This window comes from Hesperophylax consimilis, chromosome 25 (genome assembly GCF_061612785.1).
Source record: "Hesperophylax consimilis isolate HC1 chromosome 25, BYU_Hcon_1.0, whole genome shotgun sequence".
NCBI classification, from domain to species: Eukaryota; Metazoa; Arthropoda; class Insecta; order Trichoptera; family Limnephilidae; genus Hesperophylax; species Hesperophylax consimilis.
In genome coordinates, this window is record NC_142860.1 from 27,069,120 (window position 1) to 27,141,208 (window position 72,089).

Consider the following 72,089-nt stretch of genomic DNA (forward strand, 5'->3'; position numbering starts at 1 on the left):
TCTCTTTTGCGTATACAGATTTGTAATCCAAGGTTTTAATTAATTTTTTGCTGGATGCCGTTACAATGAGGAAAGTAGCGTGATTAATGTGAGCAGTTAGTGATGCAGAAAATTTTTCTAGAGTTTCATTGACGTTTTCAGAGAGCAGGATAGATTCCCATTTTTCTTCATCAGATGTTCCATTACAGTTTTGTGGGAAGGATTACTGGGCTTAGGGGGAGATGATTTAGTGTTGTCTAGTTCAAGAATGGTAGAGTAATGGTCAGTTAAAGTTGATTCGAATACAGCTGAATTAGCAGTTCGCTTTGATCTAACCATAATGATATTAGTAGTGACTATATGTCTTAAATTTGTTAGTTTCTGAATTGCCGGCATTGATCAGCTTTCGGATTCCATTACCTATTCTAGGAGTCAGGATTTATTTCAGTGCCGCAATTTTCCATCACCCTGGTTAAAGAATCGAAACGTTGCTTGAAATGGTTTTGACTGTGTTTCAAAGAACATTCCACCTTCTTCTCCCCAATCTCCTTCCCCTCCCCACTGCCTTCAGCCTCACAATATACCCCATTTGGGAATTCCATACTATCTTGGATCCAGACGGTTGTGAGCAGTCGGAACTCTTTTGCGGTATGCGGTATCACTTTAAAAAAAATCGTTATTTTCTATAAGAATTTTTTTTCGCTGGTTTTTCTTCTTAACATTCTCTCATTGCTGAGAATCTTGACCTCCCCTTCCACTCCTATTGCCCTGATGAATAAAGTTCTCCCCTCTCGTGATCCGGTGCATGGAGACTCGCGGACTCCGACGATTCGGACACATGTGATATTTGACCAGTCCAACGCATCGGAGATCTTTCTCTGATCTTATTCAACTTTGCCAGTCAACATTAGATTTCTAGGTTCGAGTTTAACTTTGGGAGGCGGGTGATATGATGGTACCGCTGCTTCATAAACCATTAATTGTATAACCAACACCTCTGCACACAGGTTACCCGTTAGTTAAGTGTTTCGTTACGTTAGATTTCCGGGGCCATGGGGTGATGTTTGTCGATGTAAATATATTTATCAAATTAGCAAATCAAAACATGGAACACTATTTCCTTTCACGTGATATAAAACAGATATATAGATTTTTTAAAATTTTGTATAATTTAAGTAAATACAGGATAATTTTTATTATACATGATTTTCATTGAACATTTCCTTTACCCAGTTAGTAGAGAAATCTCGGGTCTATCTGGGGAGCTAGTCTATTTACTAATTAAATACATAATATTCATAAATAGTGAAGGTGGTCGTAAATCGTACGCGTCGTCATTACAACAAAAATACAGTATCTAAGTATTAAAAGTAAAAAAGTAAAAAAAAATAACAATACATAAATAAATTGCAACAGTGTATATCTGAAAATCATCGATCATTGTTTAGATGTTCTGTAAAAAAAGAGTAATGTAAGTTGTTTGTTAAATTTGAGTTTTTTTCGGGTTTAGGTTTAGGGCCTAACTATTGATAATGGTGTTGTGCAGCTGTCGTGTTGCATCTAGGTACATTATATATTCCCAGATGTTATAGGTCTTAAGCTTCTCGTTGAGGACAGTTCAGATTCATTAAAAACTTTTAAAATAGCACATCTTTCAAATAATTTTAAAACCGGTAGGACCTTAAATTTATTGAATAGTTCACTTGTTGGAAATTCTCTTGAGTTTTTAAGAATAACTTTAATAATCATTTTTGTCTTATTATTATCGGATACAAGTTAGTCTTATAAATGCTGCCCCATGCAAATTACACCATATTGCGACACTGATTGTACAAGAACAAAGTAAACCATTTTAATATTTGAAAGTTTTAGGATATTTGTTAATCGTATAAATATATAAGTGAGTTTTAAAATTCTTTTAACTCAGTTATCTACGTGTTTCTTAAATTTCATACTAATTTCTATGGTGATCCCCAGGTATTTGAAATCTGAGGTTTTCTTCGGTAATTTACATCTATCGTTACATAATATATCCCCCACACTTGAATGACTGTGCACCAGCACTCCAATTTTAGAGGTAGGGACACGGTCATTAAGGTGAAAAGGCATATATGACGTTTTTTCTACATTAAGATTCAAAGAGTTAATGTAATCATTCGCAGCTACTGTCACTTCTGTCTATGTTATTCATTCGAAGATGATAACTGTGTCATCCGCATACGAGATGATACTTCCACTAATAGGGAGACTGAACATATCATTGACATATATAAGAAAAAGTATATGCCCAATTACTGTGCCTTGTAGAATTCCATACTCAGAAGATATAGGTTCACTCAATGTATTATTTAGTTTAACATATTGTTCTCTATTTTCTAAGTAACTCTGGAACCAAGTTAAAACTTTGTCTTCTAGACCAATTTTTTCAAGCTTGCAAGCAACTTAGAATGCGACACACTATCAAAAGTCTTTTTTAGATCGATAAATATTCCTAGGCACTTCCGACGTCTATCCAAGTTCCCCATAAATATAGAAGTCAAATTTGCAATGGCATCATGAGTTCCTAGATTATGTCTAAAACCATATTGGTTAGAATGCAGAATTTTATTTCTTTCAATAAATAGGAGTAGACTCTTTTTAACTAATTTTTCAAATATTTTAGAAATCTTAGATGTTAAAGATATAGGTCGGTAGTTAGTCATATCCTCTGGGTTGATTCTGTTTTCATTTAATTAAAACTTATTTTTGTTTTTAAAGATATATTTCATAGTTTGCAAAATAAATAGTTTACGGAGACAGAATAGTTTAGATTCTTTGTATAACTCATCTGTTGAAATGTTCTTTTTAGATTTTATATAACTTTGATTATATAATTTTGAGTTATTTGTAAAGGTTTTATATGTGCATGAAGCATTTCTAGGTCTTGGCGGCAGATGTGTTTCATCTACTACGTGGCGGGGGGTGATTGAGAAGGACGGGTTGAGGGACACCTTATCACCTCTTACTGATCCTTGAAACCAATGCAAAAGAGTTCCCACATCTCTGTTAATATAATTTCAGCTCTACTAAAGCTGAAGGTCTGGGTTCTTTGTAAAGGAAAGCCTGGCGCTCATTTCATTATATAAATAAGCCTTCAGTCCTTACAAACAATTTGGCACTATATATAATCCTCCATAATAATGGCGTACCCAAACCCACCAATCGGCGCCCAATGTGTGTTTTGTACGCGAGAATTCGCTTTGGATTTTAGGTTAGTATTTAAATTCTTGCAATTCCTATCAATTCAAAGCAAAGCTATTCAAATATAAGATTCAAAGACATTATTAGATGTTCGAAGTCCACAGACTATTCGAATGATAGACATCAATGTAATCTTATCTGTCAAAATAAATCATAAACAATATGTTATTTATCATTGGAGATGAAGATAAAATAAAAATAAAAGATAACGATCACAACTAGGAATCGAATTCGGGATTATGTTATTTAATCTAATTACTTGAAGAGAACAAATTACTTTTTTTTTAAATTTTAGCTCGTCCATGACCAAAAAATTATATATTTATCAGTAAATCTGCCGACAAGTACTTTATTTATTTCTTTCAAGTGTGATAAATATCATTTGATTTGTTAATAGTTTCAGCGTTTTAAAATGATAAAAATTTAGATCAATGATTAAATGATAAATGATAAATGATAAATGATGTGTAAATACATTGGGTTATGCATTCCCTATTTTGCCAAGTATCACACAATTCCATTATGGATTTTAATAATAGTTCATATTAATATTGAAGTTATATTTTTAAACCATTATAACTTTGTATAAAGCTTAAAAATATATTGTTTTTGTTGATCTGAAGTTATTAACCTTTATGTTTGTTTCCATATATTTGCACCATTTGCACCCGCATGCCCCAGCGATACCAAGTGGTAGCACCCATTTTTTCAGTGAATGATATCGTTCAACAAAAAAATCAAGGAATAACAATAATAATCTGGCAATAATGGGTGAAATATATGGTGTGGGATTTGATTTTCTAGAGAGGGCCATATCCAGAAGGTGGGCCGCGTGAAAACATATCAACAAATGAACAGTGAAGGTAATCACTCTTTTTTGATTTTGCTATTCAGTATCATGGTTTGAATATCGTTCAAAAGCTATATATTATAAGTAAGTTCAGAATCCCTTCGCGTTAAAAAGATTTGAAAAAATCTAATTAATTATTTTCATTATTTTACACGCTCCTTAGACGTTCTACATGGTCTACAGGGATAGGCACCTTGCACGGAAGATCGTGTAGAACAAGCCACCTCGAAAAAATCACACAAGATAATGTAAATCGATTATTAGAACACATTAAGTGATAGTTGGATAGAAAGCATATTTTGATTAGTTTGTAATTAGTTATAATCCAGGAAGGATGGTGAGTCACCAAAGTTTAGGCAACGAGATATTCTAATTAGTTTAGTATCTTCAAAAATCATAAATAAAGGTATATATCATTAAAAAACTAGCGTGAATGCTTTTTGAAAACGACACTTCATAAATAACCATTTACTGTGCTTCGCTTGTTCTAGATTTATTTATTTATTTATTTAGATTGTCCACTGTGCCCTGCAGAGAAGTGACGTGATGTGTGACCCTTCAGTATTCTCGGGGATAAATTGAGGAATATGAAATGTAGTAATAAACAATACAACATAATTTATTTATACTTAAATAACAACAAGGGTAAACAACAAGCAAATAAACAAATTTCGGCTTTAAGTCGCAATTGTTTTAAATTCGGCTTTCTTATGTCGCAATGGTGTTAAAGTGTCAGATAAAGTTTTGCACATCACGTCAATACAAAGAAAATAAAAATGGATACAACAAAAAACGAACCTAACTAGAAAATTAAACAATTCAATACAAAAATTTCTATTTTTAAAGCCAATGAACAGATTTTTAGATTGCTAATAATAAAGAAATAATTATGTTTTCATCAAAAAAAAAAAAGAATAAAATTAATTAACGTCATTCACATCATTACAACAAATACAAAAAGGGAGAAAGGAGAAAATAAGGTATTAATATCTTCCTGGAGTAAATCTTTTTTTGTAACAGACTTTACCAAAGCAAATCTGCAAATAAGTTTACTATATCTTGAGAGTTATAATACATTGTGGAAGGAATCCACATCCTTTACTATTGAGCGTTACGGAGAATTTGAAAACAGTTTCAATATTCACAATTTCTAACTGTTAAAATTATCATTTGAAATTTATATTCATAAAATTTTCCGTGTGAAATCAAATCATGTCACACTGTGCGATATTTTGACCAAAGCGGCGCGCTAATGAAATGGTTCGGTCTCTAGCTCCACCCACTGGAAGCTCGTCTACTCTTTTGAAACGCCCATAACTGATATTTTTTGAAGTCTTATTTCGCCTTAATGTTATATTCATAATTTTATAAATGTGTTCCAAAATTAGTTCCGTCTACGGTAGGAGAAGTCAATAGAAGAAATAAAAAACATAAAATCGAGGCTATAATGGCGATGTTATGAGTTCGATTTTTCAGATATTGGAGCTGGTGAAAACACGTATTCAACTCTCGATCGCTATAAGGACAAAGTATGCCTTGACCCGATCATTACCGAAACTTCTGGGATTCTTTCTCCAACAAATTTTGTGGCATTTTGTATCAAACAAACAGATGGTAAGCACAACACGTTAAAGATATGGAAGCTATCGGTCATAATGATAGGAGTGTCAGAAATTCATATACTGTTTTGTTGTCCGTAACCTATGAATTTTTGTCTTCCTTGAAAAGTAATTAAAAACGCACATTTTTCTAAGATGCAGATCTAGAGAAGAAAAGCGAAGGCAAATTAGTTTTAAATGAAAGAACTACGTTTGAAATCACAAAATGATGTTTTTGTAGAAAGCAATCACTTTATGGTTGGATACAATATTATGGTATAAAACAAACACTTTGCTATTACCTTTTGTTAGCTTCTTCGGGGTCATCTGAGTTTGCATCCGTCGTCATACCATCCAGGCGTCGTGCGTTCAATTCCTCGGCTGCCTTGAAAGTTCTCCACCATGACACAAGCAACATGGTGGTAGAAGAAGATTTTCAAATATTGTCAATCAATTCATTTTTTATTTTATTTTTATTTTTATTTTCATGTATGTATGTATAACGTCACTTCATAAATTGATTGCTATTCACAAAAATGTTGTTTCAGATGGTGTCACTACGGTTGCGATAGAAGAAGAAGTCAGAAACCATTTATCACCTACATAGATCCTGCTCCCTTCGAAGTAATTTACTTCAGTTTTTCTGCATGGGAAGTCAATCCCGTCAAGTTTCTTTACGAATGCCCAAATCCTGGCTCTGCAGAGTATAATGCGATGCTTCTTGGTGAGTAACATCTAACAATATAACTATTCCAAGACAGAAGACAGATGTCCCACAACCCTTTACGATTATAAAGCATGTGAGTGGAGTAGATAGGTCAGACCAAAACATACAAATGTGCTGAATCTTATCAAAGGCAAGAAGTGGAATTTTTAAAATTTTTATTTACATTAACCCCACACTGGAGACTCTGCCAATGTCATCTTTTGAGATGTTGTGTGTGGAGAGCCTTTTTAAAGGAAAGGAAGGAGAGGAAGTTTTGGGGAGGTAAAAGATAGGAGGGTTGGGTAGGAATCTAGGGATCAGTGTATCCAGGGGTGACGGAGATCCCTCCCACTGCGTCGCGAGGCGGTGAGTCGAGAGACCAGTTGGAGAGGTCAAACGATCTCCCCAAACCAGTCTCTACCGATCTGGCACCCTCCGCAGTTGGTGGGCAGGCGATCCTTAACAAATCTCACCCGACGAACCCGGACACCCCTGCTAAAACACCAAACGTAGCGGTACCTTTTGGGATAACCTATGGCGGAGGTGTTGGTTATCCAATGAGGAATTGAAATATTAGGTCTAATAAACAAATGTATTTATATTGCTATCATTATGTATATACGTCCATCCTTACCTCTACAGTGCCAATATTGGAACACCTCCCCCTCTCACAATATCAAATATATAAATATACATGATACTTTTTTCTTCTTTTAAAGTTCTAGAGCAATCTGATAGACTTTGGTAAAAGTGACTATCCGTGCACTAAAAACTGAGCCCCCATCATAACAGTTTTGGAACATCATCCGATGAAAGTAAGTTGCCTCTAATATAAGTGATCGTAATTAACTGTAACATTAAATAATAAGATAATACAAATAAATCTAATAACAACAAAGAATTAGGTTAAACACACTCAAACTTTTTTCAAACTTCGCGGATAAGAGATAAGCCGCCATAGCTCAGTGGTCAGAGCTGTCGACCGGAAATCGAAGGGACACGGGTTCGAGTTGGCGTCTTGTATCTTTTATCAGGAGATTTTTCAATGTGGATGAGTGTTTCAGGCGAATAATTATTGCTTGTAAAAATAATTGTTACTCTTTGTGCTATGCATAAAAAATCTTGTCTTAAACATTAGTTTACCAAAAAAATAATAATTATGAATAATTACAGTAATAACATGTGAACGGTTTTTGCTCAGTGTGAGTGCAAATGTGACATTAAGGCTTAAAGAAAAAAATTACACTAAGGATTTGCGAAGAAATTTACACAAAATATTCTGATATTACTTTGCATGTCAGAAAATTATTATTATCCTTTCAATTAATTACAAACATATTAAAATACGATTTGAAAATTTACCTGCTGTTTAATTAATAAAACATGCCAGTGGGGCATCTGACTTTTGCAAAGACTACGGTGGGGCATGGCATAGAGAAGGCTGGGAAACACTGTTCTAGACGGTCCACTGTGCCCTTCGGAGAAGTGGCGTCAGTGGCGTGGTAATTAGTTAGTTACATGATCAACCCAACCGATAGACCGAGTCATACCGACCTAGCCGCAGAGGCACCGCGATCGGCGTGATTTTATTTAATAATACTGGGTTTTTACAGACGATCTCACTTACGTGAGAACAATCCAGTTAACATACAAGAAGGTACAACAATTACCAAAACCTACTCAGCCATAGGACATATTAATTTTCATATACCTACATAAATAAAGATTAAAATATAAAACAAATAAAAATAAAAATTCAAAATTAAAAATATATATTAAATACAAATTTTACAGAAAAGTAAGAGACGCAAGTAATACATAATATAATCAGTGTAACATATTATTTAACAATAGCAGAATTTTTTTTCTGAATCCATATAAATTATCGACAAAAATGTCTACTTCAGCACACTCAATCTTATTATACAGTCTACACATTTGGGTCAGAGGGCTAAAATAGGCAATATTATTTTTTAATATATTCAGGTGAAAAATGCTATGGTGTCTTAAACGATGGGAATTGGAGACATTTATTTCAATATTGCTAAGACATAATGATGTATCAAGATGGCCGTGGATAATTTTATGCAAACATATTAGGTCAGTCAATTGCCTTCTTATTTTAAGTGTATTAAGTGTATTTTGAGACCCTTTCAGTATTCTATTAGCAGCATATGATCCTATATAGAGCATCGGGTTAACAACAAAACGGTAAAATGCAATTAAATATACTGAGCATCGGGTTATTAACGACACGGAAAAATGCAATTAAATATACTGAGCATCGGGCTGTTAAAGATACGGTAAAATGCAATTAAATATACTGAGCATCGGGCTATTAAAGATACGCAAAAATGCAATAAAATATACTGAGCGTCGGGTTAACAACGACACGGTAAAATGCAATTCAATATACTGCGTATCGGGTTAACAACAACACGGTACAATGAAATTAAATATACTGCGTATCGGGTTAACAACAACACGGTAAAATGAAATTAAATATACTGTGTATCGGGTTAACAACAACACGGTAAAATGAAATTAAATATACTGTGTATCGGGTTAACAACAACACGGTAAAATGCAATTAAATATACTGTGTATCGGGTAAACAACAACAAGGCAATAAACAAATTTCGGCTTAAAGTCGCAATGGCTTTAAAACTAAAGAAGTGTACAATAAAATTTTGCACATCACTTAATAAAGACGAAAGATAAATAAATATACCAAAAAGCGAACCTTACTGGGAAATTCAATAATTCAGTACAAACATTTATATTTTTTAAAGTTAATGAAAATAATTTTAAAGATTGCTTTATCGGAATGAAGGTGAAATCAGAACTTTCAGCACTATTAACATTTTTGTTTAATTTTAGCTTTCATCTTGGAGAGATCTTAACTCTTTCAGGTTATAAAATAATTTTACCTACAAGTAAAATTTAATGGATTTTCGGTATGCTACCAAGTTACATAAATTGTGCTACATATATCTGATTTTTAAAGTTGTCGTAAAAATAAATACCATTTTAGAAACTAGATAAAATACTTTTAAATGTAAGTATTTGAATTAAAAATCGACATTCCCAAAAAAAAATTTAATGCCAAATATGAAAATGTTAACAAAAATACTTTTGAAGAAAAGAAATTTTGTCTCGAAACCTCAATTATTTAGAAAGAATTCGGTATTTAGAAAAAATATTCCTTTTGTGTAGGGAATCATTAAGAAAATTGTAATTTAACTTTTTATACCGTTTATACATACAATGAAAAATCAGGCAATTAGTAATCATACACTTTCATATAATTTTTTGGTTTTTATTTATGTAATCATGTATAAATATTTGAGATAAACTAAAAAGAATTCTTATTTGTCTTTACAAAGAAATTTCTATCTTGTTTACAGGATAATCTTATCTTTAAAACGGGCGATAAAAAATAATTGATTGTTAGTCAATGTATCATTGCAGTCCCAACGACTTTAATTGTGAAATTTTTAAATTCAGTTCAACAAACGAAAGGAAAGAGTGAACAACCCTACGCGTGCTCCTTAATATCATTAATTTTATGTAATTTAAAATATACATTTTAAAAAGCTTACAAAATGTGGGATATCGGTAGAAAGGTTTTGATTTTCACTTGTTTGTGGAGTTTTGGTTACGCAGAATACTTTACGGACATGCAATGTAAGTAGGCTAAAATATTTTCCAATTATTAATTGTTTTTAAAGTATTGGAAGATCGTAATGTTTTTGTCTTCAGCGTTTTGAAATTCATGAATATAATTTATTTTCAGTGGAAGCGATATGTAAACCCCACTTCTGCGGGAAAGGAAAAGATTAAACAGCATCCTTCAGGATTAAAGACAGTTACAGACCTCCGGGGGTAAACTTTGAGATGCACATCGCCATAAAAGGACGGTCAGATGGAGAAATTTTTCTCTCATCCATTCCCTTCGGCACCAAAAAAGATAACGCCTATGAAATTGGCAAGTATACATATATTAATACTCAGTTTCTTTGTTTTTTTTTTGCGCGGGGAAAATTAGGCGAAAAGCGACCGCTCTCCCCCTCAATTCGATACGACTCGAGGTTCGTTTTGGCGTGCCAGAAAAAAAGTCCCATTCAATTGTTTTTTTGCCGAATTCCTGGCGAGCGAAAAGCGACCGCCGCTCTCACGGGGCCGCTTCGACTCGAGGTTTACTATGACGGGACGCGTTTTGGGCGAAATTCAGCCAGAGTTTGAATGGAAATAATTACCGGAAACTCGAGAGGATTTGTTCGGGCATCAATGTCGTCAAAATCGTCCGGGAACTCTGGCGGCGGAAACTGGAAGCGCTCGAGGCGCACCATACAAGAGCGCTTATTTTCTCGCCATTCGGCGGCCGGGACGGCAACACTCCAATAAGTTAATTCGCGGCCGGTCAATCGGCAGAGCTTCCCGGCGACAAATCAACTTTTCCCCGCGAGTGTTGCAACACGCACGGTTTCGAAACGGCCAAATTTTGGTGCATTTTCTCAATGTTTCGTTTTCATCGATCGCCACCGATCTGTAAAACTTTTTTTCCTTCACCTCTTATATTTTTATTCAATTTCGAACGCACCCCGAACGCAAAATCATTAAAAAAAAAATTCCTGCGCCATTTTGCTCGAAAATGTTTCGTTTTAAGCATTACTCTAACGCAAATTAAAAAGACGATTGATTTTGATCGAGCGTCGTGTCTGATTTAATCAGGTATCGCTGATTTTTTTTTTAAATTTCACGAAAAAAAAATTTAATTTCACGATAAATATTACGAATTTCCTCATTTATCGGGAAAGATTTTTAATTTAAGTGGAATTGTTTTTCTTTGCATAATGGTATCATTGGACAAAAATTAGTCACGTGGTCAACACGAAACCACGTGGTATGCCTTTTTATAAAATCAACATGGTCAACCTAATGATAGAAATCCGTCAAAAAGGCACAGTCTATGGTTAAAATTATCGAAAAAATTCATCCTCCGAAGGTTTAGGAACGTTAATCGGCCGTTCTTTATATGGCGCTCGGTTCAAAATGTCTAACAATATCCGGCTAAAGTTTTGACATTTGCTATTTTAACAAAAAATGCCAACAGTCGGGCTTTTGGTCAATCAGAAATCAGCCAATCATAGACAAGCACCGAAGAGATGTTTTATTACATAGTGATGTTACTTCAAAGAAACGATAAAATCTGTGTAGGTACTTACTTTGGTGGCTTATCTTTTGAAAATCGATGCTTTTGAACGAAATAAAATGTATTAATTATTAACGAAATAAAGTTGGGGAAAATAATTTAGCACGGGTACCGTCGCCCCGTAGTGAAAAACTACATCAATAGCGTCCCGCAATTTTATAATTTCTACCAGGAGCGCAGAAGTTATATAGGGTGAAGCGATGTTAATTGTTTTGTAAAATAAACATTTTTTTAATCAAAAGTTTTTCCAGTCTGAGTGTTTGTAATAAATTTGAGAGGCGGGCATGAGTACCGTCGCCCCGGGAGCCATTCATATTTTAAGTTTTTATCTCTTTATTTTTTAACGAGTAGGTACCTAATTGCGTTATGAATATATTTTTTTGGTAATTTTTTTTTTAAATATATTAAGTTTGAAGAATTTTTTTTTATAAAATTTTTTCCAATAAAAGTTTTTACATTTTACATGTTTGTAGAGCGATGTTTTTTTCCAAAATAAAACTCGCTGGGACTTTTGAAGAATGTCGGTGACAAAAACCGTATATCGGATATGGGTATCAAATTACGCGTCTCAACTTACAGAATCCGAACGGCTCGGTGAAAAAATGATCAGTAAGCTCCTTGGCTCTTTTTTTTCTCAAAATATTCATTTCTTTCTAAACAAACATATGTTTTAATACATTTGTGGTCACACATTCATTGCTTCATTCACATGCAAACATACATATTACATTAATAAAAGTTTTTAAATTTTGCGAGTTAATTGAGCGATTCTTTTTCCAAAATAACAACTTTTTAAGAATGTCGGTGACAAAAACCGTTCATACGATATGGGTTTCAAATTACGCGTCTCGACTTACACAACCCGAACGTTCGGTGAAAAAATGATCAGTAAGCTCCTTGGCTCTTTTTTTTCTCAAAATATTAATTTCTTTTTTAAAAAATTGTAGTCCCACACCCTCGCCTCATCTACATTCAAACACTACACCACGCACCACATTTTTACCCATTAGTTGCCTGCAACGGGCAAAAAGCTAGTTATTTATTATCTTTTGGTTTGACTTGATTGTCTTCGGGTTTTGATTGGTTTGGTCTCATACACTTATTTATTTATCAATCAATTTATGTACGTCGAGTTTTTGCATAAATAAGTAAAAATTGATTACATTTCATAGTCAATTCAAATTACCATAATAATAATAAAAGAAATAATAATATTTTTATAATATCATGAGCATAGAATCGAAGAAGGGCATCAAAAGAGTATAAAAAAGATAAGAATAAAATTATTTAACGTCATTTGCATAACCTGCCGGGAGTAAATCAATTTTTGTTTGTAATCGACTTTAGCAATCGACAGATAAGTTTACTATTTCTTGTCAGCTATTTTGTGTTCATAATATATTTTTTAAGGAAATTTTTAGCTGTTTTAAAAAAAATTATTTTGAAAAATAATTTCAATAAGTTTTTTACTTAACCATTTGGTTCAGTTATGAAGATTAATTTTTAATACAGGAACATAATAATCAATTGCATTATATAAAATACCATAATTTTTATCTACTTACAAATGAACATTATCGTTTAAGATCAAAAATTTCCAATCTATCGATGAAAGGAAAACACTTATTTTTAAAATCAGTTTAAAAGAAGTTTTATTTGATATTTGTTTTACGAGTATTTTTTTGAATATTGCTTTTACCTGAAATAACCAGAGGTGGATGATAAACATCAATTGGGAGGATACATTTTTTTGCACAGAAAACATTAATATTGTCGAAATTAGTGAATACAATGTCTAAAGATTGAAATTTACATTATATAAATAATTTAACTATCGGAGGTTTAAAAAATACAACATTTCATTTATTTCGTGTGAGCCGCGATTGATATTGCCTGGGCAAAAAGTTTTATTATTTTCAGAATCCAATACATTAGGTTTATTATAATCTTCTCTGAAACTCATATTAGCTCTAGGAATACTTTTTCGCGTTGATTCAACTTCAATGTAATGATCTTTATAAATTTGAGCGTCAGACGATGTGGGTATGTGAATGCATCCAAATAAATATTTTTCTTTTTTAGTGGATACCATAATATCTTTGTTCAAGGTTTTTGAAGAGGCAATTAAGTTTTGTGTTTATCGATAATAATACACCACCACGTCTTGTCTTATTGTCAGTACTTTCATTTCTGTCTTTTCTGTAAATAGTATTTTCAAAAAGACCTAACTCAGAATCATTAGTGATACCATTCAACTTAATTTCAGTGAAAGTACAAATGTCATAATTCGTTGTAGGAATTTTCGATTTTAATTCTTATAATTTAGTAAGTAGCCAACGAACATTTTGATAATACGTATTTAATTAAAAATTTATTTTTTTGAATGTGTTGCAATTTGGGAGAAAATATTGTCTGGGGAGTTGTTCGATTTATCCGGCAGAAAATTGACGATTCTAGGAACCGAGTTAATGTACTTGTTATTGTGAAATTTGGTACTCCTGTGAGCGAACAGTTAGTTCAGTTCGAAGATCCGTGAGTTGTTTCCGTTGAATGATGGTTAGGTCTTAATAGCTTACAATGTAATTTGTTTTGTTAAAGATGATATGTTTGACAGAGGGTTCTGAAGCTCAACTTTTATAGACCTTGCCTTGATATCCTTCATAGTTACAAACGATATATTTTTACAGTATTTGGTAGGTTAACATCATAAATTTTCCAAAACCTTGCTATTATCATCATAGATTCTGTTAAATTGTGTATTTTCCACACTTTTGGGAAGATTGTGAATAATGGGATTAGATGATCTCTTATAATAATAATTGGATGACTTTTTTCGCAAAATCACCCCAAGGGCGCCTCTTATTTCTATTCTCCATCTAACTAATAATAATAATTATTATTGGATTATTTATATAGCGCCGTTTTCGTGAGAAAATCACCTCAAGGGCGCTTAACAACTTAATTTATGCATTGATCACTTAGACTTAATTACTTTTGGTTTATAACTAAGTTTCATACATAGAGAGAGACTTATAACTAAGACTAATGTCGAGTGATTTACAACTAAGAATTTTAACTAATGACTTAAGCTATACATATTTTTATGACCAAGTGGGCATTTTTACACAATACCACTACAAAAAGACTTACAACTACGGCTTAAACTAGAGATTTACTACTAACATACATATTTAATTTATATTTACAAATACCAATTGTTATGATTTCTGCGCGTGGTGACAGTTATAAAATATTTAAAAAAAATTGTTTACGCGTAATAAACGGTTAATAACGGTGAAAAAAAAGTCAAATAGAAAATCCCCTGGACATGAAATACTACCGATGAATAAAACAATAAAAAAGGTCATCATTCTGGATACGACAAGTTGAAAAGGTGAGTCTTTAGTTTTGCTCTGAACTCAGATGAGCTGTTGATCTTTCGCAAATATGAAGGGAGTTTGTTCCAAGCTGTTGGGCCTGCTACTGCAAAAGCTCGGTCTCCTAAATTGGTATTGTGATTGCGCATAGGTACTGAAAGTCTGCCTATGGCTGTTGAAGATGCTGATCGAAGCGTTGCTTGCCTAACATTAACATCGTTTGGAATGCAGAGTTCCGACAAGTAGGGTGGCGCTATATCATGTACGGCTTTAAAAACCATCCAGCAAAGTTTGAATTGGATTCTCTCAGGGCACTTAAGCCAATGAATGGTTTTAAATGTTTCGCTCTTAATTGGAGGAGTTGGATGTATAATGAGAGGATGAGGTTTTATATTATTTTTTGTATGAGATTAATTCTCCTTCTAAAGTACCCATCTTCACTGCCAAAAATCCAATCGTCCCTAATAATTCTGTAATTTTTGAAAATATTTAAGTCGCTGTAGTGAATTTGTTAGCAGTATCCAATCATATTTTTAGCGATGTTTACCAGTTCCTTAGCATCCATCATATAATCAAGTTCACTGTTTTATTGGTTACCTTTTACATTATTTACAAATAAAATAAATTGCGCTTAAGTTCTATTGCCCGTTGAATTTCCGAAAGTTACAAAAACATTATATTGATTTTTAATTTCTAGCGGAGACCCGTGAATATCACGGGACATTATTTTAGTAAATGGAAAAGAGCAGACCTTGAAAAATTAAATATTGTTCTGTCATTTTGTCTTTTGACATGACAGGCATAAGTTTACACAAAATCAATAAAACCGGAAACTAAGCGGCAGGCTCGCTGCAAGCCACAACCTCTCAATTGACATACAAAAAAGGCTGCGAGCGCCCTTTGATTTGCATAGTGCATATCAAAGGGCACCGAGCCACATATACACTATGTTTTTTGGCAAACAGTAATGGTACATATAACGTATGGATAAAGCTCACAGACGAGTACGCCGCTTAACACGCTTTAATTAACCAACTGATGGTCAACGAATCTTGCCCACGATCTGGATGATCAGTTAGTTAATTTTGTCTAAGTCGTTACTCATTGCTGGCATACACGTCGCTGATCAAGAAATTGTATAGTTTTTATGTTATTTTTATAGCCCAGTCAATGAAGGGAAAAAAAGACCCAATGTCGGAACTAATTCCCCGGAAGCTGAATTTTTCACAGATGTTAGAAGACCTTTAGACATGTATTTTTACAAAAGTCCCCGACTTTCCCCCTTGTGCTTCCTTCCCCACCCCCTCTTGAATATATTTTTCAAGGCCTTTCGGAATACGCTAATATCTCCTTAATGGTTTTATTAAATCAAATTATTTATTTTTTATTTAGTTTTTAATTAGTTATTCTAAAAAATTGTATTCTTTCATTTTTGCGAGAAAAGCTATACAATCTCTACAATTTATTAGTAAAGGAAAAATATCAGTTTTTAAAATAGTATTTCAGAATATATTTGCACATAACTTTTTTCTGAGCCCGTTAACGAAAAAAAATAAATCAACAAAACTTGTAGACAATATTTCTAGCTATAAAATAATGTATATAATAATGGGTTTTAATTTATAATAAGGCACGTAGGCTGTTAATAAGGAGCACGGCGCGCGGCGGCTCGACCGCGCAGCGGTTCGCGGCGCAGCGAGAAGTTACAAAAACCTAAGGAAAGTAATGATTAATTCGTGTGTTTGCTTTATTTTTATAACAAATTCATCTAACGTTGAAGAGTTTTATTGTTATTTACGTTTGATAGTTCGGATGGGAGGGGGGGAATATAAATATTTTCCCCTGTCCAATGAAGCGCTTTCATTATCCACTAACCGCCGTGCCCCGGTCTGGCTAAACAGTCATATTATGTTTGTTTGTTTGTAACTTATTATTTAAATAAAGGTATGTGGGAAATTTATGGGAATCAGTTTACGCGTCCTCAACAGTAACCCACATGCTCCAGGAACATGAATATTCTCGGGCAAACAGAGCCTACACTTTAACAGCAGCGTCTCTTGTCCACGTAATGAGAAAAGAATACCGAGATATTGATGGGAAATTAAGACAAATAGAAAATATGTATCAAGATTTAGTTACGTGGAAAAAAGATATGGAGGAGGTTAATAATTATGACAATCTAAAAGAGACGATTCCATATACTGAAGCAAGTGAAGACAGGATTAAGGAATCTTCGATTAGGACTGCCAAGTTGTGGCTTTACCTTCTACATTGAATCGACCTCATGCTTAGATTTATATTTGTCCGGGAATCGGAAAATGCACTTAAATACTATTGTTGATAGGCTTCAATTTTTCCACCGGCAGGACATTTACCATACAAAAAATCAGCACATATGTATGTTCAAAGTATGTTGCAACTCGAATCAAGAATAACTAAAGAAGAATATTAACTATTCACTGAAAATGGGTGCTTTACAATAAGAAGAAGCGACAGATATTGGTCCGGTACGTGGACGGACATGATCATCGAGCAGTGTCTCATGCGACCAATGAAGTCAGTAGGAGGTTTGACACTTGGGCGCGGAATCACTGACAGCGCTTTGTCAAAGTGGAAACTTGGAACCACTTACTGCGTGAAAGTGTAAGAGAGCATTGAAGAATTCATCGGTTTAGAATTTCATTTGACTGAACAGCATGTTGAGCTGCGCGAATCACGGAAGAAAAGGGATGAGCTAGATATAGGAAAATATACATCATGGCTAAGACACCACAGCCCGTTCACCAAGCTCTCAGGGGAGCTGATGTCCTTTATCTTCAGGGTTTGTTTCAGATAATAGTGTCAATTGTGATAACGCCTATGAGGTGGGCCTGGCAGCAATGCAAAAAATGAAAGGATGTAATTTTGGAGATATACGACTGAAAAGGAAAGACATGGTGACTACCCAGCAAGATTCAAATCCGCAACAGTTCGGACGAGACAAGTTGCAGTAAACCCCCAACAGCTATTTAACAGAATACTGTGCATTATTGATAGTCCTAGCAAGCTTTAGACCTACTTAGGATATGAATTGGCTTCAAGACCCCTTCTATTTTTTATGAAGTCTCCCTTCGTAAAGGAACAAAATCATGTATGGCGAAAGTATTTAGCGAAAGTATTCTTGATGAAGTTGATTTGGAAAATGCTGCAATAGTCATCGATGGGGGATACCTCCTATACTCTGTTGTTTGGCAAACTGAAACAACTTACGGAGACATCATTAAATCATACTCACGTTTCGTCCATACTAAATTTGGCAAACATTCTATTGTCGTTTTCGATGGATACCCTGAAGAACCAACTGTAAAATATGAAGAGCAAATACGTAGGTCGGCTAACAACTCATCGTGCGATATTGCATTAAACTTCACTATACGTTGTTTGACTAAGACGGAAGCTTTCTTATCTAATAAGAATAATAACAAAAAATAATTATTGAAGCACTGTGTCATGAATTTAGTGAATCTGGTTTGAAAACTGTCACGGCCGCAGGTGATGCCGATATTGACATTGTACGTACCGGCATCGAACAACTAAACATCTTCTCACAAGTGATTGTTGTTGGCACGGATAGTGATCTTTTGGTATTACTTGTAAGTCTTGCTACTGAAGAAAAATCTATTTTTTTCTGTAAAGATGTTGGTGGAAAGGCCCCTTCAAGAACTTTCTACATCATAGAGAAGCCTATAATGTTACTTAAAGATATTCGAAAACATATGCTATTTACCCATGCCATTACGGGCTGTGATACGACCCCATCTTTATATGGGTTAGGAAAGATAAAAGCTGTTGATATGATGAAAAACAATCCCGAAGCAAAACGCGCAGCGAAGCATTTCTGGAAAAAGATGCAACTGAAGAGAACTTTTTGCAAAATGGGAAAAAATTCGCTCTCGCCATGTATGGTCTTGGTAGCTACTCTAATTGAAACGAAGCTCGATACTATAAGTTTACCAGACTAACGACAAAATCAGCTTTTAAATCTAAATTTGACTTGACAAAACTACCACCGACTTCAGAATCGTGTCATCAACATTTGTTGAGAGTTTATTTGCAAGTACAGTTTTGGTTAGGAAACAAACTAAACCCTATAAACTGGGGATGGAGGTATGAAACTGTAAATGAAAATGGTGGAAAGAAGAAATTTTTGAAACCTTTTTCTCCTGATGACCTTCTTTCTCTGGTGTCCTGTTCCTGCAAGTCTGGATGTGGAAATTACTGTGGCTGCAGAAAATCTGGATTTACCTGCTCTGCCATGTGCTACAACCGTAACTGATTATCGTATCTGAACCAATGGTCTGAACACACCCCAGTATGATGAAGAAATGGAAGACTCTCTTGACTAGAAAATTATTTGAATATTTGCCTAATTTTGTCATAGATAATATTTATATATAATATAATTTACAAACCGTTTTGTCATTATAATATTTTTAAGGTATATTTTAAGAAGCTTGTTTGAAAGTAAACCATTTTAGATCTATGCTCTATTTTAAGTGATTTGTTGTTTCGGTATTTTATTGTTGATAGGTGCACATAATAAAAAAGTGAGAATTACCACAAAAGATTTTTTAGAACTTCGCCATAACATAAGGTCTGCAACATTTTAATGTGGTGAAAGGGTAGTCCCATGCTGTCGTAGGTAATTTTGGCTTATTTCACATAACTTCATTTAAATAATGAGTTACAAACAAATATACAACATAATATGACTGTTTAGCCAGACCGGGGCACGGCGGTTAGTGGATAATGAAAACGCTTCATTGGGCAAGGGAAAATATTTATATTCCCCCCCCCTCCCCTCCGAACTATCAAACGTAAATAACAATAAAACTCTTCAACGTTAGATGAATTTGTTATAAAAATAAAGCAAACACATGAATTAATCATTACTTTCCTTAGGTTTTTGTAACTTCTCGCTGCGCCGCGAACCGCCGCGCGGTCGAGCCGCCGCGCGCCGTGCTCCTTATTAACAGCCTACGTGCCTTATTATAAATTAAAACCCATTATTATATACATTATTTTATAGCTAGAAATATTGTCTACAAGTTTTGTTGATTTATTTTTTTTCGTTAACGGGCTCAGAAAAAAGTTATGTGCAAATATATTCTGAAATACTATTTTAAAAACTGATATTTTTCCTTTACTAATAAATTGTAGAGATTGTATAGCTTTTCTCGCAAAAATGAAAGAATACAATTTTTTAGAATAACTAATTAAAAACTAAATAAAAAATAAATAATTTGATTTAATAAAACCATTAAGGAGATATTAGCGTATTCCGAAAGGCCTTGAAAAATATATTCAAGAGGGGGTGGGGAAGGAAGCACAAGGGGGAAAGTCGGGGACTTTTGTAAAAATACATGTCTAAAGGTCTTCTAACATCTGTGAAAAATTCAGCTTCCGGGGAATTAGTTCCGACACAAAACCTTCATTGACTGGGCTATTATTTAGAGAGCTTGGAACAGCATTAATGTAATCATCATAATTAAACGTGAAATATTATTATTCAATACTTAAAATTGTAAATCTAAATTTGAAACTTTTTTCTTTGTCCCACTTGTAAATGTACCTATTTGTTATTCACTTTTTTGTAAATGTTAATTATCGATATTGCAATGTTCTGGTTCATACTGTTTTTGCAAATAAACAATAAATAAATAAAATAAATAAATAAATCATAATGTATTAACAAAGTAGTTCCGTCTACTATAGGAAACACCAATAAAAAATACATACAATCTAAGCAATAATGGCAATGTTATGATTTCGATTTTTCAGATATTGGAGGCGGTGAAAACACTTTTTCGAAACTTTATCGCTATACAAACAACGTAGGCTATAACGCGGGCACTGTTAAAACTCCCGGGATACTTTCTCCAACAAATTTCGTGGCATTTTGTATCAAACAAACAGAGGGTAAGTACAACACGTTATATATGTTGAAGCTTTCAAATACTGTGTTGTGTTTTATAACCTATGAATGCTTGTTTTTCTTGAATAGTAACAAAAACAAAAATTAACATGAAAATCGAGAGAGGAAAAGCAAATAGGCGAAGCGAAGAAGGCAAATTAGTTTTAATAGAAGGAACTACGTTTGACATCACAAAATGATGTTTTCGAGCAACCACTTTGTGGTTTGATACAATATTATGAAAAAAAAACACTTTCCATTACCACAAATTTTTTATTAATCGATACGACTTGAAGCATGCTTTTTCGGGATCTGAGTTTGCATCCGTCGTCATCCCATCCAGGCGTCGTGCGTTCAATTCCACGGCTGCCAAAGTTCTCCAAAAGCAACATTTTCCGTTTACCGCGGTTGTTTTTATTTATTTTTTGTTGAACCATCTTTTAACAACAGTTATGCCCTTGGTAGCTTTTATGTATACATCATTCCAATTGCTTGATTTGAAGAGGAGAATCGTATCATCAGCGAAACGATTTGAAGATTATATAATTCATTTATGTTTATATTAAGAACAAGGTAGGACCTAAAACGCTTCCTTGAGGTTCGCCGTAGCTAATTGCTAATTGATTGCTATTGCAGTTGTTGATTTTCACACTTTGCTTTCGGTTTGACAGGTAATCGCTAATAATAGTAAGTTCATCACCATTTATACCAATATTAGATAGTTTTTGTAAAAGTTTAGAGAAAGAGATAGTATCAAATGCTTTGCACAGGTCTAAGAATATTGATATGCATTTTGATCCCTTGTCTAAGTTTTCATTTAGAAAATCGGTAACTGTTGCCAGGGCTTTGGAGGTGCCTTTATTTTTCCTGAATCCAAACTGGTTGAGTTATAGTATGTTATTTTGTTCAAGGTATTCAATTAGTTGATTGTTAATAGTTTTTTGAAAGACAGATAGCGAATATAGTAATGTAATTGGACGATATTTAGTTATGTCCGCTCTAGAGCCTCCTTTATGTATTGGGATTATGATTCCGTGCTTTAGTTTGTTGGGGAATCGGCCTTTTTGGATGCTTAGGTTATTAAGATTATTTTAGGGAGTGATTATTTCTGATACAAGTTTTTTTAAGGCAATATTTGATATATGGTTCAAGCCAGTTGAAAACGAGTTTTTTAATGAGTTTATGATCAATCTAGTATCTTAATTTGAAATTTGTTTTAGACTAAAATGCAAGTTGTTGGGCAAATTTGTATTACAGCTTAGTGAACTGGAGTTGGTATGATTTACATCGATATTTTTTGCGAGTTCTTCTCCCATGTTTGAGAAGTATTTATTTGCATGCTTAACAATAATATCGGGATTACTAGAAAAAATAAATATTTTATCATTTACTTTTAGTTGTTTTAAGTCATTCGTAGGATTAGGTTGAGAGTGGGTGGCTTCTTTAAGTGTTTTCCAAAGTTTTTTAGGATCATTATTACAGTTTTCTATTTTCTGTTTGTAATATATCTCTTTGGCCTTTTTTATTATTTGGGTACAAATGTTTCTATATCTTTTATAAAAATTTCGAAGTTGTATATCATATGGACCATAAAGAGTTTGTTACGTTTACGGATAGATTTAATAATTAATAGTGTGGTTAATCCATGGCTTAATTGGTAAAATGTTATAAGGTACATGTTTTATAATTATGTTTGTATGTTGGTTGATGGTAGTCTGTACATAATTGATAAAGTACGTCCAGGCGTCTTCTGGATTTATGATGTTAAGTAATTCTGACCACGATTTACTCATAATAGATATTACTGCGTAGTTGGATTTGACCATGATGTGGTCAACGCATGAAATGGAGTCTAATGTAGCACGTGTGGGAGTATTTATGGTGCTTTGGAATCCATGGTATGTGAGCGTATTTAGGTATTCTTGGCACTAAGAATGTTCATTTGTGGGCAGAATATTTATGTTGAGATCACCAGCAATAATACAATTTTTAATATTACATAATTCAGTTAAACAGTTATTAATCGATTTTAGGAATGGTGAAATAATATAAGAGGATGGAGAACGGTATATTGCTAAGATACATGTGTCATTATTGAGAGTTATTTGCAAACAGTTTGCACCGCTGACTTAGATTTCATTGACAGATAAACCAATCAGGTCAGTTCTGGTATAGACAACAACTCCATCATTTTGTTTAGTATGTATTGAAGTGCTGTAGTGATCATATCCTTTCAAAATTTTAAGAGCATATTTTTTTGGTATCCAGTATTCAGTAAGAATAATAATATGAAAAGAGGTTCCAATATTATCAAGTTGTAACAAAAATTCATCAAAATTCTTGGAAATTGATCTTATATTTTGCTGTAAGATTTGAACCTCTGGGTTGTAGAAAAAGATTTTCAAATATCTTCAGGTAATTCGTTACCTGGAAGTGTTTGACGTTCTTTAAAAAGAATAACATTTTTTTTTTTCGTCATGGTTATATTTTGTATTTTTAATAAAAAGAAAGAAAAACATTCGCAGATTACGAATAACCTGACACTATTTGAAAATCTCTTACTACCATCACAGTAAGCAAAACGTGTTGCTTGTGTCGTGATGGAGGACTGAAGGCCAACCGAGGAATTGAACACACTACGCCTGGGTGGGACAAGACGCCATGCAAACTCAGCCACTGACCGGTCTAAACTGTAATGTTTACTTTTTATCCCGACAAAGCCAGCAATATAAATATATAAATTAATGTTTTTAAACAAAGAGTTTCTTTCATGATTACATGTCTTATAAAGTTCATTAAAGAAGTGGTTCCAACAAGTAATGCCAAATAGATTTAATTGTGAAAGTTTTATTAGAGACAAAACAGTTTATTGCACTGCATTTTCAAGATGACCTGGTTTCAATTTATTTTTTTGTATTTTCATGTATGTATGTATAACGTCACATCACACATTCATAGCTATTTACAAAAAATGTTTTTTCAGATGGTGTCACTACAATTGCGATAGAAGGTCAGCAACCATTTATCACCTGGAAAGATCCTGCTCCCTTCCAAGTAAATTACTTCAGTTTTTCTGCATATGAAGACCATCCCGTCAAGTTCCTTTACGAATGCCCAAATCCTGGCTCTGCAGAGTATAATGCAATGCTTCTTGGTGAGTAACATTTAACAATATAACTATTCCAAGACAGAACACAGATGTCCCACAACCCTTCACGATCATAAAGCATGTGAGTGGAATAGATAGGTCAGACCAAAACATACAACTGTACTGAATCTCAGTAGAGGCAAGAAGTGGAATTTTTCAAACTTTTAATTAGATTACTCAGACAGGAGACCCTGAGAAAGATAACTTCCCTCAGGACCTATTTAACCTCTGGGATGCTGTGTGAAGGGTCTTTTTTAAGGATATGAAGGATAAAAAGTTTTGGGAAATAAAAAAAATCATGATGGTTGGGTAGGAATCTAGGGATCAGTGTGTCCAGGAGTAACGGACAAATGATTATATCCCTCCTACTGCGGAGCAAGGCGATGAGTCGAGTTGGAGAGGTCAAAGGGTCTCCCCAACCAAACCACTCCTGATCTGGCACGCCACGCAGCTGGCGGCCAGGCTCATCCTGAACACACCTCACCCAATGAACCTGGGCACCAAATTAGACTTATTTGAGATGCGGATTTAATTAAACTTGGTTCATTGTTTCGACATGGCCGTCTTTAATTCTTGGCTGCTACAAAATCACCGTGTAAATTTGGCCAATTGACATCCAGGTGGAGAAATAGTTTAACGACACAGTTTTAATCATAGAAAAAAAAACTTGGGAAGAAGCCTATCAAACTGCGAATATAGAAATAAACAACTTAAAACAATGGTTGGATGACAACTACCTCTCCTTAAACTCTGACAAAACTTATTTCATGACTTTCACATTATCAGAAAAAATGCACCCAACAATAAATTCCAATATAACTATCCATAACTCTTGTAATAATTATACTGACAACTGCAATTTACCTAAATGCTCAAAAATCTCAAAAAAAAGTAATATTAAATATTTAGGCATAATTATAGACCAAAATATTAAATGGACAGAACAAATTGAGCAAACTGTAAATAGAATACGTAAACTTTATTACGTATTCCTCTAACTAAGAAATATATTACATAAATCTTTGCTACTAAAGGTTTACTATGCATTAGCCCAATCAGTTCTGCAATACGGAATAATAGGATGGGGAGGAGCGTATAAAACCAACTTAACCCCACTTGAAATAGTACATAGAAGACTCATCAAAATAATTCTAAAGAAACAATTAGACTATTCAACTCAAAAATTATTTGATGAATTCAAAGTATTACCAGTAAATAAAATTTATCAAAAAAACGCATTACTACAAATCCATAAAGACAAACTAACAATAAAATCATTCAGCACCAGACCGAGAACCTTAGGACAGATAATAATCCCTAAACTTAATACTACAACAGCCCAACATCATTACACATACTCAGCAATAAAATGCTTTAACGAACTCCCTATAGAAATACAATCCGAGAGGAATTATGAAATTTTTAAACAAAAACTCAAAAAACATTTTACTATTATATAATTTCTAAGTATGTGTTACGATGTGCCAACCTATATTTCCATTATGTACAAAACAAATGCCATCTTATATTTTTCATTATGTATGAAATTTTTTTTTCATTATTTACAAAAAAAATAAAAAAATTGCCACTTATATTTTCATTATGTATAAAAAAAGAAGTGCTTCATGCATCCAAATTGTAACAACTGATAAGTATGTATAGTACTGTCAATTTGATAGTGCTCCCTCCCTAAACACGAGAATTTCTCAATTAGGGAGGTATTGTTACCACTAATATTATATAGTTTATATTATGTATTATATGTATATTGGTTAATAAATAAAAAAAAATGTTTGGGCTTCACCATAAAGCAATAGATCTTTTGCAAGTCGAAGATCGACTTTTTCCAGCATTCAATTCAAGTAGTATCACAAAATTCACGTTTTTACTGTTAAAAACAAAATTATGTCGTTCTTTCCGTTATTATTTTCTACCGTTATTGTTAAAAAACTACATAACATCAACTTTAATTCGGCTCTAGATCTCATACAAGTGCAGAGATAAAGCTAAGGTTTTCCACGGGCGTTCCCGCCTTCTTCGACCATTCAAACTAATCTCCAAACACTCCTGATGCTAATAAGAATAGACAGCCAAATCGGTCCAGTAGTGTTGAGTGTTTAGAGACATCGCCTTTAAACATTCAACAAACTAATCTCCAAACACTCCTGATGCTAATAAGAATAGACAGCCAAATCGGTCCAGTAGTGTTGAGTGTTTAGAGACATCGCCTTTAAACATTCAACAAACTAATCTCCAAACACTCCTGATGCTAATAAGAATAGACAGCCAAATCGGTCCAGTAGTGTTGAGTGTTTAGAGACATCGCCTTTAAACATTCAACAAACTAATCTCCAAACACTCCTGATGCTAATAAGAATAGACAGCCAAATCGGTCCAGTAGTGTTGAGTGTTTAGAGACATCGCCTTTAAACATTCAACAAACTAATCTCCAAACACTCCTGATGCTAATAAGAATAGACAGCCAAATCGGTCCAGTAGTGTTGAGTGTTTAGAGACATCGCCTTTAAACATTCAACAAACTAATCTCCAAACACTCCTGATGCTAATAAGAATAGACAGCCAAATCGGTCCAGTAGTGTTGAGTGTTTAGAGACATCGCCTTTAAACATTCAACAAACTAATCTCCAAACACTCCTGATGCTAATAAGAATAGACAGCCAAATCGGTCCAGTAGTGTTGAGTGTTTAGAGACATCGCCTTTAAACATTCAACAAACTAATCTCCAAACACTCCTGATGCTAATAAGAATAGACAGCCAAATCGGTCCAGTAGTGTTGAGTGTTTAGAGACATCGCCTTTAAACACTCAACAAACTAATCTCCAAACACTCCTGATGCTAATACGAATAGACAGCCAAATCGGTCCAGTAGTGTTGAGTGTTTAGAGACATCGCCTTTAAACACTCAACAAACTAATCTCCAAACACTCCTGATGCTAATACGAATAGACAGCCAAATCGGTCCAGTAGTGTTGAGTGTTTAGAGACATCGCCTTTAAACACTCAACAAACTAATCTCCAAACACTCCTGATGCTAATAAGAATAGACAGCCAAATCGGTCCAGTAGTGTTGAGTGTTTAGAGACATCGCCTTTAAACACTCAACAAACTAATCTCCAAACACTCCTGATGCTAATACGAATAGACAGCCAAATCGGTCCAGTAGTGTTGAGTGTTTAGAGACATCGCCTTTAAACACTCAACAAACTAATCTCCAAACACTCCTGATGCTAATACGAATAGACAGCCAAATCGGTCCAGTAGTGTTGAGTGTTTAGAGACATCGCCTTTAAACACTCAACAAACTAATCTCCAAACACTCCTGATGCTAATACGAATAGACAGCCAAATCGGTCCAGTAGTGTTGAGTGTTTAGAGACATCGCCTTTAAACACTCAACAAACTAATCTCCAAACACTCCTGATGCTAATACGAATAGACAGCCAAATCGGTCCAGTAGTGTTGAGTGTTTAGAGACATCGCCTTTAAACACTCAACAAACTAATCTCCAAACACTCCTGATGCTAATAAGAATAGACAGCCAAATCGGTCCAGTAGTGTTGAGTGTTTAGAGACATCGCCTTTAAACACTCAACAAACTAATCTCCAAACACTCCTGATGCTAATAAGAATAGACAGCCAAATCGGTCCAGTAGTGTTGAGTGTTTAGAGACATCGCCTTTAAACACTCAACAAACTAATCTCCAAACACTCCTGATGCTAATAAGAATAGACAGCCAAATCGGTCCAGTAGTGTTGAGTGTTTAGAGACATCGCCTTTAAACACTCAACAAACTAATCTCCAAACACTCCTGATGCTAATAAGAATAGACAGCCAAATCGGTCCAGTAGTGTTGAGTGTTTAGAGACATCGCCTTTAAACACTCAACAAACTAATCTCCAAACACTCCTGATGCTAATAAGAATAGACAGCCAAATCGGTCCAGTAGTGTTGAGTGTTTAGAGACATCGCCTTTAAACACTCAACAAACTAATCTCCAAACACTCCTGATGCTAATAAGAATAGACAGCCAAATCGGTCCAGTAGTGTTGAGTGTTTAGAGACATCGCCTTTAAACACTCAACAAACTAATCTCCAAACACTCCTGATGCTAATAAGAATAGACAGCCAAATCGGTCCAGTAGTGTTGAGTGTTTAGAGACATCGCCTTTAAACACTCAACAAACTAATCTCCAAACACTCCTGATGCTAATAAGAATAGACAGCCAAATCGGTCCAGTAGTGTTGAGTGTTTAGAGACATCGCCTTTAAACACTCAACAAACTAATCTCCAAACACTCCTGATGCTAATAAGAATAGACAGCCAAATCGGTCCAGTAGTGTTGAGTGTTTAGAGACATCGCCTTTAAACACTCAACAAACTAATCTCCAAACACTCCTGATGCTAATAAGAATAGACAGCCAAATCGGTCCAGTAGTGTTGAGTGTTTAGAGACATCGCCTTTAAACACTCAACAAACTAATCTCCAAACACTCCTGATGCTAATAAGAATAGACAGCCAAATCGGTCCAGTAGTGTTGAGTGTTTAGAGACATCGCCTTTAAACACTCAACAAACTAATCTCCAAACACTCCTGATGCTAATAAGAATAGACAGCCAAATCGGTCCAGTAGTGTTGAGTGTTTAGAGACATCGCCTTTAAACACTCAACAAACTAATCTCCAAACACTCCTGATGCTAATAAGAATAGACAGCCAAATCGGTCCAGTAGTGTTGAGTGTTTAGAGACATCGCCTTTAAACACTCAACAAACTAATCTCCAAACACTCCTGATGCTAATAAGAATAGACAGCCAAATCGGTCCAGTAGTGTTGAGTGTTTAGAGACATCGCCTTTAAACACTCAACAAACTAATCTCCAAACACTCCTGATGCTAATAAGAATAGACAGCCAAATCGGTCCAGTAGTGTTGAGTGTTTAGAGACATCGCCTTTAAACACTCAACAAACTAATCTCCAAACACTCCTGATGCTAATAAGAATAGACAGCCAAATCGGTCCAGTAGTGTTGAGTGTTTAGAGACATCGCCTTTAAACACTCAACAAACTAATCTCCAAACACTCCTGATGCTAATAAGAATAGACAGCCAAATCGGTCCAGTAGTGTTGAGTGTTTAGAGACATCGCCTTTAAACACTCAACAAACTAATCTCCAAACACTCCTGATGCTAATAAGAATAGACAGCCAAATCGGTCCAGTAGTGTTGAGTGTTTAGAGACATCGCCTTTAAACACTCAACAAACTAATCTCCAAACACTCCTGATGCTAATAAGAATAGACAGCCAAATCGGTCCAGTAGTGTTGAGTGTTTAGAGACATCGCCTTTAAACACTCAACAAACTAATCTCCAAACACTCCTGATGCTAATAAGAATAGACAGCCAAATCGGTCCAGTAGTGTTGAGTGTTTAGAGACATCGCCTTTAAACACTCAACAAACTAATCTCCAAACACTCCTGATGCTAATAAGAATAGACAGCCAAATCGGTCCAGTAGTGTTGAGTGTTTAGAGACATCGCCTTTAAACACTCAACAAACTAATCTCCAAACACTCCTGATGCTAATAAGAATAGACAGCCAAATCGGTCCAGTAGTGTTGAGTGTTTAGAGACATCGCCTTTAAACACTCAACAAACTAATCTCCAAACACTCCTGATGCTAATAAGAATAGACAGCCAAATCGGTCCAGTAGTGTTGAGTGTTTAGAGACATCGCCTTTAAACACTCAACAAACTAATCTCCAAACACTCCTGATGCTAATAAGAATAGACAGCCAAATCGGTCCAGTAGTGTTGAGTGTTTAGAGACATCGCCTTTAAACACTCAACAAACTAATCTCCAAACACTCCTGATGCTAATAAGAATAGACAGCCAAATCGGTCCAGTAGTGTTGAGTGTTTAGAGACATCGCCTTTAAACACTCAACAAACTAATCTCCAAACACTCCTGATGCTAATAAGAATAGACAGCCAAATCGGTCCAGTAGTGTTGAGTGTTTAGAGACATCGCCTTTAAACACTCAACAAACTAATCTCCAAACACTCCTGATGCTAATAAGAATAGACAGCCAAATCGGTCCAGTAGTGTTGAGTGTTTAGAGACATCGCCTTTAAACACTCAACAAACTAATCTCCAAACACTCCTGATGCTAATAAGAATAGACAGCCAAATCGGTCCAGTAGTGTTGAGTGTTTAGAGACATCGCCTTTAAACACTCAACAAACTAATCTCCAAACACTCCTGATGCTAATAAGAATAGACAGCCAAATCGGTCCAGTAGTGTTGAGTGTTTAGAGACATCGCCTTTAAACACTCAACAAACTAATCTCCAAACACTCCTGATGCTAATAAGAATAGACAGCCAAATCGGTCCAGTAGTGTTGAGTGTTTAGAGACATCGCCTTTAAACACTCAACAAACTAATCTCCAAACACTCCTGATGCTAATAAGAATAGACAGCCAAATCGGTCCAGTAGTGTTGAGTGTTTAGAGACATCGCCTTTAAACACTCAACAAACTAATCTCCAAACACTCCTGATGCTAATAAGAATAGACAGCCAAATCGGTCCAGTAGTGTTGAGTGTTTAGAGACATCGCCTTTAAACACTCAACAAACTAATCTCCAAACACTCCTGATGCTAATAAGAATAGACAGCCAAATCGGTCCAGTAGTGTTGAGTGTTTAGAGACATCGCCTTTAAACACTCAACAAACTAATCTCCAAACACTCCTGATGCTAATAAGAATAGACAGCCAAATCGGTCCAGTAGTGTTGAGTGTTTAGAGACATCGCCTTTAAACACTCAACAAACTAATCTCCAAACACTCCTGATGCTAATAAGAATAGACAGCCAAATCGGTCCAGTAGTGTTGAGTGTTTAGAGACATCGCCTTTAAACACTCAACAAACTAATCTCCAAACACTCCTGATGCTAATAAGAATAGACAGCCAAATCGGTCCAGTAGTGTTGAGTGTTTAGAGACATCGCCTTTAAACACTCAACAAACTAATCTCCAAACACTCCTGATGCTAATAAGAATAGACAGCCAAATCGGTCCAGTAGTGTTGAGTGTTTAGAGACATCGCCTTTAAACACTCAACAAACTAATCTCCAAACACTCCTGATGCTAATAAGAATAGACAGCCAAATCGGTCCAGTAGTGTTGAGTGTTTAGAGACATCGCCTTTAAACACTCAACAAACTAATCTCCAAACACTCCTGATGCTAATAAGAATAGACAGCCAAATCGGTCCAGTAGTGTTGAGTGTTTAGAGACATCGCCTTTAAACACTCAACAAACTAATCTCCAAACACTCCTGATGCTAATAAGAATAGACAGCCAAATCGGTCCAGTAGTGTTGAGTGTTTAGAGACATCGCCTTTAAACACTCAACAAACTAATCTCCAAACACTCCTGATGCTAATAAGAATAGACAGCCAAATCGGTCCAGTAGTGTTGAGTGTTTAGAGACATCGCCTTTAAACACTCAACAAACTAATCTCCAAACACTCCTGATGCTAATAAGAATAGACAGCCAAATCGGTCCAGTAGTGTTGAGTGTTTAGAGACATCGCCTTTAAACACTCAACAAACTAATCTCCAAACACTCCTGATGCTAATAAGAATAGACAGCCAAATCGGTCCAGTAGTGTTGAGTGTTTAGAGACATCGCCTTTAAACACTCAACAAACTAATCTCCAAACACTCCTGATGCTAATAAGAATAGACAGCCAAATCGGTCCAGTAGTGTTGAGTGTTTAGAGACATCGCCTTTAAACATTCAACAAACTAATCTCCAAACACTCCTGATGCTAATAAGAATAGACAGCCAAATCGGTCCAGTAGTGTTGAGTGTTTAGAGACATCGCCTTTAAACACTCAACAAACTAATCTCCAAACACTCCTGATGCTAATAAGAATAGACAGCCAAATCGGTCCAGTAGTGTTGAGTGTTTAGAGACATCGCCTTTAAACACTCAACAAACTAATCTCCAAACACTCCTGATGCTAATAAGAATAGACAGCCAAATCGGTCCAGTAGTGTTGAGTGTTTAGAGACATCGCCTTTAAACACTCAACAAACTAATCTCCAAACACTCCTGATGCTAATAAGAATAGACAGCCAAATCGGTCCAGTAGTGTTGAGTGTTTAGAGACATCGCCTTTAAACACTCAACAAACTAATCTCCAAACACTCCTGATGCTAATAAAAATAGACAGCCAAATCGGTCCAGTAGTGTTGAGTGTTTAGAGACATCGCCTTTAAACACTCAACAAACTAATCTCCAAACACTCCTGATGCTAATAAGAATAGACAGCCAAATCGGTCCAGTAGTGTTGAGTGTTTAGAGACATCGCCTTTAAACACTCAACAAACTAATCTCCAAACACTCCTGATGCTAATAAGAATAGACAGCCAAATCGGTCCAGTAGTGTTGAGTGTTTAGAGACATCGCCTTTAAACACTCAACAAACTAATCTCCAAACACTCCTGATGCTTATAAAAATAGACAGCCAAATCGGTCCAGTAGTGTTGAGTGTTTAGAGACATCGCCTTTAAACACTCAACAAACTAATCTCCAAACACTCCTGATGCTAATAAGAATAGACAGCCAAATCGGTCCAGTAGTGTTGAGTGTTTAGAGACATCGCCTTTAAACACTCAACAAACTAATCTCCAAACACTCCTGATGCTAATAAAAATAGACAGCCAAATCGGTCCAGTAGTGTTGAGTGTTTAGAGACATCGCCTTTAAACACTCAACAAACTAATCTCCAAACACTCCTGATGCTAATAAGAATAGACAGCCAAATCGGTCCAGTAGTGTTGAGTGTTTAGAGACATCGCCTTTCAACACTCAACAAACTAATCTCCAAACACTCCTGATGCTAATAAGAATAGACAGCCAAATCGGTCCAGTAGTGTTGAGTGTTTAGAGAAATCGCCTTTAAAAACTCAACAAACTAATCTCCAAACACTCCTGATGCTAATAAGAATAGACAGCCAAATCGGTCCAGTAGTGTTGAGTGTTTAGAGACATCGCCTTTAAACACTCAACAAACTAATCTCCAAACACTCTTGATGCTAATAAAAATAGACAGCCAAATCGGTCCAGTAGTGTTGAGTGTTTAGAGACATCGCCTTTAAACACTCAACAAACTAATCTCCAAACACTCCTGATGCTAATAAGAATAGACAGCCAAATCGGTCCAGTAGTGTTGAGTGTTTAGAGACATCGCCTTTAAACACTCAACAAACTAATCTCCAAACACTCCTGATGCTAATAAAAATAGACAGCCAAATCGGTCCAGTAGTGTTGAGTGTTTAGAGACATCGCCTTTAAACACTCAACAAACTAATCTCCAAACACTCCTGATGCTAATAAGAATAGACAGCCTAATCGGTCCAGTAGTGTTGAGTGTTTAGAGACATCGCCTTTAAACACTCAACAAACTAATCTCCAAACACTCCTGATGCTAATAAGAAGAGACAGCCAAATCGGTCCAGTAGTGTTGAGTGTTTAGAGACATCGCCTTTAAACACTCAACAAACTAATCTCCAAACACTCCTGATGCTAATAAGAATAGACAGACAAATCCAGCCAGGTCCAGTAGTGTTGAGTGTTTAGAGACATCGCCTTTAAGAATACCATGAATTTCTTTAACCCATTCAGACCCTGGCGCATAAGTAAGCTACTGTTCCTAGGAATCTCTATATTAACATTTAATAATTGTGATAGATTTGCCTTTAAAAAACTTCGCAATATGATTTTCTTTTTAGTCGTCTGTGTACGTTGATACATATTGAGCATAATAATTGACAGCTTAATTTTCTGATTAAGTACATAAACAAAATGTTGTATAAAAACCCCGTTGAAAACTTATCCACCCCAAAATATCGCTTCTCACTTAAAAATACTCTAAATAGGTTAAATTGGTTAAGTATTATAAATTGTTAATTATTTACTTCTCATATCCTTTGATATAAAAAAATAGGATTACTGCCAACTCGGAATAGGCTCAGCCTAATGAGGTGGTTTATACAAAACAAATTTACATTGGAAAAACCCTAAAAATAATGGACTTTTTACATTAACCCCATACAAGAGGCCATGAGAAAAATAATTTCCCTCAGGGCCAGTGTTATCTTTTGAGATGCTGTGTTTAGGGTCTTTTTTAAGGAAAGGGAGGAGAGGAAATTGTGGGAAGGTAAAAGATATGAGCGTTGGGTAGGAATCTAGGGATCATTGGAGGGGACCCACCCTTTCCCGACGGCTGTGTGAGGAAACTGATTGCTTAACCTCCTTAGCCGCACACGTCAGGACTCTAATTTTTTTTGTAAAAAGAAGCTACATTTATTTTAAAACGAATCTAGACCCTCCAATGTCCCTGCATGCATGATTGTTAGTACGAAATAATGTATGCATACTTACATTAATAGTAACACAAAATAAGAACACATATGAAATGTGTTTGCCTGGTGGTTTGGCATCTAAAATTAAATAATAAATAAGGAGCACAAATTTTATAAGTGGAAGTATGATTGAAACATAAAAATATACAAGCCGCGTATCGAGGGCAGTTTACCCCACTATCACGGGGCGGTCCCGGCAAGAATGAGCGTGGCAAGCGGCCTGGCCACAACGATCCCAAGCTCCCGCGTCCCTTAGCCAGTTTTCCGAGAGTACCCTCGAAGAAATGTAAATGGGGGGAGGGGGGGGGGAGATACTCCCAAAGACCCTAGGGAATGAAGTGAGCCTCAGGTCACCGGAGGCAGGACGGAAGGGGACCGGGCTCGCGCAAACATTCCCCAGGCCCGCTCATGATGCCGGGGGAGGCACCCGTGGTTCGTGGGACAGCCACCCCGGATTAATGTCACCTTACTGGATGCAGGAACAGGATCTATCCGCCCCCGTGGTGAGGAAATGAACAATACAGTACGATAGAGTTCAGTTTGACAACCTATTCATAAACCAATTTGTTAGTAACAAATAAAAAGGCAAATAACAAACGTAGAAAATAAGTTGTGATCAACAACAAATTGACCGTTCATAATAGAAAAAAAAGAAGGGAAAAAAAGATTAACATAGTATTAAAGAGCTAAAACACAAAAAGAAACAGTATTATCATTATCAACGCGTTCCTAATAAATAAATAAGGCCCAAATTCAAAAGTAAAAGGAAGAATGTGCATAAAAAAAAAAAACAGTGTAAAGAATTGGCAAAAACGGTGTAAAAAACCAGTATACACAATAAATGAATAAGAAATAATAAAACAAACAAATAAAATAATAAATGCATTGCGATCATGCCATAAGACAAAGAAAGTAAAACCAATGAGTATATAAAAATAAAAATAAAACATAAAGCAATCGCGCATAAACAATATTAAATTTGTTATAAGAGGAGTAACCGTGGAGTTACAGGAACAATACGCTTGGCACCTGAAACAAAGATGATTTTAATCTAAATCAGCAACTCTAAGCACAGGCCATCTCTCTACCCAGGACTTTACAAACTTTTTGAAGCATTCAAAATTTTTTCTGTTCAACACGAGATCGGCATTCCATGCCGGTCTTGTAATCCCTCTCAAGCCATCCAACATTTCCTCTCGGGCATCCTTCATCAACTCGCAGTGCCACATAATGTGCTCGGCTGTCTGGTTAGTGTCACCTAGGGATCAATCAATCTAGGGATCAGTGAATCCAGAAGTGACAGACGTATGAACAGATCCCTCCCACTGCGTCCCAAGGCCTGATGGCCCTGAAGGGTCTTCCCGAACTAGCCTCAACCGATCATGAACACATCTCACCCGATGAACCCGGGATACCCTGCTAAATCACCAAAAATATCGAACCATTTGGGGTGATGTTTTGGCAGAGGTGTTGGTTCCCGGAGCGGCGGTACCCGATCTCACCTCCCAAATTGAAACAATAGGTCTAATAAAGAAAAGTGACTTTTGGGTGTACTAGAGTGCCAATATTACAAAATTATTGATGTTGTAGCTGAAAACGATTTTTTTTTCTAAAATTAGATTTTTTGTGTGAAGATTTTCAGAAAATTTTTGTTTGGGCGTATACCGAACGGGATTTCCTTCATCAGTAATGCTATTTTATGTAATATTAGCACTCTAGAACACCCAAAAATCACGAACCGCCACTGATTGGAACACCTCCCTCTCTCACAATATCAAATATATTGATGATATTTTATATTTACGATACTTTTAATAATTTTGTTTCTTCTTTTAAAGTTCTAGAGCAATCTGATAGACTTTGGTAAAAGTAACTATCCGTGCACTACAAACTGAGCCCCCATCACAACAGTTTTGGAACATCTTCCGATGAAAGTAAGTTGCCACTAATATTAGTGATCATAATTTATTGTATCATTGAATAAGAAGATTATACTAATACATCTAATAAAAACAAAGAATATTACAGTTTTGTTTAAACACGTTCAAAGTTTTTTGAAATGCGTAATTTGTAAATAACAAGTGGTCAAATTCAAATAAAAAACATTATCACTGTACAAGTATTAAGAAAGTACAAAAGGTATAGGATATAGGTACATTTAGCTAACCCAATTCACAAAGTAGAGCATATGTAATACCATTGCATTGTTCAACTATATAAAAATAGAAACAGAGGTATTTAATTAGTTAGTATTTCTTTAAGGACCCATAGTAAGCGTTCAAAGATGGTATGAAAGGGAAATATGTAAATACGAAGGTCAGAGGGAGCGCGCTAATATTAAAAAAAACGATAATAATTAAGCGACAATGGTGAAAATATTTAGTAAAACACCACTCGTTTGAAATAGAGCAAAAGTTTCTCGACAAATGTTTAGTCGCATTTACATACATTGTGAATTTTTTCATGCCTAATATCAAAACGTATTAAATAACAGAACAAAACGTATTTTTAATAATAATTATTTTTTTTGGTAAACTTATGTTTTAAGACAAGATTTTTTATGTATAGCACAAAGGGTAACAATTATTTTACAAGCAATAATTATTCGCCTGAAAAACTCATCCACATTGAAAAATCTCCAGATAAAAGATACATGACGCCAACGGGACTCGAACCCGTGTCCCTTCGATTTAAATTATTATTGTTAATTAAAATTATAATTATATAATAGTAAATTAAAATTATTATATATTAAAATTATTGTAAATTATTTTTAATAATTTTTCGGAGCTTACTTTGTGATTTTTTTCTATCGAGGGAATTTGAAACATTCAAAGTTTCGGCATAACAAATGTTTAGATATTATGTTTAAAAGTTTTTTTTTTAAATTTTAATACTTTAAGTGTTTATTTATTTTTTAGAAACTTATTAAAAAATCGGTCGAAATTGGGAATGCGGGGGCTTAAGGTGTAGTGATATTTGTTTAAAAGTAATGTTTGAAGTGATGATTTAAATTTTATTATATTGTGTACTTGTTAAATGTTACGTGGAAGATTACATAAATAAACCTCATAGATTAACCTTAGTTAAGTAGCCAAATAGTGAGGTCCTTTTTGAAATACTTATAGATCATGAAACCCGCTGACAAGCTTACAATGAGTGAACGGGTTATTTTTCGTCAGCATCCGGGTATTGCGACCCACTCTCACAACTTGAGTGCCAGCTGTAGGTGTGGCGTGGCAAGCGACCTTAAAAGATAAAATGGAAGATGCATTAGTATTAATTTTATAGACCAAGCATCACGTCTCGAATCACTTTCTCGCGGCAGGCAAAATTTGTCTATTTAATAGAGATGGTAGATTTCTGAAATCAAAAATAGGCTATAATTGTGGTTCCAGTATCCAGTTACAGGAAACATACAACGGTTTTTCTTCCAGGTACTTTTATAACCGGTTCCCGATGACGGAAAGATTGATCGGTAATAATTTTGATTTAAAAAAATCATTCTATGAATATGTTACCTACCTACGTCTAACGAAAGTGAATGTAGCCCATATTACAATATTGGCTTTCGGGTTTCGAGTCGTATGACCTGGTTCGGCGACCGGAGGGATTTTGCCACCCGCTCACTACGCTAGCGGGTCGTGAACGACCCTGCTCATGTGAAATGATCGACTGACCTAGCTCTGTTGTAAATACTAAAAAGGTGATCGGAGAAAGCTTAGCTTGTGCGCGATCAAGGTGTTATTGTCCTCAATAATGATTTAATTTAAAAAAAATTATCTTTTCTTTTTTTTCCAGCGCAAGCAATCTACCAAGATTTTGTCTACTCATTTGGATTATGATTCCAGGATGGAATTCTATAAAATATTTTTAAAACAATAGATTTTTCATTATTATGTAAAAAAAACAAAACTTAATATTTTGATTTCATATTTTCTTCTTATTACAAAATATGTATGTAGGACTTATTAATTAATAAATATACAAAACAAACACCAGAAAACTATCTTTAATCCATTTTTGTAGTTATATTTAGTTATTCTTCTTCTTTCGTATGGTGGGGGGTCAGAGGGGGACATCTAGATCTGCGAGCCATTTTAGGGCCTCAGGCGTCGCCATGTGAACCTCATCAATCCCGCCGGGGAATGAATGGAGCGGTTAATTTAGTTATTTTGTAGTAATATGTAGTTTGATCAATTTTACATCACAAAACAAACTCACATAATTTTTACTAACGCCTGTGAAAAACATAGAAATGGCATTTGAGTTTATTAAATCAATTTCTTTCCAATTTCCGTTTATGATTTATTCCAATAATATAATAATTTTTTTGTTACTTCAATTATGTAAAAATCTGATGCAAAATCGCCATCTTCGTTTGTAGTCTGTTTTCTGTTAGTTTTGACGTTGACATGAAGCACTGCTTTATCGAAAACGCAGAAGACAGGCAAAATTAAAAAGTTAATAAATACATTTGTTTTACATTTACTTACCTATTATACCAATTCATCCATATTTTGACTTAAAAGGGAATTACTTTTAGGCGGACAGTCACAAAATTATTTAAATAAATAAAATAAATAACAAAATCTAACTTTATTTATTTCGTTGTTAAGTATATTTGGAAGATCTACAGTCCCTCGTGTCTACGATGAACGAAGTATGTATGAAGAATGAGTTAATAATAAATGTAAGTAAGTCTAAAATCATGGTGTTTGAAAGAGAGAGTACGAAAACAGTGTGCAATATATGTTTTCTCGTACAGTTTTATATTAAAAGATTGAAATACAAAGGAATTTAAAAATAATAAAAAAAGTATAAAATATAAGACATAGTAAGAAGTAAGGAATTAAATATATATAAACAAGAAGTGTACTAAGGCAAATGTGTAGATAATTTTTGATTCATTCTGATATGCCGGCGCCAGACATGTATTCAAATAAGTGAACACTTATTTGAAGACTTTGCTCACACATTTGGTCACTTATGTGTGTCTCTGCCAGATTTGTTCAAAGATTTGATCACTTCTTTGAGCTCACAGTTTTCAAATAGACCTCACATTAAAATAGATAATGCCATCACAAAGTGAAAACCTTTCCGAAGAAGTTTTATTCGAAAAATTAGTATTTTGTCTTTATGTAACCGTGCTAAGAATTTTGTATCAGGTGTTTGTATCGATTATTAATAAATTACATAAAGAATTATGTAGCAAAAATGATTATTTATTTACTAACCATAGCTTCAGTACAAATTGTCACACGGTACTCATATATACCCCCCATAAACGTATGGAGGGCATCAAATGCAAACCATGAAGGTTTGTAAATATCCTGAACACTAGATCCAGTTTTGGTAGATTCTTTTACTTTCTTCAAGCAATCTCTGTACTGGGTTAGTAAAGTGTTTCTTTTGCGCTTTAATTTCTCGATAGCGCAAGGTATTGAGAAATTCCGTTGAATACGGCTCCAGGCGTCATTAATGTTATTTTTGTTTTTATGCCCTTTTCGTTTTGGGTCCCATATGTCAGGCTCTCCTTGTAATTATTCAATGAATTCAAACACGCCCTCATTGTTCCACTCCATCGCTAGTTCGCTTGGTTATGGCTTGTTTGTGTACGCACGCGGCACGACAACTCTCCACGGCGACGCTCGCGCTACTGGGCTTCGCGCAGTGTGGCAGGCATGCAAACATTTTGACTTTGATCCCTTTGATGTGCGCCAAAGAAACCGACACGGAACGGCAAAGCGCACTTAAGTGCGCAAATAAGTGAACACAGTATCAAATGCCCGTGCCACACATTTGAACACTTATGTGAACATTTCTTTGAACACGTGTCTAGCGCCGGCTATAGAAGAAGTAATATATTCCATTTCAATGACGGACTACGTGACTGATGAGTTAACCACTCAGATCCGGCCTTAGAGACTGATAAAATTGAAAATAATTTAAGGGTGAAAATTTAATTTAAAAAAATACCAACATTTAAGTTCTCTACTAACAGAAATACAATTATGCATATATTGTTTTCAAAAATGATCCTTCATCTAACACATACATAAATGTTACTGATTCTAGATTGTTCGAGCAATCGCCACCTACTTGAAAATCCTAATCCAGTTCTCAGTTGTCCCGTAAAAGAATCCGGAACTGATCGCTGAAATTCAAGAGACAACAATTTAATAATAAATATTAGAAAAGTCCTGTTTTAAATAATACAAATTATTGCTTCTAGTGTACTTTATCGAGAGTACACTGATGACGTAGAGTAATTAACTCATAACAGTAGTACCAACCAGTAGTACGATAAGCATTATAGTAGCTATTATGAAACACCTGGTTATGTAACTGTTGATTATTTGTTGGAAATCAATTAATTAGGGAAACACTTCCTCATTTGAAAATAAGAATAATAAAGTGTTTTAAAAATAATGATTTTACGCTACATAGTAATTGTCATTGACATTAATATTGTTTTATTAAACATCCAATCAAATAATGCGTTTAAAAAATTGTTCAAAGCATTTTGGAAGCTTTGAGACCAATTACATTATCGTTGCAAATGTTGGTGTTCCAATACCACATTGAAAAAAATAAGAACGCAGGAGGATATGTATTTAGAACAAGTCCATTATTTATAGTAGTCTACACTTAGGAGCTTTGGCTTTCTTGTGGTGTATGTATTAACTTCTCACCACAGATACAGTCGTCTCAAATCAATTATCGATACTTTAGCAAAAGGGTTGATTTTCAAATTTAGTGCGAAGTTCAGTGTATATTCAAGAATCGTCGTACTGACACTATAGAGGGCCTCTGGATATCTCTTGGAATCAAAAAGACTATCCACTAGTCAAAGTGAGCCAATTACGCCTAATATTTGGACAAAGTTGCGTCCTTTGGGCTCAAATACTTACACCGTAGTTCTGTTGTCATTTTAGAGAGAAAAAATTAAGTATTTTGATATTTACAAGACATTTATGCCAGGCTACCAATGTATCCTACTGCTGATGTTTTTTTCGTATTTTTGTCTTTCAAGAAACTATTCTTAACCATCGGATCATTTGTTTGGAACTGGAATTCATTTATAAAAAATGTTTAGATGACAAAACTGAAGTTAGATGTATTGTTAAATCAACTGAAGTCGACAAGAGACGAATTAGTATTGACTCAATATTAGAAGATATATGACAGGATTTGTGATAACACCAATTTCTGGATGATACGTGTTATTTTTTTTTTTTTTTTTATTTAACGCCCAGAGGGCTTTTACATGTGGGTGGTACAAATTTAATGACAGTTTTGAAAAAACTTTTTTTTTTTTTTTTTTTTTTTTTGTTGTAAAAAAGTTGTTATGTTGCTTGGCTTATAATTATTTTGGGTCTATTATTGTTAAAAATTTTATAACTGCTACAGTTCTGTAGGCTGGATGACCAAGGGCGGTGAGTAGGCTATCATTTTAATTTCATACTCTCTTAGTATCAGTTCGATACACTTCATGCACATGTTTATCACAGTAGGATATATACATTCGTGTGAGAAAAGTGTAAGATATTATTTTAATACTGTATTTTGCGTCAGTCGGTTAGTGATGTCTGCGGTTGATTTGAAACTTTCCAGATGCGTGACTCGGTCATGGCACGGTCTGAATGCCATACGTAGTAATGCAAAATCATGTGGTTTTGGTTTGAAAATTTGGTCGCCTAGAAATTATTCAGATGCTTTAATTAAATATTGCGAGTAGAGTACATCTTGGCCTTTGAAATAATCGATTATTTTTTAGATAAGTCTTTTTATAAGCCCAGAAAAAAATAATGTATAAGGCCTATGAAAACTGCTTTAAAGTTCAAAATCTCCTACTTACGAACCCATTTTCGGTTATGATTTTATTGTATAATGTGGCAAATTAAGTTAATCATAAAATGATTTAATATTTATGTTTGAAAAATTTAAATATTTATGCTTGAACATCCACAAAATAAAAAAATCACGTGTGTTTGTAAGAACTAAAATCACTAGCTGAACTTCAAGTTACATGATGGTCGGCAAACTGGTAGCTATTTTTCATAACACTTTTTGAGTTTTGTCGAAATATTTCAAATTATAATTTCAAAACATAATTTAAGGGCTTTTTTCTTATGAACCGTGGATGGATTGGAGTTGTAAAGCAATTTAAACGTGTCTTTTTCAGTTTGTTGAATTGGTATTTTTACCTTTTCACAGATTGGTGGATCTGCAATGATCCACCAATTTTTATATTTCTCTATGTGATGTTAATCAATGAACATATCACAAAAAATATTTTAAGGTGTGCATTCATATTTATTTGAAGAAATGGCGATGTCTTTATTTTTATTTGGAAGTATTACACCTTCAGTATTTACAGTCGTAAAAAAAGTTTCGTTTGGTATTTTGAGGATGATTATGGAGAACACTTTTGACTGTTATAAATGACTTTATTGACAAGGACGATTTGTTCCTTCAACAGATCAGCAGACATTCAGACAGTAATAATCTCACTACCCACATTAGTGATGTGACCTACTTAAGAATAGTGATGTGAACCAAAATAAATCTTACTTTTTTTTGTTTGTTTTATTTTAATACATATATATTATGATAACATATGTGTGAAATACAGTAAGGAGAAATAAATAAAGGCTGAGAATAATTTAAAAAACAGTAAAATATTGATGAAGGAACGCTGTACGTGAAAGTTAGGTAAGGAGGCGCTTTCTAAAAACAGGTGAATAATACGGGCAAGTGCCTAGTGTAGTAGTCGAAAAGCATGTACAAAACTGTGTACAAAACATATTTCAAGAATAAACAATAAAAATAAAAAAGAGAGGCATTTTCATTTCTGGATAAAGCCCCACTTGTTTGGAAGTAACTCAATTTTTCAATAGGGAAATTGGTTTAATTATGAATATTAAAACTCAAGCAAAGACGAATACTCACTTAAAGGGTTGAGTGATTGGATTGGATCGGAAATTATTTAATTTAGAAAAAACTTTCCTTATTGAAATTAATCTTCAATAATAATTAAGGATTAAATCAACCCAAATATTAATAATTTTTCATTCATATTCAAACGTCCTTACCAACAAACGTTCTTACGAACAAACGTCCTTACCAAAAAACGTTCTTACCAACAAACGTCCTTATCAACAACCGTTCTTACCAACAAACGTCCTTACCAACAAACGTTCTTACCAACAAATGTCCTTACCAATAAACTTCCTTACAAACAAAGTCCTTACCAACAAACGTCTTTACCAAAAAACGTACTTACCAACAACCGTTCTTACAAAAGTGAGAGAAAATATCAATGTCAAAAATGTTTGAAGCTAATAAAATTTTGGAGGCCATACAACCAATTACAAAATGTCTGCAATGGTTGGATAAATGACTATTTTTTTTTCAGCTCCACAATTTTTCAACCCATATGCTCCAACGCCGACCAGAATTTGTACCTTTGGGATTATTCGGGATAGACAATTCTTTGCTTTTTATAGTAAGCAGGTTCCCATTATTTGTCAAATTTATCTGAATACACTTTCGTTAAATATCAAAATATTTTTTTTGAGGTTGATTCAACATAGGTATGCTAAATATAATGTAATACTAATTCTATTTTGAACTAACAACTTGCTCAGTGTTCTGCAAACTGCTTTCGAATAAATTCGTATTAAAAAAACGTAAATACGTTTTAGTAACAATGGCCTAATTTGAGATTTCAGTTTGTTGTCTGTTTTAGGAATAACAGGTGCCTAGTGTGCCTAGCACTGTCAAAGGCCAAGTTGAATCGTCAAACCGAGTTATTTTTTTGAATTTTCCGATACTTATTCGTCTTCAGCAAACAACGAAAATCCATTATACTTTAGGTCAAACGCTCGTTTTGATCATTTTCCAAAAAATAAAGCTAATTGTTGAACAACAATAATTTTTTCACTACAGTTCCTCACAAATATGATTTAAAATATTATGTTGGTGTAATTTACACTGGAGTGCAAATTCCATAATGTATGATGTTTTTGATTTGAAATTTGTGTTGGTGTATTTACACTGTAATCCAAATTCCATAATGTGTGATGTTTTTAATTTGATTTTTTTACAGATTGCTGGTTCTGCTTCAACTTTTTTTTAATTATTTTGGCACAGTTTTACATTATCCCTTAGACAACTTTTCACTAGGTATTAAAAATAAAATTTAACCGATTTTTAACGCTTTTTATTGATGTTGTCATTATTTGATTCTATATCATGTTAAATAGAAACTATTCTTACTTTTTAATTCTTTAAAAAAATATACATAACCGGCCAACAATTTCGTAATTTACTTGTTGGGGTACACATTGATGAAACGCCTCATGGTTACACTCATCATCATAGTATAAACAACCTCCTGTTACTCTAATCTTGACATGACCATAAGAAACTATTTGATTTATTTGATCGTTCATTGTCTTCCGGGAGCATCCCTGACTTTTTCCACCCGCTTTCATGTCTCCAACATTGTGTTCTCTCGAAACTCCTTGCTCAATCCATCCGGTCCACATGTTCGTACCGTCTTAAGTGACTTTCTTATTCTTGTTCATTATGCTTCCACCGGGAACGTATTCTTTTAAAATCCCCTCATTTGTAATGCTATCATACATGTTTTTATCACACAGGTTATGCCTCAAGGATATCGTTTCTACCGCACGAGATTTTTTTTTCAATTTTTTTATTAACACTGTGAAAAAAATAATACATTTTGATAGAAGTAATTAAAAACATCAGTAAGTGTACAGCAGACGGGGGTTAACATAAAAAAAATTACAAAGCAAACATAACAACCGTCAAATGACGATGTACAAAAGTATGTTATTTTAAATGATCTGCATAAGGGTAAGTATAAAATATATGTTTCCAGCTGTTAATCACCTCTCTAATTAAGAGAAAATTCGTGCTTAGGGAGGAAAATATGCCGTTAATTTGTACAACTTGGAAAACTTGAAGCAATGTTAATGGAATCGGGTATCAAAATAAACAAATAAAAAAAGTTAATTGTTTGTTTTATTTACAGTGGAATCCATCAACACTCTTTTTGGAATTATCATTGGCTTATTTGTTCCTGACAAGCTCTTCATCAAAATGTCACGGAAAATCACCGTGGCACTCTACGGTTTTTTGTATATCACAGAGATGTGTCTGCTCTTTTACGGAATGAACGCTTACCTGGTGAAAATTGATACAGATCAAATCAACCACCAATTCGCAAAGCTTTGCGATGGCTAATTAGGGGAATGGGTTATAATAAGAGTTAATAGTGAAAAGCCAACAGTCAAAGATGTGGTCGGAGTATTAAAAGACCATGGCACAGTGATTAAATATCCAGTTACAGTAACAACATACATAAAATAAATTAAAGAAGAGACAAAAAAAGACGTAAAGAAAATGGAATGGATCTTTCGAGTCTTTTTCCAATAAATTTGCGACATAACTGACAGGATGTATAAAGCGTATTCGTATTCATAAATTTTAAAAATTGATATGTTAAATAGTTATATATCTAACCTATTTTACCTAGTTTTTGTTTCATCAGTTTTCATAACTTTATAGCACTTTCTATAGGTGTGTTGACTTGTCATTTTAATTATGTATCCGGTCACCACTTTAAACAGTGATTTCTGATATATTTCGGAGTAATAAATGTAAATGAAATTTTAGTCTCCGGTGAAATTTTGATATGTTTTTAATTTTTTTTTAAATAAAGAAAATCTGTAATAATTGAACAGCTAGAGTCAATGAGAAGGGCTGAGAGATTGTTCAACTGAATGATCAGTGGCAATATGTGGAAGATTAAAAAAAAACTTTCAAAAAGTCACCAGAGTTCAAAATTACTTCCCCATCAGGAATCGCTGGTTAAAGTAAGTCAAGTAGGTCTTAAATCTCGTGCGTATAGATTTATTATTTTCAAAACTTTATGTTACTAATTCTAGATTGTTGACACACAAATATGTTACTTGATAATCCTCATTTAATTCTCATTAGTGCGATGGGAGAATCCGGAACTGATTGCTGAAATTTAAGATACAAAAATTTAACAGTAAGTTGCTTAAAAATCCTGTTTTAAACAATGCAAATTATTGTTTGTGGTGCAGTACATCGAGAGTATGGTTTTCAGAATTGGTGTGTACCGTTGAGTTATATGGATAGATTCTAAATTGCTTGCGATATCAGTGTTAAATGTTCTTCCCTTGCGGGAAATAGGAATGGGGGTGTGGCGGCTGTCGATGTAGCCCGAATCCTATCGAAACGAAGTCACCGGTGACCGCCCGCCACGCCACCGCCAGGAACATTTGGGCTACCGGCGCCCCAACTTCAAGTGCTCCGTGATTTGTTTGACATTAAATCGCCAATTTACACGGCTACTGATTATTGTAAAACTCTATTTACCGATGAAAGGTTATACCATTGCTTTGCTTATCTTTTCCAGTACGACTTGTACAATATCTTAGCGTGCATGTTGGCATTTTGAAGCTATCGCCGGAGACCTGTGCCTGGCGAGGAACCGACTGAAGCGGTATATCACAGCAGACAATGATTCGATGTTTGTGCCCATTCTTCTTAGCTCTATCTTTATATACCTCAATTATGCATACAGAGTATAACAGCACGTACCCGAAGATTTTAACGACCGATCCCTGAGAATATTTGGAATAAAAATGTGGATATATGTAGTAATGTTTTGCTCACCGATGAAATTTTTTTTCAATTAAAAAAAATATATATATTATCCTATAACACGTCGCAACTGTACGTAATCTGTTTATACGTAATCTGTCTCATTCCAGCAGCATGGGAACGGACCATGCGGTTCGTGTGCCACATTATCCAGTCGCGACGTGTAGCAGTGTGATAATAGAAATCAGGAATAAAAGAAATCCTTCAGGTACGTGCTGCTTACCTCAGTTTTTGACTTGTCGGTACGGTTCTAAGAATGACAGACCTATAAGACAAACAACAACATTGACAATGTAGAGTAATTACTTCATGGCTGGTACCTGGTAGTACCAACTAGTAGCGTTATAATCATTATCACAATAATTAGAATAGAGTTTTTAGGAAACAACTATTTATTTAACTGTTGGTTTTTGTTTTTCCCTAAAAATTAATTAATCAAAGAAATAACAATAATAAAGTGTTTTAAAAATAATTACTAATTTTCATTTGCATTAATACTGTCTCATTACATATCCATTCTTTGAAACGAATCCTGGAAAGGAGAAGAAGAATTAAAACGAAATTCCTTTATTAAATTTTTAAAACATGTCAAATGTCTTAAAAAAAATTTTCAAAGCAGATAGCATTTTAGAAGCTTTAAGACCAATTACATTATCGATGCAAATATTGGTGTTTCCATACCACATTGAAAAAAATAGAAACGCAGATGGATATGTATTTAGAACAAGTCCATTATTTGTCGTAATCTACACATTTGGAGCTTCAACTTTCTTGTGGTGTATGTACAAACTCCTCACTACAGATACAACTGCAATTATCGGTACTGTGGCAAAAGGGTTGATTTTCAAATTTAGCGCCAACTTAAATGTGTATTTACACATCGTTGTACTGATATTGATCTATATGGTCTCGTTAAAAGACGCAAAAGGATATCCGAGGGTTGCTCAAGTTCTCAACGATATAGAGGACCTCTGGATACCCCTTGGAATCAAAAAAGACTATCCACGGATCAAAGTGAGCCAATTGCGCCCAATACTTGGACAAAGCTGCATACTTTGGGCTCAAATGATATACACTGTAGCTGTGATGTCTTTTTGGAAAGAAAAATTGAAGTATTTTGAAATTTACACGATGTTTATGCCTGGCTACCAATGTGTCATGCTGCTTATGTTTTTTTGCATTTTTGTCTTTCAAGGAATTACTCTCAACTGTCGGATCATTGGTTTGGAACTGGAATTCATCTATAAAAAACGTTTTTCCGAAAAACCTGAAGTCAGATCTTTGTTCCTTAATGTCGAGACGACAAAGTTGCGGCAATATAATATGTTGTCAAACGATCTGGAATCGTCGTCAAGGGATGAAGTGGTGTTCGATAGACTTACTCAATATTGGAAGATATATGACAGAATTTGTGATTACACATTTTTGTTGGATGATACGTATTCTACGAAAGTTGTACTGTTGCTTGGCTTCTCTTTTGGGTCTATGATTGTTAATCTTTTCATAACTCTGAGTTCTGTAGGCTGGATGACCAAGGGCGGTGAGAAGGATATCTTCTTACTTTCATACTCTCTCAGTATGAGTTCGATACACTTCATCCACATTTTTCTCACAGTAGGATATATACATTCGTGCGAGAAAAGTGTAAGTAATGTTTTTAATATTGTATTCCTACGCCAGTCGGTCTGTGACACAAAAAAACTGGGAAAATTCAGACTTGTACAATGTACAGCAGTCAATAATTTTTCATAAAAAATATATTATTTTAGGTTCGTAGAATAGCTACGTTGATCAACAAAATGATGATAGTGGAAAAGAACCGTCAAATTTTAACAAAGGTAAGTACAACGCTTTTTGTCAAAATATCCTGTTGTATAATTTACACACAACACTTTTTTACACTATTTGAGTTCATGATTTTTTGGTATATAAAATTTTTTTAAATTTATAACATTTTTTTATTTTTAGCTACATAACTCTTATTTGAGTTCATGATTTTTTGGTATATAAAATTTTTTTAAATTTATAAATTTTTTTTTATTTTTAGCTACATAACTTTTCTACACACATGCTCCAACGACGACCAGAATTTATAGCCCTGGGATTATTCCGGATAGACAATTCCTTGCTTTTTACAGTGAGTTGATTCATATTAATGTAAAATGTTCATTTTAATAAAATCATATTTTACTTTTAGCTTCGTGGTCGTATTTGTTCTTTCGGTGAAATATCATAAGTATGTTTGTAAAAACAACAAATCACTGGCTGAACTGTACCTTACATACCTTGAATTGTGAGTAGTTGCAATGATTTTACAATTTTTGTTAGTTCACTCTATGGGAGCTTTTTATTAAATATTGTTAACTGATATTGTAATTTTTTCAGTTTTTTTTTTTAAATGATAATCGTCAACTTTTCATAACGAAGTTTAGTGATAAAATTACGTCAAGGGCGCTTTACGTGGTAGCTCCTTCGTATTGCATTTTGGATGCGTTCATTATTTTTAAAATTGTATTTATCCTTTTTACAGGTTGGTGGTTCTGCAACGACGTTTTTGATTATTTTAGCCCAGTTTTATATTTCCCCTTGAACATAATATACCAAGCGATATTCATTAAATGTAACATAAATTAATGTAGGTACACGTTGACGCAACTATTAATCTTCCACTTGTTTCTCCCGATTTATTGATATAATCCATTAGTCTACATAATTATCTAGCGGTTTTTCCATTACTTGTGCACTTATGTTAATGTATTTTATGACCGTCTTTGTGTTGCTTATATTTGTATCATGTTGTCTCCCTCTATATTTTGTTATATATATACACACATTATAATAATAATAATAATAATAATAAAGTTTTCATTCCGGTATGTGGGGAGGTTAGTGCAGTCCCACACATTCCATATAGAGATACAATAAAATATATAATCAAGAACAAAAAGATAGAACAGAAAATCAAAGAAAAGAAAACAGAATAAATTGAGAATAAAATAGAATAAAATGATAAAATAATAGAATAATAGAATAATAGAAAGTTGAAGCCTTTAGGGAGCCGTGACTATATTAGGCGCTAGTATTTTTTTTTTTTTTTTTTTTTTTTTTTTTAGTTTTCTCCAGTGTGCGTCAATGCTGGAGGATGGAGTGAGGCGGGCTTCCATAGTGAGGATATTTCGAGAGCTTCTTATCCTTTCCCTCATTCCTGCCACCCTGGATCTAATAAGGGCTGCATATCCGGGAACTCGCCCCTCCGTGAACATACGGGAAGCGCTGCAGTATCTGGGGAGCCAAACATTGTGCGGAAGGCGTTGTTGTACTGGACCCGTAGTCTTTCTATACTACTCTTTTTGTAGTTTGCCCATAGTTCACACGTGTACAACGTTGCGCAGAAGGAAAGGAAGAGCGTCCTTTTTACTGCGGTACTACAAAGGCGAAATCTTCTGCTGAGCATGTTTGCTTTAACGCTGAGAGCTCTCCTTTGTCTATCAATATCATCATCGTCCATCAGATTACTGGTGATTATGTGCCCAAGGTATTTAGTTCCTTCGGTCACCTTCAAGTTCACACCGTTCAAGGTAGCTGGAGGAATATTTTTCGGGCCTTGCCCATGTCTTATGACCAATAGAGCCGTTTTAGCAGGGTTATATAACATATTTGTTTCTTCAGCATACTCTTCACAGATTTTCAGAAGAATGCGCAGTCCCCTTATAGATGGTGCCATCAGGACCATATCGTCCGCATAACTGACGTTATTCAGACACTGTCCTCCGATGTGGCAGCCTACTCCTGCATTGTTTAGCCTTTCGGTGAGTTCGTCCATGTACAGATTGAACAGTATCGGTGACATGCATCCTCCCTGTCTGACGCCACTCTTTAGGAGGAAAGGTTCGGAAAAATTATCCCTCCATCTTACTAAGTTTTCCTGCTGTCTGTGCCACGAGTCAAGGATATGTATGACCTCCGATGATATGCCTCTTTCTCTGAGTTTAGCCCATAGCAGAGGGTGAGAAACCCTGTCGAAGGCCTTGCTCAGGTCTAAGAAACATGCATATGAGGTAGTCTTTTTATTCCTGTAGTATTCTAGGGTTCTTTTTACCGTAAAAATAGCAGTATCGGTAGAAATTTGCTTTTTGAATCCCATTTGGTTGTCATGGGTTTCCAGACTGGGTCCGATACTGTTTAATAATAGACGTTCGAATAATCGTGCGATGGTGGTGGCAATTGAGATAGGTCTATAGCTGTCTTGAGAGGTAGAGTCCAACGATTTAGATTTGAGAACAGGTGTTATAATAGTTCTTGTCATATTAGTTGGTAAGTATCCGTTCTTCAAGATGTCGGTAAATAAACTCGCCAGCAGTAGAAAAATCAGTCCTCCTTATGTACTTCTTGTTTAGTATTAATTTGTACCCTGATGATGCTTAAGTAAAGCGAAACCGGTCGGTTCTTAAATTAATAAATATCGTGGTTTTAAAACAAAAAAGTATTTTATTTTATTAAATATGTCAAACCACAAAGTGATTGCTTTCTACAATAATATTAATCTTCCTTTAACATTGTCCTTGCATTTCTCATCCTACTTACCTACAAGTATCTTTCATTATATGGCTAGGTACACCCATGTGTTTGTGTGACATTTTACAACAATAAAAGTGACTGTCAAAGCAGTTTATTAATGGAGCCTGTTTGATGAACATTAGGGTGTATCGATTTTTAACTTTTTTTTTGTTTTCAAATTCCAAGTTGAAAAAAAGTTGCTACTAGGTACCACAACTTACCACAAAAAGTTTTGGATTTTTAAAAAATGTCTAGGTCTCCCGCACAAGGACTTAAGTTTTAATTTTTTTCAAAAAATAACAAATTTTTTTAAAATTTAAAAAAATATAATCGTAATTTTTCTGTTTATTCCAAATTAAAAAAACAGTAATATTAGGGCATAAAAATAAGTAAGAAACGATTTTTTTATAAAAAATGGATTTTAGGTCTCCCGCACAAGCCCTAAAGTTTGTTAATTTTGATGAAATTTTGTACTTTGTGCACATATATGAACCATGTTTTTTTAAAGTTTAAACCACCGGAGTTAATTGTACTTTTCTTACAGAAGGCATAAAATGAGACAATATATTTATATATATATACATATAGTAAAAATATATACCACATATATACTATATATATAATTTGTTTTATACCTGAAAAAAGATAGTTGGACGGTGTAAATTGTATGAGAAAGGTGTTGAAAGAAACTAATGCTATTTGCTATTACTGTTGTTTATTACAAAAGTATAAAAGGTTATAACATGTCATAAAATGTAGTATAATAACTAAGTACAAAATTTTGCTGATTACTTTCCATACGACATGAGTGGCAGTTTTCTTTTTCTACTGAAAATTTACTGACTTGTTTAAGTATTCGTCCTTTCATCTTGGCTTCAAAACCTTAAATCAAAGTTATCTATAGTATTTACATAGGCCTAGTGAAATTTTTTAAAATGTTATTACAGTTCCCAAATTAAATTTCAATTTCATATGGAAGACAGTATGATAAAGACGTTATTTATAAATCTTCCAATTCAATTTTTTATATTTAAAAAATATTTCTTACTTATTTTTATGCCCTAATATTACTGTTTTTTAACTTGGAATAAACACAAAAGATAGATTATATTTTTTTTAATTTAAAAAAAATTGTCATTTTTTGAAAAAAATTAAAATTTAGTCCTTGTGCGGGAGACCTAAACATTTTTTTAAAAATCCAAAACTTTTTGTGGTAAGTTGTGGTACCTAGTAGCAACTTTTTTTTAACTTGGAATTTGAAAACAAAAAAAAGTTAAAAATCGATACACCCTAATTGAACATCTATTTTCTGTCAGTGCTGTTATTAATTATATTATTGAATGATGAAAAATATTAATGAAAACGTAAAATTCAGATTAGCTATACTGTACGTATTCTAAAGACAAGGGAATAATATGGAAATGTGTCTAGTGTGAAAAAAATGAGATATTTTCATTTCTGAAAAAGGCCCACATTTATTTGCAAGTACTTTAAAATGTTTCAATAGTGAAAATGGTTTAATTATAAATGTTAAAACCTTACATGATTGCGTGACTAAATTGGATCGGAAATTATTTACTTAAGAAAAAAGTTTTTCCGTTTAATCGTCGATAGTAATTAAGGATTAAATCGATAGTAATTAAGGATTAAATCGATAGTAATTAAGGATTAAATCGATAGTAATTAAGGATTAAATCGTCATTCGCAATCGAACGTTCATCAAACAAGCATTCTTACAAAAATTACAGAGGAGAGTAAAAATTAGACCAAAGTTGATTTTATTCGAAAATATCAATGTCAAAAGTGTTTAGTTTTTTTTATGAAGCTAATAACATATTAGAGGCTTTGAAACCAATAACATCATCAATGCAAATGTTGGGTCTTCCGTACCACATAGAAAAGAGGAAGAATTCAGATGGTTACGAATTTAAATTGACCCCGTCGTACATTTTCTTCTATTTGCTTGGTACATTGGGCTTTTTGTGGAGCATTTACAAACTCTATACTACAGATAAAGCTGCAATTGTTGACACGGTGGCAAAGGGATTGATTTTTGTCATCTGTGAGAGGTTCAATCTATATTCAAACATCGTTGTACTGTCGCTGATTTACGCGCATTCTTTAAGAGATACAAAAGGTTACCCAAAGGTTGCTTCAATTCTCATCGATATAGAGGATCTCTGGAAACCTCTCGGAATCATCAAGGAATACCCTCGGATCAAAATGAGCCAAATGCGTCCAATCATCGGACAAGGTTTCACCCTTTGGGGTTTAATGATATATACCATAGTTGTGATGTCTTATTGGAAAGAACATCTAACTTTTTATGAAATTTACACCATGTTCATGCCAGGCTACCAATGCTCCCTGCTGCTTATTGTTTTTTGTATTTTTATTTTCCAAGGAATTACTCTCAACTGTCGGATTATTTGTTTGGAACTGGAATTCATTTATGAAAAATATTTTCCTGGCAAAAATAAAGTCAGAGCTTTGTTTCTGAATGTTGAATCAACAAAACTGCGCAAGGATTTGCTTTTTAAAGCGCTTGAATCGTCGTCAAGAGATGAAGTGCTTTCTGAAAGACTGACTCAATATTGGAAGCTGTATGACAGGCTCTGCGATTACACTGATTCTTTAAATGAGATATTTGCATTCAAGGTTGCAATGATACTTGGAATATCCTTTGGGTCGATGATTGTAAACCTTTTCATATCTCTGAGTGCTGTGGGTTGGATGACCAATGGTAGCGGGAGGGCTTTTTACTTGCTTTCTTACTCCTTCGGTATGAGTTCGGTACACTTCATAAACTTGTTTCTCACAGTAGGATACATAAATTCATGTCAGAAAGGTGTAAGTAGCGCTTGTAAAGCAGAATTACAATGCCCATCATCAAGGCAGATATGTGAAATATGTGTGAAATATTCGACCGAAACGTTGGTTAAAGGAGGTAGCGTAACACGGCATAATACCCTAAAATATATAATTATAATACTTTTGGTCGTAAGCTATGTGACATATCTGCCCTGATAATGGACATTTTAATGATGTCCGAAACGTTGGCTAAAGAAGGAAGTAGTTCAACATGGCATAATTACCCACAAATAAATGACTGTAATACTTTTGCTTGTGAAAATTTCACACATCTACGAACCATAGAAAAAAGATTAAAAATACTTTTATATTGTGCTTGTATGTACGCCCGGTCAGATTTGTCCTTCAGAGCTTAAAGGGATTTATGATGTTTGTGGCTAGTAATGTCCTTCCGAGTCCTGAAAGGTGAAAAGTATAGAATACGAACTTTTGTGATTTACAAATACTTGCTCTCGCCAAAATATGCGATATCAAAGATACATTATTTTGAATCGTTTCTGAAACATTTTAAGCCCCCGCCAACCTTTGGGGATTGTGAGGGCACAGCGTTTATTTTAGTCAGTACAGTTGTGAGATGACTCCGGAGCGCAGGCCAGGGATGAATTCCACGGCCAGCGCGCTAATTATAATCCCGCCGAGTTCATGATCCGTAGCCTCTTCTTTAAGGTCCGTGTAACGCCGGGCGTTGTAGATAAATACTGATTATGAACTGACTCGTACATTTCGATGCTGTCGTTATATAGGCGCCCGTGCATCGAGAATCTTCGGACGTGTAGGTACCGCACCTAAGATACCTCGTTAGAAAGTTCCAGATACGATGCTTTCTGCATTGGCGAACATTCCCGAATTTTCTAGTAGCATCGCTACATACCCAATTTCTTCCGATTTTCTAATATCTTTTTTACAATAATATAGTTATAATTCTATATTCTATAACGAGTCGTGATTTATTCAATATTTTCTCCACTTTCTTTTTATTATTATCGTTTTCTAATATTAACGTCCTCCCTCTAACATTCGTTATAACATATCTCCCTTTCAAACCGTCTTTGAACGCTTACCACGGGGCCTTAAATAAGGAAAGTAATCCTTTTTTCTTACTATGAAGTACTTTACACAGGTTGTCAAAAAAGGTATTCTTGTTATTCTAGGCTCGTGGGGTAGCCGTTTCAATCAACAGATTGATGATAGTAGAGCAGAACCGCCAGGTTTTAACAAAGGTAAACATTCGTTGTGATAAAACGAAACATTTATTCTCTTAACGAAATTGACACAGAAGAAATCAATAATTATTTAGGATACATATATTAAAGGCCAATTTGGTTTCAGCTTCACAACTTTTCAACCCATATGCTCCAACGCCGACCAGAATTTTTCCCATTGGGATTATTTGGAATAGACAATGCGTTGCTTTTCACGGTAAGCAGTTCCCAAGTATTTTTGTAATCCCATGTATTCGTTCTCCTGGATTGATTATCTAAGTTATATGATCCTAATTCAATAGTAAACTAACTTGCTCATTGGTTTGCAAACTGCAATTAATCGATTAAATATTTAAGATTTATGAAAAAAAACGTTCATAGAAACATTGGCTTAATTTAATGTTCCCTTTACAGTTATGTTCAGAATCGTAAAGTTCGGTGCCTAGCAAAGATATTAGAAGAACGTGCCTAGCATGCCTAGTTATTTCACAAAAAACTAATTTGTTGTCCCAAACCAATATCTTTTTAAATTTTCGTTTAGTTTTTTCATCTTCAGCACACATCAAAATCCTCTTTGCATCGCGTCAAAAGTTTTTTTTCAAACGATCAAAACAATTTGAATGATTTTTCATGTAAAAGAAAAAAAAATAAATGTTGGTCCATATTTTTCTTGGCCCAAAAACATTTTTTTCAGTTTGTTTCATGAAAAAATCAATTTAAATATTAAACCGGTTATAAGAACTTTATTGAAAAAAAAAAGTTTTTATAATATGCTGTTATCAAATAATCCATATTGTACGATGTTTTAATATGAAATGTGTAATTTTTTTTACAGATTGCTGGATCTGCTACTACATTTTTGATTATTTTAGCGCAGTTTTACATTAGCTCTTAAATATAATTTTATAGACACCAAGAGGTTTATTCAATAAATAAATTCCAAACTTAAGTTTGTCATTATTTAAATCGATATGTTTGATATAATGCATAAATAATTTTTATTGTTAAAAAAATTCACACAACGAAAAAAATATTTTAATTTTTTCTTTTTTTTTTACATTTTCTCCACACAAGAGGCCCTGAGGAAAATAATGTATTTTTTGGGCTGTTGTGAGGAGGGTATTTTTAAGAAAAGGAAGGAGAGGGTGTTTTGGGAAGGAAAACGGATGATGAGGGGTGGGTATGAATCTGGGGATCAGTCTGTCCATGAGTGCACGCCGCGCAGCTGGTGCCATGCATATCCAGAACATACACCCGCCACGCCACCGCCCGGAACATTTGGGATACCGGCGCGCCAACTCCAAGTGCTCCATGAATTGTTTGACATTAAATAGCTAATTTACACGGCTACTGATTATGGTAAAACTGTATTTACCGATGAAAGGTTATACCATTGCTTTGCTTTTTTTCCAGTACAACTTGTACAATATCTTAGCGTGCATGTTGGCATTTTGAAGCTATTGCCGGGGACCTGTGCCCATAAATAAACCAATCACTAGATTGATAACTCCGAGCTTTTGTAGGGGGAAATTTCGTCCAGTATTTTTTAACCGATGACGTAATTACAGCCTTTGATTTCATAGACAAGGTAGCCGAAACAATAAAAAAAAGGCGCGGCCATAGACAATATGATCTTTCCTAGGTAGGCACCCAGGAAAGATCATATTGTGCCATTCATCAGCCTAAAATTTTATTTTAAAAATAAATGTTAGAAATGTTAACAAATTCCCTCAGGACGACAAGGTTCCAACTCACAAAGTGCGGTCCTGCAAGAATGAGCTATAAGGTATCGTTCCTTACGGCACATTTTCTCAGGACGGCGCTTTGTAAGTTCAAAATCTGTCGTTCCGAGGCCGTCGTAAAAATAGCTTCAAATTACTTTAAATTTGAATTTCTTTACTTTAAAAGGAAAAAGATTTTCAAACAATGATTGTGCTTTTCTACAACAGTATTGAATGTTAACATTTCTCTGTTTATCAGAAAAATGAAAAACTTTGTTACATGTGAAGTATTTTTATTTTATTTCACTAATATGACAGAAACAAGAAACACAAATAAATTTATAAGCACAAAACACATTTCAAATGTGTGCCAAGACAATATAGAACACAGAACAAGAAATACAAAAATATTGAAGAACAAAATACATTTTAAAGAAGGCGTTGAAAGACATTCATTAGGACGTTGAGTAATTAATTAAAAAAAACAATATAATAATAATAATAACATGGCATTTATATTGCGCAGTTTAGTGTCATTTCACTTCAAGTGCGCCTAACTACTCGTATAATAAACTGGTAAAAAAATGGTAATTCAGTATTAGTGGTTCTTAAAATTATTCCTACAGTGTGCCTTACCCAAATACAGATCTAATATTATAACATTAAATACACTGTTTATAAAAAGTGATGACAAAACTTAGAATAACAATAACAGCAGGACAGGACAAATCACGAATGTTAAAACTAAAACATAATATAAAACAGGAGGCAGTTTATGCTCAGAAATGAGAATTTTCTGAGCAGACACTTATAGATACTTGCAGACAATTATAATTATGACAAACAAAATAATTAAGACAGCCATTTCTTTCTATATTTAGAATATTTTAAATGACGTAGAATGGCCAATATCCTCATTGAGTCCGGTCCATTATACGGTCTTGTGTTTATGAAACATATTTTTTATTGATATCTACACACCAAGAATTACTGATGACGGGAACAGTGAATTTAATAACTGCATCGACCAATTTTTGTTTTGTGTCCTACAATTAATCCAATCAAAACACACATATTTGGCAATAGTTTCGTTAAGCGGACAAGATTTAATTTTTCACAATTATACTCAACAACATAATGAATTTCCAGAGCATTGATAGAAAAGTTTTTAGTCAGGTATTTAAGGTAGTCTCTCTGTAATGTAATACTGTAATCAAGCGATAAAATTTAAGAATTCATGGGTTCATATGGATCACCAATGCAAGATGATTTACAATATTCCACTTAATATTACAAGCCAATGATTATTATTCAAAACATATGATAATTCAAAACAAATGAAAAAAATAATGATTATCAAACAAGAAACTATAAATATTCTTAGACAAGGGAGCATCGTTTTTTCGTGTGGCGACTGAATTACTACCGGTGGGTCCTACAGGAAAACTTGAATCTGAAAAAAAATATCTTTTAGGTCGAGGAAAGGAATTAAAAGATCTGCATAATGGATGAAGACATTTTCGAATATTTTCAAGTAACATAGAACAGATATTTAATAATAATAATAATAATAATAATAATTGTAGAGCGCCGTTTTTGTGAAAAATCACCTCAAGGGCGCTGTACAATTTATTTCCTAGGATCTACATTTATTATTTAGAAAATATACCAAAACATACTTACCTGGCAAGTCACTTCCAACAAACACACTTATATTAAAAAGTTTATGCTTATAAAAGATAGAACTGCACGCAGAGGACACTATATCAAAAAACACAGGTCGTCGCATGATCTTAAGTCTGCTATAGTTTTTATTTTAATTTATATGTATTTTAACTGTCTTAAAAGCCTACAAATTGTTAGTTGTTATCATTTTTATTTATTAATTTTTAATTATTATTTTTATTTATTTTATTTATTTTTAGTATTTTTTACATTTTTTTAATTTAAATTTAAATTGCCGTCAACTGTGAAAGTGGAGGTTTCTGAAATTATGGATACGACTGTCTGAAAAGGTGCGTTTTAAGTTTAGACCTAAATTCTGTCGAGTCTGCGATCATTCTCAAATCATGTGGCAGTCCATTCCAGGCTTTAGGTCCTGACACGGCAAAAGCACGCTCACCGAACTTAGTATCTGGTGTGCGCTTTGGTTCCTTCAACCTTCCGATAGCTGATGACGTTGCTGACCTAAGGGTTGACTGTCGGGAATTGGAATCTTCTGGAATACACAATTCTGATAAATAAGCCGGAGCCATTCCGTTAAGTGACTTAAATACCATCCAGCATACCTTGAACTGGATTCTTTCAGGACATTTGAGCCAGTGCAGATTTTTGAGATGCTCTGAAATGTGGGAGTATTTAGATACTCCGGTGATAAGCCTTGCCGCGGCGTTGAAAACGGATTGTAATTTGTTGATTTGACATTTAGGGAGACTTGCATATATCTTCATAATCTTCTTTAATCCTTTTGGAAGAAGGATTTATACCTCGCAAGACGTAATATGGTCTTTGGTGACACCACACGGTCCTTTAATGTAGGGTCCCGGCGGAACATGATTTGCACCTGTATTTTCGTCACAATAGGTCCGATATTGTCGTAAATCCGGATAACTACCAATGCCGGGAAGATTTAAAGTCGGCAGTGCGGAACTTCGAAGTGATCCATTCGACTTTTTGTTTCTGATGGAGAAATGGCAGCCACAAACGAATATAGGTTAAGATACGAATTGGATTCTGTCGATTCTACAGGCCCATTTGCCGAACCATCGCTCCTCAAAGCTTCCGTTTTTTGGATATTTATGTCGAGTCGAGTGTCTGTCAGTACAGCCCTTCACACAACACGGCTTGATAACTTTACCTTCAGACATTTTCACATAACAAACAACAACTCAAAACAACAATATGAACTGTCAAGATGGCGTCACATCGTCACATGTGGTCACATGGTTTGCGAGGGAGGTGGAACAATGGTAGAGCGTTCTTCTCTTTCTGTGACACGGGTCTTATGCTAGAGAGAGTGAGAGATCAAACCACGACGGCTTTTCATTGGTCAGGGCTGTAGTGACGTCATTAATGGCCACTATCCTCATTAGCTTTCTTAAATGGGTAGAGAGTTATTTAAAAAATAAGCAACTGTTGGTAAAGTTAAATGACGTAATATCGGATGCCTTTTCTGCCACTAGTGGTGTGCCACAGGGCTCCCATTTATGACCAATACTATTGATTTTATTTATTTATGACATTGTAGACGTTTTTTCCGATGTTGATATCCTGTTATTTGCTGATGATTTAAAATCATATAAAAAAATTAAAAATATTTCTGATTGCATAATTTTACAAAAAAATTTAAAAAACTTGTTTAATTGGTGTATATGCAATAAACTGGCACTTAACATTAGTAAATGTCAAATAATAAGATTTTATAAAATAAAAAAACCGACAATTTATGAATACAATCTTGACAAAATTATATTAAACTCAGTAGAAACAATAAATTATCTAGGTATTATTTTTAACTCAAAACTTACATTTATAAGCCATATAACTAATATTATTAATAGAGCAATGAAGATTTTTAGGATTAATTATTAGAATAACCAAAGAATTTTGTAACATTGATACTATTCGCATTTTATACATAACGCTAGTGATAAGCATTTTGGAATATAATTCTACGATTTGGGCTCCACATTACAATATCCATATTCAAGCGATTGAAAAAGACCAGCATAGATTCCCTAGGTATATTAATTTTAAATTAGGTATTCCAAGAGAATCCGTGGACTATGATTTGTTATTAAACTGGACTAATCTCGTAAATTTATCAGATCACAGAAAAATCTGTGATCTATTAATATTATATAAAAAAATTCACTGGGTCCTGGATACCCCTGATATACGATTTCATTGCCCTGGTCGCGTTAACAATAGACTGACTACCGTTCTACTATAATAAAACACACACATTATCACATTATTACCCACCAATCAGTCGATTAGACATTTTGGGAAATGAACATGCTAACATCGACGACATTTATTTCTTAAAATAAGCGCAATATAAACATGCACTCAAAAATTATTTTTCCATAATGTTACTTTATATACGCAATATGGACATGATGAAATGAAATGATGATATTTCTCAATGTTCTTTTTTTGTTATTTTTGGTTGTGATACACAAAAAAATTGCATGTTATTTTTAAGTTTAAAACAACTATTATGTAATGATATTATTTTTCTTACTTTTGTACTCTATTATATGTTTATTTATAAAAGGCAGTAAAGCCGTGTATGTATTAAAAAAAAACAAATTAAACACCAAAAAAGTATCGGAGTTATACACCCCTGCCTGTGCCTGGCGACCGCCTGGAACCGACTGAAGCCCGTGGTATATCACAGCAGACAATGATTCGATGTTTGTGCCCATTCTTCTTAGCTCTATCTTTATATGCCTCAATTATGCATACAGAGTATAACAGCACGTACCCGAAGGATTTAAACGACCGATCCCTGAACATATTTGGAGTAAAAATGTGGATATATGTAGTAATTTTTTGCTCTCCGATGAAATTTTTTTTCAATTAAAAAGAAAAAATATATTATCTTATAACACGTCGCAACTGAGTAGTTGTGTACAGCCTAGCGGGTCATGCGATACGTAATCTGTCTCATTCCAGCAGCATGGGAACGGACCATGCGGTTCGTGCCACATTATCCAGTCGCGACGTGTAGCAGTGTGATCAGTGGCGATGTGCGATAATTTTTTTTTTAGTTTTTGATTGCACAAAAAGTCATCGAAAAACAAAATGATATCCATGTGTTTTTTAACTTTAAATATGCTCAGGAATAAAAGAAATCCTTCAGGTACGTGCTGCTTACCTTAGTGTTTTACTTGTCGGTACGGTTCTAAGAATCACAGACCTATAAGAAAAACAACAACATTGACAATGTAGAGTAATTACTTCATGGCTTGTACCTGGTAGTACCAACTAGTAGCGTTATAATCACTATCACAATAATTAGAATAGAGTTTTTGGGAAACAACTATTTATTTAACTGTTGGTTTTTGTTTTTCCCTAAAAATTAATTAATCAAAGAAACAACAATAATAAAGTGTTTTAAAAATAATAACTAATTTTCATATACATTTATACTTTCTTATTACACATCCATTCTTTGAAACGAATCCTGGACAGGAGGGGAAGAATAAAAACAAAATTGCTTTATTAAATTTTTAAAACATGTCAAATGTCTTTAAAAAAAATTTCAAAGCAGAAAGCATTTTGGAAGCTTTGAGACCAATTACATTATCGATGCAAATATTGGTGTTTCCATACCACATTGAAAAAAATAGAAACGCAGATGGATATGTATTTAGAACAAGTCCATTATTTGTCGTAATCTACACATTTGGAGCTTCAACTTTCTTGTGGTGTATGTACAAACTCCTCACTACAGATACAACTGCAATTATCGGTACTATGGCAAAAGGGTTGATTTTAAAATTTAGCGCCAACTTAAATGTGTATTTACACATCGTTGTACTGATATTGATCTATATGGTCTCGTTGAAAGACGCAAAAGGTTATCCGAGGGTTGCTCAAGTTCTCAAAGATATAGAGGACCTTTGGATACCCCTTGGAATCAAAAAAGACTATCCACGGATCAAAATGAGCCAATTGCGCCCAATACTTGGACAAAGCTGTATACTTCGGGCTCAAATGATATACACTGTAGCTGTGATGTCTTTTTGGAAAGAAAAATTGAAGTATTTTGAAATTTACAGGATGTTTATGCCTGGCTACCAATGTGTCATGCTGCTTATGTTTTTTACTCTCAACTGTCGGATAATTGGTTTGGAACTGGAATTCATTTATAAAAAAAGTTTTTCCGAAAAAGCTGAAGTCAGATCTTTGTTCCTATATGTTGACACGACAAAGTCGCGGCAATATGTGTTGTCAAACGATCTGGAATCGTCGTCAAGGGATGTAGTGGTGTTCGATAGACTTACTCAATATTGTAAGATATATAACAGAATTTGTGATTACACATTTTTGTTGGATGATACGTATTCTACGAAAGTTGTACCGTTGCTTGGCTTCTCTTTTGGGTCTATGATTGTTAACCTTTTCATAACTCTGAGTTCTGTAGGCTGGATGACCAAGGGCGGTGAGAAGGATATCTTCTTGCTTTCATACTCTCTCAGTATGAGTTCGATACACTTCATCCACATTTTTCTCACAGTAGGATATACACATTCGTGCGAGAAAAGTGTAAGTTATATTTTTAATATTGTATTCCACGCCAGGTCGACAGTGAAACGAAAAAACTGGGAAAATTCAGACTTGTACAAGCATTCAATTACTTTTCATAAAAAAATATTATTTTAGGTTCGTAGAATAGCTACGTTGATCAACAAAATGATGATAGTGGAAAAGAACCGTCAAATTTTAACAAAGGTAAGTACAACGCTTTTTGTCAAAATATCCTGTTCTATAATTTACACAGAACACTTTTTACACGATTTTTCATGATTTTTTTAGTATGTAATAATTTTGAAAATGCATGAACATCATTTTATTTTTAGCTACATAACTTTTCTACACACATGCTCCAACGACGACCAGAATTTATAGCCCTGGGATTATTCCGGATAGGCAATTCCTTGCTTTTTACAGTGATTTGATTCATATTAATGTAAAATGTTCAATTTAATACAATCATCTTTTACTTGAGTACAGCTTCGTGGTCGTATTTATTTTGTTCTTTCGGTGAGATATCATAAGTATTTTTTCTGTTTGTTTTTGGGGTGTTATGCCGTGTTGCACTAACTCCTTCTTTAGCCGACGTTTCGGACAGCGTTGCAGTGTCCATCATCAGGGCAGATCCGGTAGATCCGAAGATGTGTAATTGTTGGTTTTTTTGTTTGTTTGATTTTATGAATTCTTTCGTAATCCTCTTACTAGCTAGGGCTTATAACAATACCCTTCATGTTTCTAACTAACTAGTACTGCGGCTGATTAGCCTTATTACTATCACCATCTGATGGTTGTATTTAATTGACTGAATTTATGTTACATTAATAAGTTTTATGAGGAAAAATTCTTAACTGGATAAAAACCTCATACAAATGACAAGAAAAAGAAAAACAATAAGTTTTGAACTTTTTACGCTGTTTGACTTTGTGATTTACTGAATTTAAGTATTTCATTTTTTCATGTTTCGGCTGCGTCCTTTTCGCTTCGGTGGTCCTGCAAAAAAGTTTGTGAGAGAATTCCTGTGGGAGAAAAAACACATTTTGTTATATTAAAAAAGGATACTATTTCTTCGCCATAGCTGTCATTTTTCTCATGGAGCTTCACGGTGAGATCTCCTTGAGAAGCTTCATTGGGATAATCAGTTTCTCTGTCTTGGATGAGCAGGAGGCCAGTCTTTCGCGTACCCTGATGAGGCCTTGCAGTAGGATCATTATGTCCTCGTCATCAGAGGATCCGGTGTTTGGCGCTTGGCGTTGTTCCGGTGTGGCTCTTTGTGGTTCCTGTTGTTCAGGAGCCTGTTGCTGGTAATTGCTTCGGCCCGCTACGTCCGCCCAGGACCGGTCATCAATTCGGGCCGCGGATCTCTGTGCCCGGTGCTCTGCCTCTTTGCGCCTCTGGGCGTTGGATTGCTCCTGTCTGTGCTGGAGAGCAGCTACGTATGCCTCCCTGTTGGGGCATTTGCCGTAGTTTGCGGGATGGGCTCCGCCGCAATTGCAGCAGACGGCCGGCTCTTCTCGATCGGTTTTGGGGCACTCCGGTGTGGCGTGACTGCCTTCGCATTTGATGCAGCGGGCAATGTGTGCGCAATTTCTGGACCCATGTCCGAAATTTTGGCATCTGTGGCACTGTGTTCCGTGTTGGAGTTGGTTGCTTCTATACTTCCTCAAAGTAATCCTGCAGTGGCACAGGTAGACCACTGCGGCTCTCAGGTGGCCCATGTTTGTTTCCTGGCCAAAGTGTGCCAGGTAAAGCGGGTATTTTGTTCCCGGGGTGGTCATCTTGACCACAGTCCTTGCCGGGAAGCCTTGATTCTCAAGGTCTTCCATTATCTCCTCTGGTGACAAGTTCGGGAGTCCCCTGATGACGGTCTTCTTCAATTTATCCGCTTCTGTGGTGTAGGTGTGGAACGGCTTCTCTTCTCCACGTAGGGCTGCTGTCAGTTTTTTGTGGGCTTCTACTGAGCTCATCACAACGCTGATTTTGCCTCCTTTGGCAAACCGGAAGTTTAAGCTGGCGTTCCCAATGTGCCTCTGCACTTCTTTCGTGATGTCGCCGTGCGTCATTGACCCTATGGTCATGATTACGGGCGGGACTCGAGCACTCTTCCCAAGAGTCGTAGTAGTCGTTGGTCTTCGGCGCCTGGTCTCTGCTGGTGGCGTCGGGCGTTTCTTCTTCGGTGGCGACGAAATTTCCTGGGCTGGTTCTCTTACTTGATATAAGGGTTCGTATTTATTCTCGTGAACCACGCGAAAAATGGGCTTCGAGGGGGAATGGGGGCGCTTTGAAGCCGTAGCCCTCGTCCATTCCTCTTCCATGGGTGATGTGGCTCTTGGTGAACCGGTTGCCGAGCCGGAGCTGGTCTGCGACGATCCAAACTTGAACTCAGGCTCATGAGTGTCTGGGTTTATTCTCCAGCCAGTGGCTCCCTCCGGGAATAACATAGGCAGGGGCTTGTTGCGCTTGAATGTCGCTGTTCCTCTTGGTGTGCGGTGGTAAGGCATTTTTGGGTTGGTTTATTCTGAAACGAGAAAAAATTAATATTATTTGAGTATTTTGCGGAATGCCTAAAAAAAGGCAGTTGGGGCGACGTAAGTGAATTGCGAAGATTGCCTTGAAAAGGGCAGTTGGGGCGCGTGCGCCTGCTGGATTTCTCCGGCAGGCTGTAAGGTGTTGGGGCCTGGCTGTGTGAACACAAGCCAGACGGAAGCAGTTTTGTGGCTATATTACAAGCCACGAAAAATCCTCAAACTGCGCAGAATCCACAAACTACGCAATCTCCTGTCTTCCTGTCTCTCGCTCGCTCTCGATCTGTCTATCTTCTATCTGTCTATCTTTTCTTTTCTAATTGTTGGTTGTCGAGTTTGTGCTTATTTACTTGGAAGCGATACGGTGCCGCCAGCTTCAATCCACTACGAGCCTGTAGGTAAGCACAGTATTTACGTTAGCCTGGGGCCCGTCCAAGTATGAAATGCCAACGGATGTGGCGACATCTTGTGGCAAATTCTAGAATTAGAAAATACGGCATAACACCCCAAAAACAAACAACAAAAATGCCTTTGTCCGTGAAAATCTAAAAAACTTACCTATCATAAGTATGTTTGTAAAAACAGAAAATCACTGGCTGAACTACACTTTGCTTGGTGGTCGCTAAACTGGAAGCATTTTTCAATTCACACCTTGAATTTTGAGTAGTTGCAAAGATTTTACAGTTTTTGTTAGTTCACTCTATGTATTAAATATCGTTAATTCATATTGTATTTCCTTCCGTTTGTTTTTTTTTTAAATTATAATCGTCAACTTTTCATAACGAAGTTAAGTGATAAAATTACGCCAAGAGCGCTTTACGTTGTAGCTCCTTTTTATTGAATTTTGGATGTGTTGATTATTTAAAAAAAAAATTTATTTCCTTTATACAGATTGGTAATTCTGCTACGACGTTTTTGATTATTTAAGCTCAGTTTTATATTTCCTCTTGAACATAATATAGCAAGCGATATTCATTAAATGTAACATAAATAAATGTAGGTACACTTTGACGCAACAATTAATCTTCTTTTAACATTTTCCTTGCATTTCTCATCCTACTTACCTTCAAGTATCTATCATTATGTGGCTATACCCATGTGTTTGTGTGACATTTTACAACAATAAAAGTGACTGTCAAAGCAGTTTATTGATGGAGCCTGTTTGATGAACACCTCTATTTGCTGTCAATGCTGTTATTAATTATATTATTGAATGATGTAAAATATAAATGACAACGTAAAATTCAGATTAGCTATACTGTACGTATTCTAAAGACAAGGGAATAAAATGGAAATGTGCCTAGTGTGAAAAAAAGGAGATATTTTCATTTCTGAAAAAGGTTCACATTTATTTGCAAGTATTTGAAAAATTTTCAATAGTGAAAATGGTTTAATTATAAATGTTAAAACTCGAACAAAGCCGGGTACGCACTTACATGATTGCGTGACTAAATTGGATCGGAAATTATTTACTTAAGAAAAAAGTTTTTCCGTTTAATCGTCGATAGTAATTAAGGATTAAATCGATAGTAATTAAGGATTAAATCGTCATTCGCAATCGAACGTTCATCAAACAAGCATTGTTATAAAAATTAAATAGGAGAGTAAAAATTAGACCAAAGTTGATTTTATTCGAAAATATCAATGTCGAAATTGTTAAGTTTTTTTTATGAAGCTAATAACATATTAGAGGCTTTGAAACCAATTACATCATCAATGCAAATGTTGGGTCTCCCGTACCACATAGAAAAGAAGAAGAATTCAGATGGTTACGAATTTAAATTGACCCCGTCGTACATTTTCTTCTATTTACTTGGAACATTGGGTTTCTTGTGGAGCATGTACGAACTCTACACTACAGATAAAGCTGCAATTGTTGACACGGTGGCAAAGGGATTGATATTTGTCATCTGCGAGAGGTTCAATCTATATTCAAACATCGTTGTACTGTCGCTGATTTACGCACATTCTTTAAGAGATACAAAAGGTTACCCAAAGGTTGCTTCCATTCTCATAGATATAGAGGATCTCTGGAAACCTCTCGGAATCATCAAGGAATACCCTCGGATCAAAATGTACCAAATACGTGCAATCATCGGACAAGGTTTCACCCTTTGGGGTTTAATAATATATACCATAATTGTGATGTCTTATTGGAAAAAACATCTAACTTTTTATGAAATTTACACCATGTTCATGCCAGGCTACCAATGCTCCGTGCTGCTTATTGTTTTTTGTATTTTTATGTTCCAAGGAATTACTCTCAACTGTCGGATTATTTGTTTGGAACTGGAATTCATTTATGAAAAATATTTTCCTGGCAAAAATAAAGTCAGAGCTTTGTTTTTGAATGTTGAATCAACAAAACTGCGCAAGGATTTGCTTTTTAAAGCGCTTAAATCTTCGTCAAGAGACGAAGTAGTTTCTGAAAGACTGACTCAATATTGGAAGCTGTATGACAGGCTTTGCGATTACACTGATTCTTTAAATGAGATATTTGCTTTCAAGGTTGCAATGATTCTTGGAATATCCTTTGGGTCCATGATTGTAAACCTTTTCATATCTCTGAGTGCTGTGGGTTGGATGACCAATGGTAGCGGGAGGGCTTTTTACTTGCTTTCTTACTCCTTCGGTATGAGTTCGGTACACTTCATAAACTTGTTTCTCACAGTAGGATACATAAATTCATGTCAGAAAGGTGTAAGTAGCGCTTGTAAAGCAGAATTACAATGCCCATCATCAAGGCAGATATGTGAAATATGTGTGAAATATTCGACCGAAACGTTGGTTAAAGGAGGTAGCGTAACACGGCATAATACCCTAAAATATATAATTATAATACTTTTGGTCGTAAGCTATGTGACATATCTGCCCTGATAATGGACATTTTAATGATGTCCGAAACGTTGGCTAAAGAAGGAAGTAGTTCAACATGGCATAATTACCCACAAATAAATGACTGTAATACTTTTGCTTGTGAAAATTTCACACATCTACGAACCATAGAAAAAAGATTAAAAATACTTTTATATTGTGCTTGTATGTACGCCCGGTCAGATTTGTCCTTCAGAGCTTAAAGGGATTTATGATGTTTGTGGCTAGTAATGTCCTTCCGAGTCCTGAAAGGTGAAAAGTATAGAATACGAACTTTTGTGATTTACAAATACTTGCTCTCGCCAAAATATGCGATATCAAAGATACATTATTTTGAATCGTTTCTGAAACATTTTAAGCCCCCGCCAACCTTTGGGGATTGTGAGGGCACAGCGTTTATTTTAGTCAGTACAGTTGTGAGATGACTCCGGAGCGCAGGCCAGGGATGAATTCCACGGCCAGCGCGCTAATTATAATCCCGCCGAGTTCATGATCCGTAGCCTCTTCTTTAAGGTCCGTGTAACGCCGGGCGTTGTAGATAAATACTGATTATGAACTGACTCGTACATTTCGATGCTGTCGTTATATAGGCGCCCGTGCATCGAGAATCTTCGGACGTGTAGGTACCGCACCTAAGATACCTCGTTAGAAAGTTCCAGATACGATGCTTTCTGCATTGGCGAACATTCCCGAATTTTCTAGTAGCATCGCTACATACCCAATTTCTTCCGATTTTCTAATATCTTTTTTACAATAATATAGTTATAATTCTATATTCTATAACGAGTCGTGATTTATTCAATATTTTCTCCACTTTCTTTTTATTATTATCGTTTTCTAATATTAACGTGCTCCCTCTAACATTCGTTATAACATATCTCCCTTTCAAACCGTCTTTGAACGCTTACCACGGGGCCTTAAATAAGGAAAGTAATCCTTTTTGCTTACTATGAAGTACCTACTTTAAACAGTTTGTCAAAAAGGTATTATTGTTATTCTAGGCTCGTGGGGTAGCCGTTTCAATCAACAGATTGATGATAGTAGAACAGAACCGCCAGGTTTTAACAAAGGTAAACATTCGTTGTGATAAAACGAAACATTTATTCTCTTAACAAAATTGACACAGAAGAAATCAATAATTATTTAGAATACATATATTAAAGGCCAATTTGGTTTCAGCTTCACAACTTTTCAACCCATATGCTCCAACGCCGACCAGAATTTTTCCCATTGGGATTATTTGGAATAGACAATGCGTTGCTTTTCACGGTAAGCAGTTCCCAAGTATTTTTGTAATCCCATGTATTCGTTCTCCTGGATTGATTATCTAAGTTTAATTGATCCTAATTCAATAGTAAACTAACTTGCGCATTGGTTTGCAAACTGCAATTAATCGATTAAATATTTAATATTTATGAAACAACGTTTATAGAAACATTGGCCTAATTTGAGGTTTCCTTTACAGTTATGTTCTGAATCGGGAAAGATCGGTGCCTAGCATGCAAATAACTAGATTTCACAAAAAAACTAATTTGTTACCCCAAACCGATATTTTTTAAATTTTCGTTTAGTTTTTTCATCTTCAGCACACATCAATATCCTTTTTGCATCGCGTCAAACGTTTTTTTGTCAAACGATCAATACAATTTGAATGATTTTTCTTGATAAAAGAAAAAAAAATAATTGTGGTCCATATTTTTCTTAGCCCAAAAACAATTTTATCAGTTTCTTTCATGAAAAAAATCAATTTAAATATCAAACTGGTCATAAGCTTTTTATTGAAAAAAAAAGTTTTTATAATATGCAGTGATCAAATAATCCATAATGTACGATGTTTTTATATGAAATGTGTAATTTTTTTTACAGATTGCTGGATCTGCTACTACATTTTTGATTATTTTAGCACAGTTTTACATTAGCTCTTAAATATAATTTTATAGACACCAAGAGGTTTATTCAATAAATAAATTCCAAACTTAAGTTTGTCATTATTTAAATCGATATGTTTGATATAATGCATAAATAATTTTTATTGTTAAAAAAATTCACACAACGAAAAAAATATTTTAATTTTTTTCTTTTTTTTTACATTTTCTCCACACAAGAGGCCCTGAGGAAAATAATGTATTTTTTTGGGCTGCTGTGAGGAGGGTATTTTTAAGAAAAGGAAGGAGAGGGTGTTTTGGGAAGGAAAACGGATGATGAGGGGTGGGTATGAATCTGGGGATCAGTCTGTCCATGAGTGCACGCCGCGCAGCTGGTGCCATGCATATCCAGAACATACACCCGCCACGCCACGGCCCGGAACATTTGGGATACCGGCGCACCAACTCCAAGTGCTCCATGAATTGTTTGACATTAAATAGCTAATTTACACGGCTACTGATTATGGTAAAACTGTATTTACCGATGAAAGGTTATACCATTGCTTTGCTTTTTTTCCAGTACAACTTGTACAATATCTTAGCGTGCATGTTGGCATTTTGAAGCTATTGCCGGGGACCTGTGCCCATAAATAAACCAATCACTAGATTGATAACTCCGAGCTTTTGTAGGGGGAAATTTCGTCCAGTATTTTTTAACCGATGACGTAATTACAGCCTTTGATTTCATAGACAAGGTAGCCGAAACAATAAAAAAAGGCGCGGCCATAGACAATATGATCTTTCCTAGGTAGGCACCCAGGAAAGATCATATTGTGCCATTCATCAGCCTCAAATATTATTTTAAAAATAAATGTTAGAAATGTTAACAAATTCCCTCAGGACGACAAGGTTCCAACTCACAAAGTGCGGTCCTGCAAAAATGAGCTATAAGGTATCGTTCCT

General features: G+C 34.8%; 1 protein-coding gene across 1 annotated transcript; it reads left to right on the plus strand.

Annotated features, from left to right (window-relative positions):
• Positions 1-9,896: 9,896 nt before the first annotated feature.
• Positions 9,897-38,519, plus strand: LOC149411755 (uncharacterized). The gene is made up of 6 exons (XM_089646935.1): positions 9,897-10,060; positions 10,170-10,361; positions 20,786-20,923; positions 23,902-24,072; positions 36,363-36,458; positions 38,326-38,519. The coding sequence occupies exons 2-5, from the start codon at positions 10,271-10,273 to the stop codon at positions 36,389-36,391; spliced, it is 429 nt and encodes a 142-aa protein (XP_089503061.1). The 5' UTR covers positions 9,897-10,060; positions 10,170-10,270; the 3' UTR covers positions 36,392-36,458; positions 38,326-38,519.
• Positions 38,520-72,089: the final 33,570 nt, after the last annotated feature.

Coding starts and splice junctions, on each gene's coding strand:
- LOC149411755 (XM_089646935.1), top strand. CDS start 10,271: ATGCACATCGCCATAAAAGGACGGTCAGATGGAGAAATTTTTCTCTCA. Junction 10,362..20,785: donor AGATAACGCCTATGAAATTG/GCAAGTATACAT, acceptor TCGATTTTTCAG/ATATTGGAGGCGGTGAAAAC. Junction 20,924..23,901: donor TTGTATCAAACAAACAGAGG/GTAAGTACAACA, acceptor ATGTTTTTTCAG/ATGGTGTCACTACAATTGCG.